Source organism: Talpa europaea (genome assembly GCF_964194135.1).
Source record: "Talpa europaea genome assembly, chromosome: X".
Lineage (NCBI taxonomy): Eukaryota > Metazoa > Chordata > Mammalia > Eulipotyphla > Talpidae > Talpa > Talpa europaea.
The window spans coordinates 15,317,921-15,390,009 of NC_140081.1; positions in this window are offsets into that span (position 1 = coordinate 15,317,921).

A 72,089-nucleotide genomic window follows, 5' to 3' on the forward strand; every position below is an offset into this window, starting at 1 on the left:
CTAAAAATGCCTCTTTTAACGATTAATTTAGAATAAGTAATGATCAGATTTGCATATTCTGGGAGAGTATTTCACCAATCGAAGGGAATATAATGGTAAACATTACTACAAGTATTTCTGACTCTGAATTAAAATTGCTATGAAATTTGTTGTCCCAGGTTGGATTTTCCAGGACCAATGTCTGAGACAGTTTGGAGACAAAATAGTTATTAGAGAAGAGGAGTGGAAGCAATTGAACTGTGATGCAGGAAGCTCTGGAGTGAGTAATGCCTTTCAGGACATCTCATGTTTGGGCTGTAGTGGCTGGGCCTTTATAATCTTGTTTTGCTCAGTGAGAGGTGTGGCCTATTCTGGGGAGTTCCTGATCTCTGATGAGGAGGTTCTTTGAAGCTGAGACCCTGAGAGGCTGACAGCAGCAGGCACCATGCAGCTTCCTTAGAAATGGATCTAGGGGCCTCCCCTGGTGGCTCAGCACTTGAGCACTGGGCTGAGAAGCTGCCTGCAGCCTCTTCAGTGCTGGTTCGATCCCCGGCCACCTGCGAGGGTCCCACATGGTGCGACAGACCTCTCCTGCCGTGCCCACTGCTCCCCTCAGCAGTGTACTTCGACGATCTGCCTGTTCTGTTCCCTGCTCTGGCTCTGGTGAATTCTCTCACCCTCCCACGCTTCTGACTGTACCCAGTGCTTGTATAAATAAATCTTTTAAAAAAAAGAAATGGATCAGGCAGGTGGATCCCCCTATCAACCAAAGCCCCCACACCCCATGACACCTACATCCATATCTCTACGAGGGTTTGAGGAACAGCTCCTGCAAAATTCGAGTGTACAAATCTTTAAAACTTGGAAGAAAGAGGTTAGTGAAAATAACCTATAGTCCCTGGTGCTGCAATTGAGCTCCGGGCCATAATTGCTATTCATTTCCCTCCTCCACTGTCACTCTAGATAATCCTACCATCAGATACCACATATGTTGGCAAGAGTGGTTTACCTGCTGATGTGATGTAGACCCTTACCCCTGAGTATCTGGTCACTCTGACCTTCTAACAGGGTGTCCACACCTGTCTCTTTGGAGTCATCATTGGGTAAGAGGATACAAAGAAAACATTCAAATGAATCACTTAGGTTCACACGACATTTCTCTGTACCCCACATGTAAGCAGCTGAACGAACATTCTCCTCATGATCAGAGTAAGTTACTCCTGCTACAACAGGTACCTTATAATTCACAGGGACTCTGATGTGTCCCTGGAGAAACTGTGCCCTCTTTTGAGAAGAGTTGCAGAAATAGGGAGCACAAAAGACCCCTGTGGGTCACTAGGAATAAAGATAAATGAATGCAAATTCCTGATTCCACTCCTTGGTTCCCAGTATGCTACCTAATCAGAGCACAATATCATATAACGATTGTTGATTTAGGGCATATACAAAATCCTGAGGGCTGAAGCATTGCTTTCAAGCTGGTGCTTCAGCTATGCCTTCATGGGTTGTTCCAACACTCTATCAGGAGCAGACATTCTGAATCATAAAATACATAATATGACCAGTGGTTCCCATGATGAGGAGCCCATTCTCACATTACCTTCGCTGTAAAAGACGACCCCTGGTCTGCCACCAAGTTACGTGCATTGCATACCAATAGATCAAACACTATTTAAGTCCTTGGAAAAGGTTCTGGATGAGGTCCTAACTATTTTTTTTTAGATTTATCTATTTATTTATACAAGCACTGGGTACAGTCAGAAGCGTGGGAGGGTGAGAGAATTCACCAGAGCCAGAGTGGTGAACAGAACAGGCAGACTGACGAAGTACACTACTGAGGGGCGCTGCAGAGGCTGTCAGCAGCTTCTCAACCAAGCGCTCAACCGCTGAGCCACCAGGGAGGCCTGAGGCCCTAACTATTCTTATGAAAATGAGCAACTTGCTTTTCTAGGCTAGAAGGGTCCCAGCATGGCCGACATGCCCACCTCTGTCACCATGGCTGTATCACTTCAGCACTGGGATGGCTGATGACAAAGGCTGGCTGATATCTCTGGCTGCATAGGTCACTGTCTGCCCTCTCTTTAGTGCCTCCACGATGGCTGCAGTTGGGTATTTGCATGTGATAATTAGCCCTTCTACTCACACTTTATGCCCACTCTTCTACGTACATCCAAAACTTTTTCCAAACATTTCAACCTCTCTCCTAATAGACCCCTAACACATTGGCTAGGCTACTTGACACTCTCCATGAATCTGTCTATATTTAAATTTGGGATATTTCTCTTCCAACACTAAAAAGATGACCAGGTGAATTGCCATAAGTTCAGTCTATTGGGTGGATTTTATAATATACATTTTTTATAACTGCCCAATAAGGTCATTGTTGTGTGAGGCTATAATTCAGCTCCCATCCACTTCTCAACTTGTGCCCACATATTATACCAATCCTTGTGTAAAACATTCTTGAATTTTCCCCCTCCTCCTTGTGCTCATAGCATAGAATTCTCCCACGTAGCCATAGCATGTGAGTGGGATGGGCTACCTGTCATATAGCTTCCCCGTGCCCACTTCTCTTATTTATGCTGGATCCTGATTTACCACTGTGATCTTACACTGGAATTTGCTGGACTTTTCCAGTCTTATGATTTTGTGGTTCTCACATGCTTTAACTCATGATGAGCAGTTCTGGCCACATAGCACTTAGTGTCTTTTTTTAAATATTTATTTTATTTATTTATGCATACAAAAACTAGGGCATAGGCCAAAGGTGGGGTGGGGGTGGGGATGAGAGGATACACCAGCAATAGAGAGGGGAGCAGTAAAGGTGGATCTACTGAAACACACTGCTGAGGGGAGCAGCAGGTGAGACATGAGAGGCCTTTTGCGTCATGTGGGTCAGTTCCCTGGCTGGGACTCGAACTCAGGACACAGTGGCTGGTGATAGCTTCATAGCACTGTGTCTTTAACCCCTGTGCCACCAGGGAAGCCCCTCATTCGGTGTCTTATGGGCAATTATTCCATCTCTGTGAGAGGCCAGTAGCACGCCAGATGTTTTTCTAGAGGAATATAGTCACTTGTTGCTCATGGCAAGGCTTTGTTCCAGAACCCCAAGAGCCCATATAGTGACACTCTTACTAGGACTCACCACAATTTTCACACAGAATCTTTTCCCACCGTTGATATTTCCAGCAGGATGGTGCCTACCAAAGCTTATGGTCTAAGCAGAAAGGCTGCTTGCACAGAGGGAAAGAACTGCCTATTAGTCTCTGGTTCCTGTTTAAAGCTGGCGGCCTTTCAAATCACACAGGACTACGATTGGACTAATATTCCAACGTGTGGAAATCACTGCTTTTAGAACCTGAAGAAACTCATTTATCTTTTACTTTGGTGGGAATATTCCACGTACTTGACCAGAGAACTTTTACAATTTTAAGGTTGTGGTTGATCCTAAATCTCTAGGGGGTTATCACCTTTCTCTGGAGCATATATATCTTTCCGAGGTCTCTATGAACTAGCCACCTCTTGCTTCTTTATACGCTAATAAAGAAATTCATGGATCCTCACACCTGCCTTTCAGTGGTAGGCTTCTCTCCCTCAACCTCTTGTTACTTTGTAGTGCAACCGTGTTACTCTTTTTCCCCAGGAGAGAAACCCCACTTTCCCAGGTCAGGGTGGATATAATCTTTGAACAGTTTTATTGAGACATAATTCCTGTATCATTTAAAGACTACAATCCACAGTGTTTAGTATATTCAGTGTTATGCAACCATCATCATGACCTAACTTTATAGTATTTTTGTCCTCCTAAAAGAACCACATATTAATCAGCATCAGCCCACCAGCTCCTACCTCCCACCCCAGCCCTAACAAGCATCAATTAACTTTCTATCTTTGTAAATTTGTCTATTCTAGATATTTGATATGAATAGGGTAATATAATATGTGGATGTGATTGGCTTCTTTCACTTAGCATAATTTTCTCAAGATTCATGTATTAGTACTTCTTTTCTTTTAATCTTGAGTAATATTCAATTGCATGGACACGTCACACTGTAGCCACTCATCAGTTGATGGAACTTTAGCTTGATCCACTTTTGGTATATGAATAATGCCGGTAGTAACATTTCTGTACAAGTTTCTGTGTAGACATATTATGTCATATATGTTAGGTATATATCTAGGAGTGGAATTTCAAGATCAAATAGTGACTCTATGACTAAATTTTTGAGGAACTGTTTTCCAAAGAGAGTGGGTTTTTGTACATTTACACCAGCAATTATAAGGTTTCCAGTGCCTCCATATCCCTGCCAACACTTATTATTGCCTGTCCTCTTCACTATAGCCATCCGACTGAAATTAATTGTACTCATTGTGGTTTTCATTTTCATTTCCTTAATGACTAATGATGCTGAGCACATTTTCTAGGCTCCCTTATCCTTATATTTAATATTTTTTTCCATAAGTACCACATATCTACTATACTGCGTCTGCCAGGACAGTCTCTTCCACTACATCCTCCTAATTCCCCTCAAAGTTTTAACAATTTAATAAGTACCTTGTGCTGAAAACTCACCATAGTCCTCTTGCCACCAGCAATCTTCACAGGAAGTTGAGCGGTGAGTGATTTGGTTCCAAAACACTATCTTATTGCCTCCTTTCTCAGATCACTCCTGGTGCCAACTGTTGCTGATTGAGTTTTCCAGAAGCACATGTGAAGCAAAATTGTGATATAAGATAGGAGGAATTAACATCTGTTAAGAGAGATAGAAGAAAGATCAGGCTGAGGAAGAAGTCAAAATAAGATGCAGACCTGACAGACTTGGCTACCCCGGTGGTGAGCCCCAGAACAACACTTTCTCATCAGTGTCCAGTTTGGGGCCAGAATAGTCAGGTATTTAAACTCTTGCCTGACTCAGCCACCATATGTGGATTTCCCTAAGAAGAGTGTGCCTCAAATAAGGCCATCCTCTGCAGAAGGAACTATTAGCTGGGGGCAGTCTGCTGACTTTCCTCCCAAAAGCTAGGCATCAAATATTTCCTTCCAGAACAATCTGGGTATCACATCACCATGTCTACCACATAGTCCTACTTGGATGCAATTCAGAGGGCTTCCTAATTGTTATATTATATTAAGTAACTTATGGTCAAGCTGGATAATACCCAAACACTAAATAATTAAAGAATGAACATGCAGTGTTGATAGATAACATATACAGGGGTTAAATTCCCCTTTCAGTTATTTACTTATCTGCATATATTTATATTTTGCTTCCTGTTTATCTTTCTGTAGAAAAAGAAGTATAAACTGATTTCACCTGATGAAACAAATAAAATTGTATAATCTGAGAGCTACCTGACCTGAACAAAAAATCTGTCTCTGTCTGTGTATATGTGTGTATGTGTAGAGACATATATATATATATATATATATATATATATATATACCCATATATATATATATATATATAGCTACATTCAATTATACATAGGTATATAATTAAGGGATATAGCTTTTATTTGTTAAATTCTTCTTAAATTTAGGGGCCTCTCCGGTGGCACAGCGTGTTGAGCACAGTAGTGTGAAGCTGTCCGCAGCCTCTGCGGCAAGGGTTTGATTCCCAGCTGGCCAGGGAGATACCCACATGGCGCCACAGACCTCTTCTGTCTCACCCACTGCTCCCCTCAGCAGTGTTTTCAGTCGTCTGTCTGCCTATTCCGCTCCAGCTCTGTCTCTGGTGAATTCTCTCACCCTCCCATGCCTCTGGCTTGTATCCCAGTTCTTGTATATATAAATAAGTCTTTTAAAGAAAATTCTTCTTAAATTTAAATATTGCTTAAAATTATTTTTTCTCATTTGAAAACTCTTGTCTGCAATAATCACTTACTTTCATGCAAAAAAAGTTTTTACAAAATGAAAAATAATGTTTCATCCAGAATCCCACAGGCTTCACAGAGAACCATGGACATATTTCTCACATTTTTATAGTCTTTTCTACAATCTGACCTTTTGATGTTAGGACATAACTCTTTCAATATTCAGTTGTTACATTGCAAATATACTGATCTTGCGTGTCTTGAAATTCACTCTTTTGTGTAGAAATGACCAAAATGAAATGTAATACAACATGAATTTTGAAGAACCTAAAACAATTTAGGCAATTTTGCTACAAAGAAAGAAATTTACTTATAAAAAGCAAGTAGTATTAGAATTCCTACCTGAAGTAACAGGTACACTACCCATATAGAATGAATACAAAGTAGCTTCAAATATGCTAATGTAGGGATGAATAACAAGAACAAATACTTTTAATACACATTTATATATTGCTTTCTAGGCAATGACTTTCTCATACAATATGTATTTTTTCCCTTAATAAGCAGACATTTCACTCGATTTGCTCTAATGGCTTCTGTATTTTAATACCTTGTATATTTATTTAGCTAAAGAGGGTCCAGTGACTGTCTCTTATTCTAAGTAATTTGTACTGGTTTGTGCTTTCAACACTTTAACTTATATGTTCTGTATATTCTGTGAAAAATTTGAATTTCACGGAGATGAAAGGTAAATGAAAGTGAATTTTTAACAGGAGAAAGAATAGTTATCTTAATTGAAGTGCACACATATGGACACACACACACGTATGTCTATGCCCCATATCAGGACACCTGGGAATTTATTTGCTTTTTCTTCTCCTATACAGAATGTATCACAGTGGATGGGAGAGCCTGGAAATGGGATGAAGGGCCCTTCTTAGCTACCAGAGTCATGGGATTACTTCTCATCCTAAATGCCTCAAAAAATATTGCCAAGAAATGAAATGGTAAAATTTCTATAGGAACACAGCTGTCTGTACAGCTAGTGATTTGGGGAAGACATTCTTTAAATGTTTTTTCAGTCCTGGCAAAATCCTGGAGAGAGGTTATTCTTTTAAGTGAAATCTTATGACTTCTTGTATTTCTTCTTCTACTTCTAAGCTGAGATAAGAGGTGGACACAGCTTAAACTGAAATGATTATGTTCTTAAGAAAATAAGTATAAGGATAAATTCTACCTGTATTGTTTGAGACACTGCGGTCTTGTCAAATTATCAGTCGTTCATTCTTTCCCCCTGTTGTCATGTCTAAGTTGTTTTGCTATAGCACAAGATGACAACCTTGGTAGCAGAAACTATTGATGTGCATCTCTTTTATAGGAACTCCACGCAACACAGGAATATACATTTGGTTATGGGGGGAAAAAACCTTGCTTTAATTTGCTAAAACCATGTTTCTTTTAAAGAACAAATATATATATATATAATTGATTATATATGATTATATATCATATATATATGATTATATATGCATAATATATGTGTGCACATATATATGTGTGTACATACATACACAGGCATAAAACCAGAACCATATGTAACCTTAGAAAATTTTCTTACAAACTAAAGTTTACATCTTAAGGAGCAATACTTTGCTCCCTAAAATAATCTACAATCTTGCTTGATATGTTTTTTTTCAGATCTAGATTTTCTCTCCATAGAACTTTTTTCTTCAAATCCAACTTCAAACTTTTATCAGATCTGGTTTATCTCTGCTCACGGTAACATTTTTGAGAACCGTAACTTGGCCTTAGAGTATGACATGAATCAAAATTTTGCCTTTAAATAATCTTAAGTACTATATTATCTAAATAAGTAATTCCTTCTTTCTGAGAACTGACACTACAAATATTTCTTTTAAGCCAGCACTGTAACTTCCACCGAAATTCAGTTATAACAGTAAGAAGCTTGATTTTCTATTTCTCTGTATTCATGACATTTTTATTCAATGTAAATGCATGTGGAATAAGGACCAGATACATGAACTAGTTGACACTTGATTTCTAATTCTTCTCTTTCCCTCATATCTCACCATGTCTCTGGAACATAATATTCAACATAGTTAAGTTTGAACCTCTGCTGTCACGAATAGTTTGCTGCCTAGAAACCAATTCAATTCATCACCCTTGTATTAAGCACCCGTTATGAACCAGTCATTTTACTCGGAATTCAAAGATGAACAGGACATTACCCTTTCCTAATGAAGTTATATCAAACTGGCCTTCTGCCTACAGTTAAAAACTGACCCCAATCCCCCAAACATGTTCTTTTTTTATATTAAGAACTAGATATATTTTATGGGCCCTCAGCCACTGTCTATTCTCAGATTCAAATCTCATTTCTGTTGTCTGAAGCTTGGATGCCTCTCCTTTCTTTCTGAACACCATATAGCCTAGATAGCTACAGACACCATTTTGCCTAAATGAGGTGATCACTTCATTTGAGTCCCAGCAGGCAGGATGCAGGTCTATGATATAATCACATTATCTCATATCAGGCAGGACTATGTTTTCAGAATCCGTGGCCAATATATTTTAAATGTTTTTGTACTTTTTTCTTGACTTGACTTTATTATTATTTGGACTCATTTGTCAGGGTCCATAAAAAAATATTCCCCATTTTTCAAAAGTTTGCCTGATACCACTTCATTTTTATGAAAGACCTACATGCACACCGGTTTTCACTAATGAGAGAAATCCAAAGAGTATTTTTACTTTTACAAGAAGTAAAAGGCAGAAATAGTGACGAGTGTTAGTTTCACAGCAGCGGTTCGGCATGCACCCCACCCAGCCACGAGTGGTACAATAACTTCCTCCCAGGAACTACTTTATATAGGCTGTTTGTGTATCTTGTCATTCCTGCTTTTACTATGTTATTAGTATTACTTTAGCTTTTACGTGTTACTTGGTATGACTTGGTAGATTAATTTTTCATTCTGGGAATGCACACAATTTTTCCCATATAAATTAATGGTGATTATTTCTTCATTTTATGCCATTTCAGCTTAGGAAAGATTTCATAGGGATAGTCTACACACTGCAGCCAGGGAAAGGCGCTTCTACAAGGGAGTGTCTAACTTCAAGAGGTTGCATTCACAAAGACTGTTTAGAATCTAAATGTTTCATTCCAATAAGATTCTCTAATAAAAAATAGTGCAGAAATGACACTGACCATAGGAGGAAGTGTTTCCCAAAGTATGCAAAATAAGACATTCTTAATTAGATAACCATTGTATAACAGAGATAGTGGATGGGGTTTTTGGAATTGAATAAAATGCTGTTATTAGATTGGTTTATTTTCTTAGCACCCATGTGATATTTCACAGGTTATTTAAACTTTTAGAACCTCCCCCAGTTTTGCTAAATGTATTATGTATGAAAAAGTTAGTATATGGAGTAAAGCAAAATATCTTTAGGCTTTACCAGATGAAAACAGTTAAGGTTCAACTTTTTGAAAACTAAAAATTTGGCCATGTTCTTATGATTCACAACCTAACATATAACTATATTTGTATGTCTATCTATATCTATATCTATATCTGGCACTTTGTACACGAAAGTCAATAATGAATTTTCAGCTCTTACTGTTTCTGTGAGAAAGCTGGTATGTTCAGAAAGTCCCCTTCCACCACACCTCCCATCATACCTCTAGAGACTTGAATGTGGAAACAGAGAATCTGCTCTGTCCTCATCATTCCTTTAAAAACATTCTGATTTTCCTAGCATGAGTTTTTGGGTGGTGATTCAAATGTATAGTTTATATAATTATATATCATATAATTATAAATATACAAAAATAATTATAAATAATTTGTATTATTTCCCTGTAGGAGAAAGGCTAAGAGATAAATAAGGGGAAAATAGATGGACACTGGTATGAACTAAATTTAGAAATAGGATATGATTTACGGTGTGCCAAGAATGAGAAAAAGAGGCTGGTATTGGGTGAGGAGAGGTTGGCATTCATTCATTTTGAAGATGCAACCAGTTCAGCAGGCTGGGATGAGTAAAATCTATTGGTTATTTTCACACTTATTTCTTGCTTTCACAACTGCTATGATGGTTGAAAATCTCTCTCTCCATTGGTTCACCCATCAGTGTTTTGCAGTCTAGTAAATTAATGGAAAAACTTTTATTTTTTTTTTCCATTCCTATAACTCATCCTATAACTTAACACCAGGGAAGGCACTGAAGCAACCAAAAGGAAGACAGAAAGGCTATTCTATCAGGGGGAAATACAGATGGACATGGGGCAGTCCATTTGGCGGGGCCTTATATATGTTCATAAACTGTGACTTTTAAATATTCATTTAATGTACATTTGTAGTCTTCCCAAATAGAGTGTCAACAACCTAACATCAGGGACCACATTGTGCATTTTTTCCTCCTCCTTTTCATCCTGCTATTATTTTTCCCATAAATGTAAAACAACTGAGTTAAGTAATAATATACTAACTCTAAAAACCAGTGAAGTTTTTTTACTTTTAAAATATCTGCTTTCAAGCTCTATGATTCTCTAATAGACAGAAAGATCCTACCCCTGTTTTATCTATTTTGATATGTCATTTCCTCTTGCTACAGTGCTTTCAAAGTGGACCACCTACTTAATTTCCTTCTCAGGGTATCTTCTTAAACACTTGAAGACATCTATTAAGCTTGGATAGCTTCCTTTGTTGTGGCTCAATAGCCTGTACTCCTTCATTTTGTTCAGAGAAGTAATTTCCTATCATTTAATCTTTTCAGCTGATTTTCTCTGGATCCCTTCCAGTTTCGCCCATATATTTTTATAAATGGGAAGATTTAAACTTTGCTTCCAAAGATTTCCAGAAAAAAAAAAAACCTGCATAATTAGGTTTCTCTCTATCAAACTTCAACACCTTTCAGAGCTAGTAGAACAATGTCTGTTTATCTGTGCTTGGGTGTGGTACACTTCAGATTTGACCAGGGTATGTCCCTAAGGCTTTTGTAATCAGTGCTGGAGGCTGAAGTCTTCTGCTTTGGGAAAGATTATGGACTTGATTCTGGAGCTTGAACAACCTCTATCAAGGAAAGTGTAGGAAGTTAAAGGTGGACACATATTTTTTTGTGTGTTTGTGACCTTTCTAAGAGAAATTGAGCTTACATTTCACCCCCTTATACATGGGCTAGTCTGTGACTGCCTTGACCAATACAATATGAAAGAAAAAGAAAAATATCAGCTGGCTTCACTTATAGGAGGAATATAGCAGAACCAAATAAGGGATCGGGGAAAAAATAATAACAATTAAAAAAAATCCAAAACAAAATTAACAGGCAACTATAAATCAGAGACATTCTGCAGGGGAGGGGGCAGGAGAGGGATCAAAACAGGAGATGGAAGAGCACAAGGGACTATGGTGATGGGTCTCAGGTGAACTGGTGGTGGGAATTCCACAGACACTACACCTGAGAGGAAAAAGCAAACACTGTACAAGAGCAATGTAAAATATAATATATATATATATATAAAATAAAAAAAATAAAAATGAATATGAAAGAAGTAATACTATGCTAGCTCTAGGCTATCATAGTCAGTTCAGGCTGTTTCACAAAGTACTCTAGAACAGGAGACTTAAACAGCAGACATTCATTTCTCAGAGTTTGGAAATTGAAGAATGAAGTGTTGGAAGATTCAATTTTGGGGGATGACCCTCTTCTTAAATTCTATCTCACTATCCTTTGACTATACCCCACATGGCAGAGAAAGAGACCACACTTTCCCATTTTCTCTTTATTCATGGCCATTAACTCCATCACAATGACCTTCTTTATGCTCTAATCTAACCCCAATTACCTCCTAAAGATCCCAACTCAAAACGCCTTCTCATTGGGTTTTAGGGCTTCAACATATGAATTGGGGGGGAGGGCGCACATATTCAGTCTGAAGGGTAGGTCTAACATTTTAGAGGACTAGTAGTTATAACTTCCATCTTTAGCGACAACATAGATAGGTACAGAGTCCCATCTGAGCCCAGCCTTCTAAAAGCCAGGTTGCCAAGTGGGTAGATAAGTGGATAAAAGCATTCTGGTTCCTCCAGAGTGGTTCAACTACCAGCAATATATCATGGATTTGCCCTGTAAATGCCACAAGGAGCAGAAATGTTGTCTCACCAAGTCCTTTAATATTGTAAGAGATAATAAAGTGTTATAGCAAGTCACTAGTAGTATAATGATTTGTTATATAATAATAGATAACAAGAACAAGAACACAATTACCACTCCACATCACCATCTTTTCTATATGCCCCTCATTATTCCCTTAACCTGTAAGTATCTTTGAGAACTCTGGCTAAAATGGCCGTGGTTGCGGCTATGACCTCTGGGGTTAATATAGAGGGTTTGGTTGTTATCATAGAAACAACACTAAGTTTTTCTCCAAGAAATTGGTTTTCTAGGCTTATTGACTATTGACTACCACACTGAGCTCATCCAGGGACAGTGAGGGAGAGCAAAACATGCATTTTTCCCCCTCTTTATGGCAGTTTCTAGTATTTTCATCTTGGAACTCTGAGCTTCCAATTGAGAAGTATGATCACCCTGCTGCGGAGGCCAAGTGGAGATATAATGGAACTTATCCATCATCACAGGATTAACACAAGCTCTATCTCAATCTTTTCTAAGTCAAAAGGTAAGTGTTGTGTCTCATGTGTTTACAAGGAAGAATGATTCTTGATTTATTTTTGTTACAGGAATAAAGCTATAGTTAAGTAATGAAGAAGGTGATGGAATATGTATAGGAAGGGGCAGAACTGCAGTATATCCCAATACTCCACAGTCTATCCTTATGGGTCATGAATACTAATTTGTAAATTTAAGGGGCCTTGAATAGAAACAGAGATCTACTTATTGAAGATGCTATGGACATGTTATTGTCTTTCCTCATTCTTTTTCTCCTTAGAGCTCCTACTTCACTTACATTTTCTGAAAACATTTGTAAGTCTCAAAGGATGGTATGAACAAGCAGATGACACACTATATTATTTCTAATCAATAAGAGGACTCAGTCCTCCTAAAATGATATACCTCTACTGGATTTGATCTTCACTGGCCTATGTTCTTCATTGTTACTGCATCAGAAGAAAGGCCTTATTTACCATTGGCTCACTTATCTAAGCTCAGGAAATCAAAAAAATTAGTTCCTATGGATCCAACTATTTAAAAAAAATATTTCAGGGTATGTCATTACAGCTATCAACACACTTTCAACAGTATCAGATTATTTTCACATTAATTGCAAAAAACATAGTTCCTTTCTACACTCCTTCCCCATGTCTTAAGGTGTGAAAGTAACAGATGCTTTAAAAAATCACACACACACACACACACACACACACACACACACACACACACACCCACCCCAGAGTGCTGGGAAAGTTGACATGAATTCGTCAGTGTTTTATTTCATACTCTCTTATGCTGACTTCTGGCTACTCAGAGATATTTCTAGTATGATGGGAGTAATAGTACCCTGAATGAGGAACACATTTGAGTCAATCTCTCAGTCAGAGGCACCAAAGTAAGTCAATCAAGAAAGATAAGTCAATATCCTATACCCAGACCTTTAGTTAATGAGTAGATGGCTGGGATTGTGTTTGGGGCCTGGCGATCTGGCAATCACAAAATTCAGCAAGGGCAATTCAGTTGAATCCTTGGTGAGAGAAGCCAGGCAGGGATTGAAAATGAAGCTATTTTTGAGCTTTTCTGAATTAGTGGAAGAGATTTTCATCAATCTTTAAACATTTACATGCAACATGCAGGAGATACACTGAATTATGTGAAACATATTTGGAATGGACATTAATCACTGCATTTCAGGAGTCACAGATGGTTGAGATAGCATGGGATGGCTCTCTGAAGCTTACATGACCTATGTGCATGTATATTAAAATTTGCAAATACTTAAATCTGTGGACTTGAGGAGCCATTAGATTAGTATAAAGAAACATTTAAGTCTAGAGAGAATATAGGAGAGATTCTGAAAAATAAAGTTATAGCTATATTACACATCGACAGTACAGGAAGAACAAATTGGCAGAAGCGTATTCTACATGATGCTAAGGAAGGTCTAACCGAAAGGTCATGCCCTTAATGATGAATTTTTCAAGGTCTCGTATATCCACATGGTTAAGTGTTTTAAAAAATATGCAAAAGAAAGATTACTTTTTGTAGTTCACTGTTTCCACTGTGCCACACTTTCTGTCACATTTACCTTCTGTCAGGTGGTGTGGTCAAAGAAACTTTTGGGATAAGACTAAGGTGAAGGTGAGTTGAGAAACATTTACTTTGGATTTACTGGGATATACTTACATAGTTTTTCAGCCATACCCAAGTTATGTTATTTCTAGTCACCCAAATAGAAATGGCTTCCAGGAAAATGCGCATAGTTCTCCATTCTGTCTGACCCAGTGTTGTGACTCAGATATGCATTATTGGGATATGAATGTGTCCTAGGTGACGTAGCATTGAAGGTTTGTGGATGGGGGAGAAACTTGGTTTGAACTGTATAATACCAGAGCTGTCCTGTGGGAAATTCTTCCATTTATCTGTCATATAACATGGTAATGAGAGGATTTGGCTTCCATCGATGTTGTTGAAAGATAAATTAATTCCAGTCAGAAAGATACATATTTGATAACACAGTGGATGCCATTATAAATGCACCACACATTTTTCCCTGTTTTGATGGGATTTATGTGAAAATAATTTGAATTCCTACTGGTGTGGAGGGGGAGGGGTCAAAACTTGTAGTATTATAACAAACATGGAGTGGTGTTTGGAAAGTTGCATGCTTTATGCATCTAAAGCATTGGATTGTGCCTTACTGTGTTCATTGTGAGGAAGCAAAAAATCATTCCAAGTTTGTAGGAACAAATTCTGACAGATATAGATGAAACAGTTCACAAAATTGTCACACATTCAACAAGACAAAACAAAAAACAAGTAGTCTAGTGAAATTTCACCTAAAACTATTTCATTAATAAATAAAAGTATATGCAGTAATTTAAATATACATCAGCTTAACTCACTATAATGCAGCAGCAATTTGTAATGCATTTGAGTTCTTGATATGCGCTTTCTTCTTTGGAATCACAGACAAAGTTTAACCTGCATCTAAATTCCTGTGTGAACTTGGACAAGTCATAGAACCATTCTGGGTCTCTTTACCCTTAGAAGAGAAAGCATTTTCTTTCCTCATCTGACAGGTTGAATTAAGAAAACTCTGGCAGAATATTTATTTATTTATTTATTTAAATTGTTTTAAGATTTATTTATTTATTTATACAAGCACTGGGTACAGTCAGAAGCGTGGGAGGTGAGAGAATTCACCAGAGCCAGAGCGGGGAGCAGAGCAGGCAGAAGGACCGAAGTACACTGCTGAGGGGAGCAGCGGGCGGCAGGAGAGGTCTGCGCGCCATGTGGGACCCTCCTCCAGTGACCGGGGAGCAGCCGGGGATCGAACGGGTGCTGCAGAGGCTGTGGGCAGCTTCGCAACCCAGCGCTCTACCGCTGCGCCACCGGGGAGGCCCTGGCAGAATATTTATTATACATATTTATACACTGGAAAGTGCTGTCCAGTCTTAGCAGTATCTCTTTAGTAGTGATGGTTTAAAGGGAAAACTGCTTATTTCATTCTATTAACCCCCTGGATTATCCCCATTTCTGGAAAACCTGACAATATTTTGTCTCAACACAAAACAATGCTGCAGATTTATTTCTCAAGAAAAAAAATAAAATTTACTTCAAAATAGCAAAATCATGAAAAGAAAAACCACTTTTGAAATAAAATACATCAAGTTTGAGTGCTTTTCTTTTTCTTTCTTTTTTTTTTTTTTTTTTTTGTGGGACGCTCGCGGGCGGCCCGGGAACAAACCAGCACTGCAGAGGCTGTGGGCAGCCTCGCAGCCCAGTGCTCAAACGCTGCGCCACCAGGGGAGGCCCAAGAGTGCTTTTCTTTTTTTGGGAAAAAAAAAAAAAATCCTTCCTGGGTAATAGCAATTAAGTCTAAGCCCATTCAAAGAGGTTTTATCTATAGAAAAACACTGTCCATTATAAAAAAAACAGTGAGTTTTCAACACAAGATTGAACTCAAATCTATCAGATCTCACCTGTGGATATTATCTTAAAGATATGTGAAAAGCGACAAATGACATTCTAACATGTAAGTATATTAACAGAGAAAAACTGGCTTCTAAAGGCTCTTACCCAGTGGAAATTCCTTAATACATTGATCATGATACAGGTCTAGAAACAGTGTTGTCAGTGCTTTAGTGTTGATCAGAATTAGGGATGTTGGACCACGCTAAGCAATTCCCAGGATATTTCAGAGTAAACCTGAATGTCGATTTGTTAATTCACAATGAGGAACACAAGTGTCAACTTGATAGGAGAGTCACGTCAGCCAGACCAGTACATTCTCTCCCAGTGGAAAATCATCAAAGGAAGTTAATTATAACTAGAAGAGCTGGGTGAGGGAATTAACTGAATGACTCATATATGATAGTTCAAAGCAGCTATGTCTCTTGGTAAGGCCAGTCCTTAGCGGGGTCAGAATGGACTTTGAATATATCTTAGAGAAATCAAAGAAAATTTTCATTGAGTTGTGGCTGTCAAGGACATGGAGAAGTAGCAAACCTCTTACACTGCTGGTGGGAATATAAACTGATCTGGCCACTATATAAAGCTGTGTGGAGGATCTAAATATGGATCTACCATATGATTCAGCAATTCCACTCCTAGGAATCTACTCAAAGGACACAAAAACACTAATTCGAAGGGAAACCTTCACGTCTATATTTATTGCAGCACTGTTTACAATAGCCAAGATAGGGAACCAACCTAAATGCCCACAAAAAGATACATGGATCAAGAAGATGTGGTCCATATACACAATTGAATAGGACACAGTGATCAAAAAGATACACTCATGCCATTTGTGGCAACATCGATGGAGCCAGAGGGGATTATGTTAAACGAAGTAAGTCAGAAGAATATCAGATGGTTTCAATTATATGTGGAACATAGAGAAATTGAACAAAAGATCATGAAAAAGACAAAACTTAAAACTGTCCATAGATCTGAGGCATACAGCAGGGGTGGAGGGGTAATGGGTCAAAACAGGGGAGGGAAGAGCACAAGGGACTGTGGTGATGGATCACGGGTGCTGTGGTGCTGGGAGAACTAAGGGAACTATGCCTGAGGGGAAAAATCAAATGCTATAAAAATGAAAGATGTAATAAAATAAATAAATTTAATTATACAAATAAGTATTGCATGGGAGCATTAAAAAAAACAAAAAGAGTTGTGCCTGGAACAAGAAACTGTTGGGAGTGTACTCTAACATCCCTCAGGAAAAGTGCAGAAAGAAGGCTAACATGCAAATGTTAGAATCACTGTATAATATAAAATACTAGGGCCTCCCTGGTGCCCTAGGGGTTAAGTCTCAGTGCTATCATGGCTGCGGTCTGAGTTAGTTCCCCAGCCAGGGAGCTCATGGCTCTCCTGTCTCACCTGCTTGCTCCCCTTAGCAGTGTATTTCAGTAGATCTGCCTGTTCTGCTCCCCACTCTGTCCTGGTGAAGCCTCTCACAACCCCCCTGCCCCCACACTTTGCCCTAAATCCCACTTCTAGTAAAATAAATAAATTTTTAAAATTACCGAAAAAAAAAGATTTAAAAGATATATAAAACAGTAAAATAATTTAAAACCAAGATTCATATATCAATATTAAATAAACAAAATAAGAATTGAGGAAGGATCAATGTGTAAATTCATAAATTAGAAATTCATGTCATTAAAGGAGTACATTTGTGGATAAACTCATCTTGATAGACTGTATAAATCGAAGTTCTAGGTGTGGGAAGGGACTTAAAAATATGATTATCTTACTTTAATACAGTTCAGCAGAGAGTAAAATTCTCTTGTGTAAGCATTTCTTGTGAATGTCTGAATTTTTTACTCATTTTTTTATTGCAGGAAACCCAATTAAGTCAATATTTTCACTTGTTAACATCTATAATCAAGAGATAGGGAATTATTTAGTGAAAACTACAAATGTGTGAAATCACATTTACATACTTAGCAATTATTTATTGGCCACTTATACTAATATTTATAATCTTGGCAATTTACTCATTCAACTTCCTGCTCTATGTCATAGTGATGATTCTCTGACATAAATAATTTTTGAGATAAGGTCACTAAAAGCCACTCTAAAAAGATTTTTATGGGAGAAATGATATGACAAAAGTTTTGACCAAGATCTTTCTAGTTTATGTCTATATTGGAGGAAAATGTCCTTTACAATAAAAACCTAGGCATAAAGGTTGAGAAAGGAGCTGAAAATGTTATTTAGGTCAGCATTTTTGTCTAGGAAAGCAGTTGCTAAGGGTGTTGTGAGGTCAGCAGATTTAGCATGGAAGAGAATAACAGAACAAAAAGATCACTGATAATGGTTTTAAACTCCACATTACAACTAACTTTAAAAAAAAAAAAACTGCCATGTGCCTTATTTGGGTGTAGTGTTAAAGAAACATACATAAAATTGTTTGAAAAGACTTAAAATAACTCCTCCCTTTTCAAACTCTCTACCTGTCTGAGGCCAGATTTATTCTTAAAGATCAGCTAAAACTCTATATTGTACCAGCATAAATGCAGGAGCAGATATAAATTTCCAGGTGTTTTCTTTTAAGCCAGGAATTACAGATTTTCAAGTATCAAGTGAATGTTAATAAATAATTATTAATTTGGGCCTCCCTGGGGTGGCAAGGGGTTAAGTGTCAGCACTATGAAGCTATCCGCAGCTGCTTCAGCACAAGTTTGAACCCCAGCCAAGGAGCTACCCACATGGCACTGCAGACCTCTCCTGTCTCGTCTGCTGCTCCCCTCAGCAGTGTGTTTCAGTCAGTCTGCCTGTTCTGTTTCCCACTCTGTTTCTGGTGAATCCTCTCACCACCCCACACCTCTGGCCTACATCACAGTTCTTGTATGCAAAAATAAATGAATCTTTAAAAAATGCATATTTTTTAAATTTCTCAGTTTTAATTTCTAACATGGTAATTATAGACAGTTATAATCCATACTAACAAAAGCTCTTCTGGATCCTTAATAATGTTGACCAACAAATTGAGGCTACTAGCGGGGGAGGTTAAATGGGGGTGGGAACAAAGGGGTGAGGGGGAAAAATAGTGTTTGGTAAAGGACTATGGTTGCTTGGAAGGTGGGGATGGGGTGGTAACATATATCTGAGGAGGTGTGAACCTGTTCTCCCAAATCATATATAGTATTGTAAATCAGTCACCACAGTAAGGGAAAAAATAATTTTGACCAAAGAATAGGGGCCACAAGACCAAAGAGTCTGATAATAACTAATAGATGACTCAAATGAGCATGAGAAGTGGGAATTGTTAAATTCTTATTTCTTTTCCTAAAAGGCCCTTATCATGGAAAAACCAAACAGTGACAGGTAGAAAGTAACAATGGAGAGTTGGTTAATCAGGACTGTCTGTGGTCCAGATTTTGATGGAGAGAAATAAAAAAGAGGAATAAGAAGGGCATGTTCTCTGTCTCATTAGGATTTCTGAAAAGAAAGCAAGCTGGGGCTAAACAAACAGAGTAATAATGTTACTATTTCCCTGTGTCCCTTCTGTTCAATAGTCCCAAGAAACCGGGTGCATCTAGAAAGTGAAAGAATCTTTTACAACATTCTATCTTGGACACTGAGAGAGATGAATTTTAAAATGTCACATTAGGTCTGTCTCGAGGTGTCAGGTCCCCCAAAGCCCTGAAGGATTGCCAGGTTATAGAATCAGATATTTAGTAAGTTCTTAATCATGTTCCTCTGGAACATCATGTCTTGGAATTAAGTGCTTAATAAATAGTTGATGAATACTTCAGTTCTGAAGTGAAGAGGTGGTGCCAGCGGAAATTTAAAAGGCAGTATGAATGTAAGAATAAATATTAAATAAATATTAAAAAGAAATGCTAGCGTTTTATGGATAGGACTGCTGAAAATGCTGCTTCCCCACTCAGCTCTCTTTCATCTTCTGCATAAGTCTGTCTGTAGAAATGTCATACAAGCATAAATAAAATGTGTGCCATAGTAATTATGGATTTTCTAGAATCACATTTCAAACAGGAAAATAATCATGTGAAATTAATTACTGATTTTATTAACCCAATATATCCAGAATATTATTACAACATGTAAACAATAGAAAAAATTTAAAATAATTCACATTCTGTTCTTCATAGTAAGTTTTCATTCGACAGCTCCTTAAGGTTGGCTACTATGTTTTTCCAATGACCTCCCACTTTTAAAAACTACTTTATTGAAGCTTAATTAACATTAAAAAAGTTGTACATATTTACTAGCATTCAGATAAATTTTAGGATAAATTTTAAATCTCTTCAAGTATCATGCAGAGCCTTGCATGATCTCATGCTTGTTTACTAATTAGTCTCACTTTCTTTTATTTTTTAAGATTTATTTATACAAGAACCAGGGTACAGGCCAGATATCCGGGAGGGTGAGAGGATTCACCAGAGACAGAGCAGGGAACACAACAGGCAGACTGACTGAAATACACTGCTGAGGGGAGCAGCGGGCGAGACAGGAGAGGCCTGCCACACCATGTGGGTATCTCCGGGGCCAGCTGGGATCAAACCCTCACTACAGAGGCCACGGACAGCTTAGCCTCATTTTCTATCACTGCTCATTCACAGATAAAACAAAAATGTCTTTCAATATACTCTTACCAAAATATATATATATTTAAGATTCATTTATTTATGCATACAAGAACTGGGGTACAGGCCAGAGGTGTAGGGGTGACAGGATTCACCAGAGACAGAATGGAGAGCTGAACAGGCGGATCTTCTGAAATACAGTGCTGAGGGGAGCAGCAGGGAGACAGGAGAGGTCTGCTGTGCTATGTGGGTCACCTCCCTGGCTGGGGATCAAACTCGTGTTACAGAGGCTGCAGACAGCTTCATAGTGCTACATCTCAACCCCTTGTGCCACCAGGGAGGCCCGCTCTTACCAAAATATTTATGAAGAATTTCTACTAACATATCATCCACGTGTCTTTCTTATATTGAGATACATAGATGCATTTAAAGAATTGTAGTATAAAATTGTAAATCCTTAGAAAATTGCCAATGAAAGAACCATACAAGAAGTTCCTATTTACTATATTTATTGATTTTATTATTTTTATCTTTTTAATATTTATTTATTTATTTATACAAGAACTAGGGTTCAGGCCAGATCTGTGGGAGGGTAAGAGGATACACTAGAGACAGAGCGGGGAACAGAACAGGCAGACTGATGAAATACACTGCTGAGGAAGCAGTGGGCGCGACAGGAGAGGTCTGCAGCACCATGTGGGACCCTCGCTGGCTGGCCGGGATCAAACCAGCACTGCAGAGGCTGCGGACAGCTTCACAGTGCTGTGCTCAACCACCTGTGCCACCAGGGGAGGCCCTATTGATTTTATTTTAGAGAAAATATAAGAGGTGCTGCATTTTGTAATGTAGCAATAATAAAGATGGAATCATAAAAGATGTTTGGGTTGGCTTTTGAAGAAAAGAATCAGGAGTCCTGTGGGGTGATTTCTAACACACTCTCCATCCCCAGCATTTAGAATCACTTTTGGTATAGTTCTCTTATATACTTTCAATTCAGTTCATTTGTACACCACAACTATAAATTGAAATGAGGTAGTTTTAAAAATGTACACATAAAGGAAAATGCAAATGATTTGGACTATTTTCATTTTATTAGCATACTCAATATTGTTGGAAGATTTCCATTCAAGAATCTAAAGCTAAAGTAATATGCAAAAGAATATATAATAAGAAGCTAGTTAGTGGGTTGACAAAGTGATTTCCCAAAAGGAACTCTAAGTGTATTTCTTTTTCACCATGGACAAACACACAAATGAAAATAGGAAGTAGTTTGAACTCCTACCCCTACAAAATGGTACTAAGGGCAGTGAATGAATCTGGACAGTATGGGATCTATCCCTTAAACCATCCCTTGAACATGTCCAGAACACCATTAATCATATAACTAGCCAGCAGGACTTTATGTCCTGTGGGAGAATCTAAGAAACACAAACTATCTCTCTACCAAAGCAATTTGAATCAGGGTAACTATCACCAGAAAAGGGCATTAGGATGGGGAGAAGTTCATTTAATATACTCCCCACCCTCAGTATTTGGAGAACAGGAACCACTGAGTCCCATTTATAAAAACTGAGAGTTATTTTAAAATATATGTATGAGGTAACTGATAAAAACTAGTAAAACATGAAATATTAGAACTGTATTTGAATATGGAAATTGAGATTCTCGCAAAATTCTCATTTTGTGAATTATACATACTGACTACATACAACCATGAAGTAAGAGGACAGGGAGTCTATTGCACCTACAAATTCTCTGACAGAAAAATGCACACCATCTTGCATATAGTCTTGTTAAATGGTGTTCTCTCTATGGAAAAGAACTATCAGTTCGCTAGGTATTGGGAGTAGAACATAAGTTAAAAGTAAATAAAAAGTCACACATCAAAGTGGATAGTGAAGGAAAAAAAGACACAACTGGGCCTCCCCTGGTGGCCCAGGTGCTTGAGCGCCTCGCTGTGGGGCTGTCCACAGCCTCTGCAGCGCTGGTTCGATCCTGGCCGGCCAGCGAGGGTCCCACATGGTGCAGCAGACCTCTCCTGTTTCACCTGCTGCTCCCCTCAGCAGTGGATTTCGTCAGTCTGCCTGTTCTGTTCCCCACTCTGTCTCTGGTGAATCCTCTCACCCTCCCATGCATCTGGCCTGTACCTCGGCTCTTGTATAAATAAATAAATCTTTTTTTTTAAAAAAAAAGACACAACTGAAATATAGCTTATTAGCCATTTGGAAATTATTTTGTACAGTCTCCTATGCTGCACTGTATTTTAGTATTTGGGTTTATTTTTCTTGTACGAATTTGGAAACTATTTAACTTTTTTTTTTTTTAAAGATTTATTTATTTATACCAGCACTGGGTACAGTCAGAAGTGCAGGAGGGTGAGAGAATTCACCAGAGCCAGAGTGGGGAGCAGAACAGGCAGACTGATGAAATACACTGCTGAGGGGAGCAGCGGGCACAACAGGAGAGGTCTGTCGCGCCATGTGGGACCCTCACTGGCGGCCGGGGATCGAACCGGCACTGCAGAGACTGCAGATAGCTTCGCAGTCCAGTGCTCAACCGCTGTGCCACCAGGGGAGACCCTATTTAACATTTTTAATGTGAGCTATGACATAAACATAAAAATGGAAGACCAATGACATGGAGGATAATAGCAGCTATGGTCAGCGTGTTGCCTTTATCAATTCTGCACTCATTATTTTGGTTCATGCCAAAGCATCCTTAGAATGCATCAGCAACTCTCCACTGAGGACTTTCTCTCAACTCAAGCATGGGCAGGTCTGAAATGCCAAGGAGTTAATGTTTCTAGATGTAGCCCTCTGCCAATGACAATCGGGACTTAAAGGGTAAACACCACAGCCACCTACTCCACAAATCAGCTTGGTGTCTTTCACACTGGCAAACATGTTACCATGTTGCAAAGTTAACACTCAATATTGTGGACTATTAAAAAAGAAAAAAAGAAAATGTCCGTAAAGAGGTGCATATCATATTGAAAAGCTGTTTATATGGCTATAAACGTAGAACCTATGTTTCTTGGACTGGGAGACCTTTAATTTTAAGAAGATGAGGAAGAGAAAATAAGGTAAATGCATATCAAGAAATGGTTTTGAGAATAAATGTAGTAAGCACTAGCAATATAGGCATAACCATGGATATGATAAAATGCGTATTATTTTAAATTAATTCAATGTATTTGGTACATGCCATATTTAATCAGCTTAATAACATTTTAGTTGGACTTCTGATAGATTTTCCTGAAAATTTTGTAAACTGTGAGGAAAAATGAATGATTAATTTACTAAACACAGAAAGGAAACGACCAGGTCCCTATGTCTGGAATAATTTTATCTGAATTTTATCTCCTCATGATTTGCATATTAACAAAGCAACAGAGGGAAGAAGATTGATTTTGTATGTTTTCCAAAAAATTAAACTTGGCCCTAGGTGATGTTGGACTTGGGAGAAATAGAAGTATTTTAATCAAGATGTCACATAATAAAAGAATAAAACACTTGTATTCCTTCAAAAGACAATTTTTATTCATTTCTCTCTTTCAATCAAATTGAACCTGCAGAGTACATGAGGACCATGTTAAGCAGCTATTCCCAACTGATGACATTATCATATTCTATCACTACTAATATTCCCTTAATATTTATATTTCATCTCTTAACTTTCCAGACTGAATCAATGCATAAATAGGTATGAATCTTATGGAAATGAGCAGCACTTTCCATGAAAGTAAATATTAGGTAAACTAATCAAAACAATAACTGCTTCTAAGGTAGCAGTAGAAAACAAATCCTAAACCATTACTAGAATCTAAGAAAAAATATAGTGGTTTTCTTTCTTCAAAGTAGTGGAAACTCTAATGTCCATTAGCAAAATTTTATTAAAATGAAATTAGAGAGCTACAACTTTAGCCACAAATTTTGAAAATGCATTGTATTCAGATCACAGAGTTTAATAAAACATTGCGTAGGAATCCTTACCAGCTGATGGCATGGGGAGGGCTCACTTTAATGGCAAGAAGAATTAAAGATATTTATAGCTAAAGAAACAAAAAAGCTGAACACCATCCCCAAAAGATTTTTGGACGATATGATGTACACATGCAAAGCAGTGTGAACAATTTGATAATACATAACAAATGCACTCATTTTAACACTTAGCTATGGGGGGTGTTTTTAGGGGGAGAAAGGATTGATTTCTTCTTGGAAAGACATCCCTCCAGTATGAAGACAAATTATTGGTTCATCCCACTATGATTAAAAATTGCCTCAAATAATATTAGGGCAAAATAGTTTTGTTACTTAATTTTAGAGAATATTTTACAATTGCCTAGATTAAAATGATATCATTAGTCATTGATTATTTTCCCTTTTTAGGCAGCAAACTTCATTGCTAATAAAGCTTATTTTCTCTCAGATTTTCTATTACATTGAGTTTAAAATAGTCCTACAGAGTATAATTCAGATTATAAAGTTAGGTCAATATAACTCCTTCAATAATCAACTTAGAGATGGCTATTAAATGCATCATATGCATACATAATTTGATATGTTACATTATATCTTATTAAATATTTCATCAGATAAACATACCTGCCAACTAAAGTTTGTTTATTATAAATACTGATATTTGATACAGAATTAAAACTACAGATATTGGTATGGTATGTGATTCAACTTTAACTTATATTATGAAAAAATATTTTCTTGGTATAGCTATTGACATTTATTATTATTTGGAAAAAATTTTTTGAACAAGCTTGACCTTGTTTATTTTTTCCACAATATAGGATTTCTCCCCTCAGGCGGGGTCACCAAGGTTTCCCTAGCACCAAAACACCATAGTCCTCCACCCTAGTGCACTGTGCTTCTCCTGTCCCTACTGTTTTCTACTCTCCCTCTTCTGTCCTAGTGTCTCAGACCTACTGTCTGCCTTCAAGGGTTGTCCTTACTGTTTGTCTTTTTCTAATCCTTTGCTTGGTTTCTCTAGATCCCACATATAAGAGAAACCATCCCGTATTTCTCTTACTCCTTCTGGCTCATTTAGAGTAATCCATTCTAGTTCCATCCATGGTGCTGCAAATGGCATGAGCTTATTTTTCTTTTTCTTTTTCTTTTTTGTGATCACTGAGTAGGATACTACTCGTCTGTTGACATTTAGAGTATGAAAATTCTTTTGTGTGATACTATCATGCAGACTACAGGAAGTTTAGCCTTCTAACTACCCACTCCCAAAACTCAGAATCATTTTACAGATATTGTGACAACCAAACACTCCCACATTTTCAACCTCCTCATTACCCTCATTTTCTCCATTTAGGAGACAGTTTAGAGTAGAGATTTAGAGGATTATGATGAGCTCTAATTTTATAAAATTAGGGAATATGTTGTTTCTTCTTCATCGCTCCTGTTTTTCCCTTCAAAGAAACTGCTACTGAAAACACAATAACCAAGTAACATCCTTTTCCACAAAATTTTAGAGCTAGAAAAGTTCATATATATATATATATATATTATTTTATACAGTCATAGCATAATCTATCTATATCAGAAAAGCAAAACATATATTAAATTTCTCCCTCTGGTAGATTAAAAAAAAGAAATTAAGGCTCAGAGAAATTAAGAAACTAAATATCTTGCTCTAGTGAAGTAGAAACTAGTGTTTTTGTCTTGTAACATTTACATTAATGTCTTTTCAACTGCATCTGACTGAAACTGTCCTCAAGAATACTAAGTTCAAGTGGTGAGACAATGATCAACATGGTTTTCTTTAGTCATGAATTTTACCACACACACTAATATACACATTTCCTACAGAAAAAGGTTAATGGTTTAATAATAATTATATGTTAAAGATATAACATGGATAATCTTATTTTACCACTTATTCACATAAAATATTGAAACCTGGTATTTGGAACTCAACTTAATGCAGACATAACTGCGCTTAAGCAATAACTCAAAATGGTCTCAATAACAAAGGATATTTGAAATACAACCTATAAATGCTAATAATTTTTAAATAGTCAAATTTATGTTGCTTTGTTCATCAATCTACAGTTGAAGTTGTACTCTTACATGGTCATTGATCCAAAGTTGTAATGTGGTAACTTTCTGAGCGGGCATGAGAGGTCTATTTCAAAGACAAATACAAAGCACCCTAAACTCACAATTATGACTACAATAATATGCCATACAATATTATGTGATAAACTAACCTACATATTTACTTATTATTATACAACTGACTTCTATTTACATGAATGTGGATAGATGGCAAAGTAGTTATGTCTACTTCCTTGACCTGTGAGTGTAGAACCTATGTGCTTAATGACTGTGCTTGCTTGTATAATATTTCATGAAGGAATAGTAATGGGATTCAATTTTTAAAAAGGTAGGAACAGATGAACAAAGATAGTATTTCAGAATGTCTTTTTTGTTTACTTGTGCTAAAGCATCAGAATAAAATGGAGAAAGACTGATGTCTTCAAATAACTGTTTAAGTTTTAAATTTAAAATTTTTAATTTTTAAAAACATGAATCAAAAACTAAAATATTAGATGAAAATTCATAATAATCACCAGAACACTATAGACTATAATTATGCTTTGTATCAGCAAAACAATTACAATGGGGATGAAATCTTCATCTTTGTTCAACTTGTTTATCAGCCTTGAACAGAAACAGGGAAAACTAGATTAAGCGCTTTCTTTCCCAAATGAAGATAAAGATGCTAATTATTTGACTAGAAGCTTAATGTGAAACCCAAGCAAAATCTGTCCTTGCAATTTAAACTTATGAAAGTTAGACATCATAAACTGGACTAACCAGGTAAAGAGACAAAAAAATGATTGCATGGTTTTTGAAATGGAGGGATTGTTCCATTTGTGAATGCCAGATTGTAAAACTATGAAAACAGAAATGCATTAAGATGAAAAACATGATGATTAGAAATCTGCCTATTCTTGTCAAAGCACCGTGTTGGGTACACTAAGAGATGAATTATTAAGTACCTGTGGATCCAAAAAGGTGGATCATTGAAGAAAAATGGAAGGGGAAGCTTAAGGATCGTGGAGGACCAAAATGTAAGGCAAGGTTGTTCGATTTTCTACAAGGAATAAATACAACAGGAGTAAAAATGTGGCAGAATGTGGTATGTGTCCCCAACTATGCTGAATACTAGAGAGTTTCAGGGGAAGAAAAATGATGATGATCATTACAAGAATAAGGAAAAGATTTCCTTGGTTTTCTTCAGTCAGACATTGATTAAGCTTATCCCAAGAGATTCTGATTACACTGGGGCATACATCAAGAAGCTCAAAAGATTGATAGTGAAATCCCCTCTGCATAAAATGGGAAGTCATATGGAATTCTTTCCTCCTGTAGTACATCACGACAAATCCAGACAACATAGAGCCCATATTTTATTATCAAAAGGTACTATCAAAGAGTAATGGAGGCACAGAAGCCTAAATCAGCTGAGTTCCAGAAAAGGAGTCCTCTTCAGATAATAATAAGCCAAGGATGCTACTTGAGGCAAAATGCTATCAAACTATTAGTCCAGGTGTTAGCAGGCAGGACAAAATGAAATCTGAAAGACTCAGAAATATACTGGTAAATCACTCAGCCTAACAAGTGTTCCCCACCTCAGTTTTACTGAGGAAATGATTACAAAGGCAGAACTGGAAAGAAGAAATAATACTATCGGGTGGAGTCTTGTGCCTGGAACCAGTGGTCTTTGCACCAATTTTTTTTTTAAATAATAAATTTTATTTTTATATTCCCCCATACAATTGCAAACGCCCCATTCTGACCCCAATCCTTCCCCTCCCGCCCCCCACCCCCAAAAAGTGTCTCTGGTTCATAGTTTTTTGTTGATTTTGATTTTCACTGATGAGGCAGGACCCAATCACCTCCTGTCTTAAACACTTGGAAGAAGAAATCAGTACACATTCTCTCTCTCTCTAACATATTACTCACTCCATAGCCTTATTTCCATACATCCATGTGATCACTATCTCCTTTCCTTCCAATTCCTTCTATCTTCTATCTGGTACACTGACCTCCTGCATGGAATCACCAATCAATTGAGCTTCATGTTTTTCTTTTCTCTCAACTCCTGAATCATACTTTTATCCTTACACAGCTTAACTGCCCTCACTTACTTTCAATTTCCTTGGCTCCTCTCTTTTCATTTTACTTGCCTGATAAAACTTCAACCACAGCAAAATCAAATTCTCTGCCTATTTCATATCTGCACCTAAGCAACTAAACCTGAATGGAAAAACACATAAAGGTGCTAACAGGATCTCATTTTAAATGCATGAGTCCTAATGGAATCATGCCATATTTCCCTAATGCATTTGTTCTCCTGTTCTCCTTTATAACTATTTCATAGCTTCTCTATTCACAAAGTATGAATATTTGTTTCTCTTTATTTACTTTCAGTTCATGACCTTTCATATTTCCTGATGAAATAAAACATAACTGATAAAAGATTCCACTCCTACAACACATTTACCAACTTACTTTCATCTGGATCTGTATTCTTTCCCTTCCTTCTTATTGTTAACAACGATTGGTCACTGGGGTCTTCCTGGTGGTACAAGAGGTTAGGACGCAGTACTAGGAAGCAATCCGCAGCTTCTGCAGCACGAGTTCAATCCCCGGCCAGGGAGGTAACCCACATAGCGCAGCATACCTCTCCTGACTTGCCCTCTGCTCCTCTTGGCAGTGTATTTCAGTCAGTCCGCCTGTTCTGTTCCCCACTCTATCTCTGGTGAATCTTCTCACCCCCCACACCTCTGGCCTGTACCCCAGTTCTTGTATGCATAAATCAATAAATCTTTAAAATAAAGCAAAAAAAACCTCAAAAAGTGGTCACGAATGCTATCCAATGCTCACCCTTACTCTTGTGAATTGACACCATTTTCTCTTCTCTACTCGAAGACATAGCACTCTATTTCTCTTCTCCCATCAGTTCCCTTTTCTCTTAGGTCTTTCTCACTAGCATATGAATGGGCTGTCCCTTCTCCTTCCCCAAACAAAACTCCCCACTGAATTTCCTATCCTTCATTTTCTATCCACTTCTTTATCCTCTTTATATCAAAATCGTTTAAAAGGCCATTTATATAGTCTTTCTCCAATTGTTTTGTCTTGTCCTCTTTTGAGCCCACTCCAACCAAGTGTTTGCCCAAACAACCACATCAAAACAGCTTTAGTGATATTTTGTCATGGACTTTATTTTGTGAGCTCCAATGAGTAATTCATTATCTTTATTGTATTTGACCCGTCAATAGCATCTAGCACGATTGCTTAGCGCAAATATTTTTTTCACTTGGCTTCCAGCAAAAAAAAAAAATAAAAAATAAAAAATAAAAAATCTTGGGCCTCCTTGGTGGCACAGGGGTTAAAGACAGTGCTGTCAAGTTATTGCCAGGCACTGCAGCACGAGTTTGATCCCCAGCCAGCCAGGGAGCAACTCCCATGGTGCAGCAGACTTCTGCCTCACCTGCTGCTCCCCTCAACAGTGTATTTCAGTAGATATGCCTGTTCTGCTCCCCACTCTGTCTCTGGTAAATCCTCTCACCCCCTGCACCTCTGGTCTACACGCCAGTTCTTGAATGCATAAATAAATAAATCTTTTAAAAATCTTGCTTTTTTCCTGATTACAAGTGCTCTTTCTCAGTCTCTAAAGCTATATACTCTGCCTTTCTTTTTTTTTTTAAAGATTGATTTATTATGCATACAAGAACTGGGGTAGAGGCTAGAGGTGCAAGGGGTGAGAGGATTCACCAGAGACAGAGTAGGGAACAGAACAGGCAGACTGACTGAAATACACTGCTGAGGGGAGCTGCAGGCAAGACGGGAGAGGTCTGTTGCATCATGTGGGTAGCTCCCTGGCTGGCCGGGGAATTAAACTTGAGCTGCAGAGGCTGCAGATCGCTTCATAGTGTTGAGCTTAACCCCTTATGCCACCAGGGAGGCCCTATCCTGCCTTTTCTTGACTTCAATAATTGTAAAGGTTCAGTCCAGGGATCAGTATTCAGACTTTCTCTTGTCTCCATCTTTGCCCAACCTGTCACTGCTCATGTAAAACCTTATAGCTTCAAGCCCCATCTATGTGTTGATAGCTACCAACATTATAACCTGACATAAATATTTCACTAGAAGTCTAGTCTGATCTAAATGTCTCATGTCTACATGATAAGATTTTTGTGGATGTCCAATGGACACTTTAAAAGTAACATGCCCAAATTCAACCTCCTGATTTTCGTCAATACTTTTCTAGTCTTTCTCATCTCAGTTAATTGCAATTCCATCATTTTAATTGATCAGAGTCTAAGTTTTGTAATCAGCTTTGATCACCTCTAATGTTCTTCCCACAGATAGATCTGTGTTTCATTCCCTTACTCTAGTGATTGCTACTTAACTTTCATGTAAGAAGAGAAGCCTTTTATGATTTCCATACATTCTCATCCTCATTTACTCCCTCCCATTACCCAGTATCCTCTTCTTTATAGTACTTAATACTACCTGATATATTACATATCATATGTTTATCTATTTTTTGTGTCTCTTCCTAGCATGAGACAAAGACAGGGGTTTTGTCTTTGTAGCTCAATACTAATCGCCCGAAGTTTCGAATAGTGCCAGATGCTTTAAAAATGTTATTGAACCAAGACATCTATTTATATGAATACAAAACTTTATTTTCGAAATTTGTAAAAAAAAATCTTTTGACTAATTTTCTTTCAATTACACTTTGATGTCCCTAAAGGATTATTAATGTTTATTTTGTTAAGAGCAAATATATCTTTCTTTCTCATCTTATTAAGTTTTTATAGTTTCTCTTTGAATTAGATTGTATGGGAAGGGAGATATGTGGTTAATAGAGGTAAGAGAAATATTCTAGAGATATTCTTATTTCTTAAATCTTTCAAAATGAGAGACTACATTAATTTACATACCATCTGAATATGAAAAGGCCTAGAGGTGGTGAGAAGATAATTAAAACCTAGATATGACAGGCTTGTAGAGGAACAAAGCAATTCTTATTAAATTACTATATCATTGTAGTCTGGAGGGGTTAGAGATATTAATATGATTATTAATATATACACATCTGGGGGCCTCCATGGTGGCGCAAGGTGTTAAGGCACAGCACTATGAAGTGTATCCACAGCCACTGCAGCATGAGTTTGATCCCTGGCCAGAGAGGTGACCCACATGACACAGCAGACCTCTCCTGTCTAATCAGCTGCACCCCTCAGCAGTGTATTTCAGTCGATCCACCTGTTCTGTTCCCCACTCTGTCTCTGTAAATCCTCTCACCCCCCGTACCTCTGGCCTGTACCCCAATTCTTGTATTCATAAATAAATAAATCTTTAAAATATATATATATATATACACATTTGATTTAAGTGATTACATTGCTTAATGGATGAAAAGCACTATTTTTGCGATGAAAAGTTCACCTAGCAGCCTTTTAATTTAATTTTATTTTTTTAAAGAATAACTATGTTTTTTTTTTAAAGATTTATTTATTTATTTATTTATACAAGCACTGGGTACTGTCAGAAGCGCGGGAAGGTGAGAGAATTCACCAGAGCCAGAGCGGAGAGTAGAACAGGCAGACTGACAAAGTACACTGCTGAGGGGAGCAGTGGGCGGCAGGAGATGTCCGCGCGCCATGTGGGACCCTCCTCCGGTGGCCGGGGAGCAGCCGGGGATCGAACCCGCGCTACAGAGGCTGCGGGCAGCTTCGCAACCCAGCGCTCAACCGCTGCGCCAACAGGGAGTTCCCTTTTAGATTTAATGTAGAATTGTCTTATAAGAAAGATTAAGGTAAATGCGTCTGAACCAATATATGAAAAAATACCACAAATAACAATTGATTACAAAGTAAAAAACTCTCAATATGATTTAAAATTATGTGCAAAATTATTCAAGTTAATTCTTAAAACTATTTTTTTTTGAGTATCGATGCAATTGTGTACACTATTCATCAACTGTGTTTTATAGTTTATTTTGAACCTTTTTCAAAAGCTGTTTTCTGTGGGTATTACATAAGTAGTACTTCAGAATGTGCATAAATCATTATTTCTGCAATCAATATTCAGAGAATAATATTGTTGCAAACAATTTTTCTGGGTAGCTAAAGTAATTGTGTTCCTTCCTATTGGTATTAGAAAGGTGTTCTTGAAATATTTTCATGGTAAGAAGTGTTCATTCTCACTGCCTTTCCAAAGAACACTCATATGACACCACTTATATTTAAGAGTTAAAATGAACATATTTGTATTGAATTTTACATATTTAAAAGATAAATATAGGGCCTCCCTGGTGGCGCAGCGTTTGAGCGCTGGGTTGCGAAGCTGCCCGCAGCCTCTGCAGCGCCGGCTGCTCCCCGGTCACCAGAGGAGGGTCCCACATGGCGCGCAGACCTCTCCTGCCGCCCGCTGCTCCCCTCAGCAATGGACTTCGGTCCTTCTGCCTGCTCTGCTCCCCGCTCTGGCTCTGGTGAATTCTCTCACCCTCCCGCGCTTCTGACTGTACCCAGTGCTTGCATAAATAAATAAATAACTAAATAAATAAATCTTACCAAAAAAAATAATTCTTAAAAAAAATAAATAAAAGATAAATATTGTCTAAGACTATTTCAATGTTTATATGTTTTTTTCAATGATTATATATAATTATCTGTTTTAATTGAGATAATTTTTAACTGTAATTAAATTGGTAGAATGTATTTTCAATTTTTTAGGAGGTATAGGAAAAGATAACATGAAACTTTCATACTAACAGGACTTAAAAATTCTGAATTTTCAATTCTGATTTATTCCTAACTATATAATGTTGATGTCTTTTCCTTGCAGTGCTTGTAGATTTCTTTTGAGCATCAGTTTCACTCAGCAGTCAATTTATAATGAAGATTATGTAAAATGTGACAGATTAAAATCAGGCCAAATGTTAATGCTGGGTAAAAAGGGCAGAATAAATATAAAAATTATGTCTGCAAGGCATTATAGTGTGATTTACTTAGTAATGGAGCAAAGTAAATGATGAAAAGGAAAAACAGCTATAAAAGTAATGCATGTTTTACTGAAAACATAAGGTGTTTTCTCCTCTCATTCTCATACCATGGAAACAAGCTGACTCTCAATGAGAATGAATCGCATTCCACTTTAGACTGATGAACAATGCAATTCTTTATGCAGCACACAATCAAGCTGTGGAATTCAATTCTGCAATATATCATTGTGGTAAATAGTTTAGCAAAATCCAGGAAAGCATTAAATGTTGCTATGAATAAGAATGACATTTACAGCTATGCTAAGTAGGTCACAAAGTTTAAAGGGCTCTCAGCCCTCTAGCAAGAGGCGCAAGGAGAATTTGTGTGAAGGTCAGAAAGGAATGTTCTCTCCTCTGGCATTATTATATTGTTATATTACTATTATATTGTTATATTACTATATCATTGTAGTCTGGAAGGGCTAGAAATATTAATATGATTGTTAATATATGCATGAATTATGGGATGTTTATGTGGCTCTCTTTTTCAAAGTTGCAAATGAAGGGTATCTACTTGAATCTAAAGTAAATAAAAACTACTTAATTTTCTTTAAAATATTATTTTGATATTTGATATAAATTGTTGATTATGTTATTAACAAATGCAATAATTCTACAAGATATAATCAAAGGAAAATATACAAAATATTCTCCCTACAGAGGAGTAAAGGAGTGGAAAAATCTGACAGATGTGGTAACTAGGGAAATTGAAAACAGTTGAAAAACATGATTACATTTTGGATGGAAAAGAATTTCCTTCTAAAACAGCAAAGTTCAATCATCCAATAAAGTAACCTGACTTTGTTGGATAATTACATAATCAGTATCTCTATTAAATTAGATGTTTAAACTGTTCTATGCTTAAACTGTTCCTCATATGCACTGAGACATGACACAACGATATTTATTAAAAATCGAAAAACATAGCTCACCCAAATTTCAAATCAAGAGTCGGATGGACAAAACATTGCATATTGCTATAAAGAAAACTAGACGGCAGTGAAAACAAATAAAGAGAGCTGCATGCAGCAATGTCGACATACTTTAATATCATCATGTTAAATGAAATATCCCATGCAATAACATTTTAACTAAAAGAAAACACAAAATGAAGCTTAAGTATCTAAGAATGGTTACTATACAGTAAATCTATGCAGGAAAGTGAGTGGAAGATTAAAATGAATGACATGAGTGTGCTTATTTTTATGAGAGAAAAATCATTATAACAAGAAGTTGATAAAATAGGCTTTTTTAGTGCTGCAGTGTTACATTTTTGATCTAGGTCAGTATTTACAGAGTGTTGACTTATGATGAATCACTGATTTGCATGCATTCTGTGTTTATGTCTCTCTCTAATATATTCAGAATAAAACATTTAAAATAAAGTAAATGGACAAGAAGACATTGTGTGAATACTGAAAAATGTGTTTGATAAAAGTAAATTATTTTGTGATTGTGCAATATAATATTAGGCAAAATAATCTATAGTTCCTTCTTTTTAGAAACAACTTTCCTCTTATGTCAAAGCTATAGTTACAAAATGAAAGTTGCTTCAAAATTTGAGTTTTATAAAATAAAATATGACTATCTTAGTATATCATAAACTATAGCATGAAAGATTCATTTAATTTGTAAGGAACAAAAATGTCACACTATAGCTACAAGATCAAGACAGTGAGTAGATTTAAAGAAGTATCTCTGGAGCATGCCCTAAAAACAAGATCTTCAAAAGGAAGGGTTTCTGACATAAGGGATCTTTCTAGAAAGTATAAGCTGAATAAATGGCCACAAGAAAAGAATGCAGAGTATCATTTGTTCAGACTACCCTACAGAAAAGCTAAGTTTATTTAGCATTGTGAGAATTGCAGAAAATAATTTGTCATCAGCAATAGCTATAGTGCTCTAAAAATAACTTCCAGAGTGTATGGAAATTTAAAAACGCTAAGTATTTTTGACCAGGTGGTTAACTGCTTGGTGAAGGAATATATCATATCACGGGGGCACATCAACCATGGAAAGTTCATTGTTCTGGGGGAAACTCTAATGAGTCAGTCATCCCTAGATAAAGTGCTCTAGAAATTTCAGCACGGTATTTACTATTTTCTAAGTTTATTTGGCCACAGTGAGTTGAAAACGGTGAAATAACTTTCTTTCTCCACTCTCCTTACTCTCAAATTCACATTCTTGCTCATACACACCAGTTATCTTTGACTAAAGAGGACATTTCTGCTAATAACAGGACTAGGAATGATATTAAAATATCACCTGTTTAAAATATATGCTCTAAGAGTTATAAGGCTTGAGTCAACATAAGCTCAATTTCAAAAGATTCAATTTCTGATGATTATTTACACTCAACACTCCCCCCGCCATGGGCACCACAAATCTTCATCCAACTGATACCTGGGACGGTATAACCTGGACACCCTAGCCTTCGACATTCTGGTGGGGTTTGTCTTATGGAAGGCAACAGTGAGAAATTGCAACACAAGGGGATAGAGGTTAATTTTTTTTAAGATTTATTTATTTATTTTACACAAGAATTGGGGGTACAGGCCAGATGCGCAGGAGGGTGAAAGGATTCACCAGAGATAGAGTGGGGAACAGAACAGGCAGACTGATGAAATACACTGCCAAGGGGAGCAGCGGGCGCGACAGGAGAGGTCTGCTGCTCTGTGTGGGACCCTCGCCGGCCGGCCGGGATGGAACTGGCGCTGCAGAGGCTGCAGGCAGCTTCACAGCACGGCACTCAACCACCTGCACCATCAGGGGAGGCCCATAGAGAGGTTAACTTTTTTTACTCCTCATGTTGCATTTACCGAGTGACAAAAATGTTAGTCTGTATGCGTTATTCTCCACGGGCAATACCAAAGACACACAGGTATTTTCTCTGCCCTTTTCTGCCCTGCTTACTGGTCTGAGAAGTTGTTCCCTATTGACTGACTGTTGCAGGTTCCCACCCCAGCTATGTCTTTATTGGAAATAGTTAACGACAGGCACAATCTCAATGAGTGATCATAAATTTGAACTCTAAGAAATAGGATCTTTCCTATCCCATACTGACTGTGGTGTGACCTTTCTTCCTTCCTCCCCCACAGTCACGCTTCCCTCGGAATGGTTTCTCCTTGGCACTAGGTCTCTCGGGGAGTCAATAACGCTATTTCCTTCCCTATTCTCTCCAGACTGAAGTGATAAAGACTTTCCGTGGGGAAAAAGCTTTCCTCCATTGGTGATAAAGCTTTCCTCTGTTGCTAGACTGTGGGTCCTCTCTCAGTCCCTTGCTTGTTTCCTTGAATCTTTTCACACCTCCATAAGGAGACTTTTATTTTATGTCTCTTCTTTGGAACCCCATGAGGGAGATTCCATTTCCTTCAGGATTTTTACTGACATAAAATCTGTGAAGTTCAGGCATCTCATCAATAAATTAATTTTTAATGTAAAGCTTTAAGAATGCTTAAATAATAACAACAACAATATTAAAAGGTCTGTCTGGCATTCTGGGGCTTAATTCCCACAGTTAGAGTTGTGAGAAGCTCTTGTATTGCAGACTTTGGAGAACTGGCACAGAACCAGGTGACTGTCATAGTTAGTGATCACACAATAACCATCGTATCTATGTTTTGATGCTTACAAATTTATTTACAAGTCATTGAATTTGTTTTCCTAAAAAATGAGGCAATAAAAATGTAACAGGGTAAAGGTAAAAGCTAACAAAGATAATACTGTTAACTAAAGTTGGGTGGTCTAAAAGATAATAGGGGGCCTCCCTGGTGGTGCAGGAGGTTGAGCGCAGTGCTGTGAAGCTGTATGCAGCCTCTGCAGTGCCGGTTCCATCCCTGCCAGCCACGGAGATACCCACATGGCAAGGCAGACCCCTCCTGTCTAGCCCGCTGCTCCCCTCAGCAGTGTATTTCGGTTGATTTGCCTGTTCTGTTCCCCATTCTGTCTCTGGTGAATCCTCTCACCCCCCACACATCTGGCCTGCACCCCAGCTCTTGCTTGCATAAGTAAATAAATCTTAAAAAAATATAAAATAAATAAAAGGTAATTGGGAGGAAATGGAGGAAAAATACACAAGCGTGCAGTATTATTGTCCATAATAGTAAATATTTGACTTTGATAAAGAAACGAAGGACTAAATGCAATTATATAAAGATGTTATTATAAAGCTAACCACTGGAACAAAAAAAATGTTTCTAAATATCTGATGGAGACAAAATTCACATATGGCAGAGTAAAATTTATATATGAGATTTTATCTTTTTTATTATGAAATTTTATATCTTAATTTTGGAAGTACTATTTCACTTCTTAGAAACCATGCTAAAATGTTTATTCTTCTTTACTATTTATTATATGTATGTACATGCACATATTAATATATAGAGAGCAAACTTAAGATTTTATTGTGTATACCATTTCATAACTTAATTTTCACACTTAAAAGTTTTATCTTGTATATTTAACCATGTCAGCAGACATTCTTAATGATAGTATATTCTTCTAAATGGTTATATGAAATTTCATCAAATAGATTTATCATAACATCTTTTTTAACTGTTAATGTATTATTGGAAATTGAAAATCTGGCAATATGGATTAGGATTGTGGAGTGCGTGCATTTCCATAGCACTGGTAATTATCGTTTTCTCTTTTTTTAGCCATTTTTCATTCTGAAAAATTTTGAAAGCATAGAAAAATACAAAAAGCCCTTACTTCTCCCATGCAAAATCAACCACTAGTTATAATTTCTCATGTTCAATTTCTTGTTTTGAATGTAATAATAAGTTTATAGGAGAAGTTTCATGCAATTATCATGACTTTCTCATTTCGCCCCAGACATCCCCAATAGTACCTGTTATTTTGTTCATTCCAAAAACATACATTGAGCCACTGCCAGCCTCTGACTTGGTGGTCTGAAGTTATGGATATAAACAACAGATAAAACATCTTCTCTCATGGAGTTTATATTCTAGTTGCTGGCCAAGGGAGGTTTAGATAGAGAAAAATATTAAAAATAATATACAAAAACTGTCAGATCGTGACAAGTGCTCTAAAAATAATATAGCAATGTGATAGGGTGAGCTAGAAGAATTTTAAATAGTTCCCAAGAAAGGCAATCGGTAAAGGACAATTTTCATGAAAGTCAAATATCTGAAAGCAATAAAAGAAAATTAGTCACATGCATATCTAGGGCAAGGGCAAGATATCTGGGGAAGGAGCGAGAAAGAGTGGTAGAGAGAAGACATGAAGTACAATTACCCTGAGATGAGAATGTGCCTGATGCAGATGCCAGTGTGGCTAGAATGGCTGGTGTGAGGGGGACAAGAATAGGAGGTAAAGCAAGAGAGAAAGCATGGATATGCACCATAAAAGGCCAGAAGGAGGTTGCACCCTGGCTTACTTGTTGCTGTGAGAAATGGGAAAAATTAGAATTTTGAGCAGAAGTATGACAGGGGAACTTATACCTGAAATTTTGAATTTGGAAGAGAGTTCTGGTTTTTCATCTTTAAAGTCATGACACACATTTTATCTATTTCTTTTCATATCCACTTGGTTGCATGTATATGTATTGCTAAAAAAAAAAAAAGGACTTTCTTAATAGGAGGTTAGAAAAGCATTCTCTATTTTTTAATTTAAGTCTTTTAGATACTTATCTAAAACTTTTTTTAATATTTTATTTTAGATAATTCTTACATCATTTTTCATTTTTGCACAATGTATGCATTTTCATTTTGGTTATATTTCCCATACAATTGCACCCCACCTTATTTTGACCCTAATCCTTCCTCTCCCACCCCCCCACCCCCCATAGCGTGTCTCTGGTTTATAGTTGCTTGTTGATTTTGATTTTTACTTTGTATTAATTAGTCTTTTTCCTGGTCCCTTATTTAGGTTTTCTAAATTCCTGCTATGAGTGAGACCATCTGGTATTTTTCTTTTTCTTTCTGAATTATTTTGCTGAGCATGATCCCTTCTAGCTCCATCCATGTTGCTGCAAACTGCATGTGTTTATCTTTTGTTGAATGCTGAGTAATATTCCATTGTGTATATGGACCACATCTTCTTGATGCAGTCATCTATTTTTGGGCATTTGGGTTGTTTTTGTACACAACACTAATGATAAAGGACGGATCACAAAAATCTACAGAGCTGATGAGACTAAACAAAAACAAAGAAAATATTCCAGTCAAAAAATGGGCAGAGGAGCTAAAAAGAAACTTCTCCAAAGAGGAAATGCAAATGGCCAACAGGTATATGAAAAATGTTCAACATCACTTGTAATCAGGGAAATGCAAATCAAAACTACAATGAGATAACATCTTACATCAGTGAGAATGGCACATATTAAAAAAAACTATCTAAAACTTTTGATCCAGTTCTTATTTATGTCCTTTAAGCCACCTGGAATGTATGTCTTTTCATCCCCAAATCCCAAATGGAGAGTCACCTTTTCCAACATCTTTTTGGAGTGGTGTTTGCTTTCTACAAGGTTTATGATAGAACCTCTTCCATACACCAACTGCCCATATGCGCATAGATCTGTGTATTGACTCAAATTCTCTTCAAATGGCCTATTGAATATTAATTTATCTTGTATCACTTTATAAATACATTTCTAAATCTGAAGGGTAAACTTCCCTATTCATGTTTTACTAAGAAATAGATAAACAGGGACCTCCGTGGTGGCGCCAAGGGTTAAGATACAACCTATTAAGCTAACCGCAGCCACTGCAGCATGAGTTCGATTCCCGGCCAGCCAGGGAGCAACCCACATGGCATAGCAGACCTGTCCTGACTGACCCCGCTGCTCCCCTCAGCAGTATACTTCAGTCAGTCTGCCTGTTCTGCTCCCCACTCTGTCTCTGGTGAATCCTCTCACCTCCCGCCCCACCTCTGGCCTGTACCCCAGCTATTGTATGCATAAATAAATAAATCTTTAAAAAAAGAAAGAAATCGCTAAACACACAATTTTACTCCCCCATGTACACTTACTCTATTCATTAGTCTGCTGGAAAACATTGCATATAGATAGAATTTTAAAGAATTTAAGAGATAATTAATATTTTTAGAATAGTATGCCTTTTTATCCAGGAAAACTGTAATCTTTCCATTTATTCAGGTCTTTATATTCTTCATATGTGTTAGGTAATTTTCTCTACAAGTGTTATGTAGTTTAGGTTAACAGTATTCCTAGGGATTTTAAAATTACATTGCTTTTGCAAAGGGTTTTATATTCTTACCACAAATGCTAGTTGGTTATTGTTCAGATAAAGTAATTATATTGATTTTTAAGTTGATCACAATACATAGCACGCTTGCTGAACCAACTGACTCATTCTAAAATTTCCCCATTAATTTTCTTTGATTTTTTAGGCAAATATCTGACACCTGGAGACACTGATTTTTATTTGTTTGTGCCTGTTATTATCTAAGGTAGGTCACCCAGAACAATGATGGATTGTAGCACTAATGAATTTTTTTTTCTTTTTCCTCTATTAAAACATGGCCTTTCTGTTTCATCTGTTAATATAGTGAATCCAAGTGATGGGCTTTTAAATATTGAACTCTCTCTGCCTTTCTGAGATAAAACCTATTAGCTCATGATTTTTACAGTATTATCAAATTTTATTTACTAATTTTTATAAGCATAAATATAAAATAAAGGCGTTTGATCAATAATTTTATTACTATTTACATTATTCTTTTCTGGTTTCAGTATCAGAGACCTATTAATTTTATAAAGTAAACTGTGTATATCTTTTTATTCAGTAATTGTCACCACTGGTTGGAAACATTTATATTAGAGCAGGTGCACCCTTACAACTGAAATGGTGAGTAGCAAAAATGCACTTAATCAGAATGTGCGACTTATTAAACAGTAATTTGTGTATCTGAGGTTATTATTCTATTCTTGGGGTTCACTACCCCAACCTTCTTTCCAGGAGAGGAAGCAAATTTTCCTCAATTTGTTATGTAGCACTGAGGAAACTGCTGTTATTCAGTGACTATAAAATAATAATTATAGTAACAATTATTCTAACAATGTAAATGAGGCTAATTTACAGCAATGGAAAGATCAAATAAAGGAATAAAGTAAAACATGTGCATGTAAAAATTTTTAATTAAAGATGATGCTTCAAAATAATATATCCACATAAATGAATATATACACATAAAAAATTTGGCTCTTATTTACTTACACATTCATATACACAGAGTAAGACAAATCTAGATTGAATTTTTTTTTAAGATTTATTTATTTATGCATACAAGAGCTGGGGTACAGGCCAGAGTTGTGGGGAGGGGATAAGAGGATTCACCAGAGACAGAGTGGGGAGCAGAACAGGCAGACTGACTGAAGTACACTGCTGAGGGGAGCAGTGGGTGAGACAAGAGAAGTCTGTTGCGTCATGTGAGTTACTCCCTGGCCTGCTAGGGATTGAACTCATGCTGCAGAGGTTGCCTATAGCTTCATAGGTTGTGTCTTAACCCCTTGTGCCACCAGGGAGGCCCTAGATTGAATTATTAACAATAACTTTGGGTGATAAAATTATATGTAAGTTTTCCTTAATTTTCCCAACATTTTCCATATTGCATATAATACATTCCTCTTTGTCATGGTTAAAAACAACTAGCAGTATCAATAAAATGAAAAGGTTACCATGGGTTATTTTATTTTTTCTCAGCTCTGTTAGTCCTTGAGGCTGTACCAACTAAATGGTGATTAATTCTTCATTCATGTATTCTGTGCTAATCTGTCTTGTTTGAACTTGTAGTTATCAATTCAATCATCCCACCTAAATGTGTACAGTATTGGTCACATTACCTCCAATTTTGTCCTTCACACTATCATGCTAATTATCAGTACAGGTATCATCACCACTATCATCATTAGTGAGTTTTATTATTTCTTACTTTCAACTACTTCTAATCATGCATAGAAATAACCCAAAAGGGCATGCAAAACTATCAAAATCTATGGTACAAGACTTGTGGCTACACAGACATGACACATTTTCAGTTAGATTCTGTATTGTTGGTAACATATGTTGATCTGAGTTATGTTCCAACCGTTTTGGTTAAGAATGAAAGCTTCTGAGAAAATTTAACTGTGAATTTGCTGATCTTAAAGCAAAATAAACCTCTTAATACATATATTTTCTTTTTAAAATGAAATTAAGATTTTTATTTATTATCATGAGGGTCTTGACAATACATTTACAGACATAATTACTATGGGACTACAGAATGCAGAGACCCAAGGCTCCACTCTCAAAGAGATTAAAATAAAATTATTTGAGAAACTTGATGAATACAAAATGCATTTTATTTGTTTTCTTAAGTTTATTTTTGCTAAGGTGTTATATTTTACACCATGGAATCCTACTCAGCTATAAAAAAAAAAATGGTGGCACAGCAGTTGAGTGCTGGGCTGTGAAGCTGTCACAGCCTCTGCAGCACCAGTTCAATCCCCAGCCACCAGCGAGGGTCCCGCATGGCATGCAGACCTCTCCTGCCACGCCCGCTGCTCCCCTCAGCAGTGTGTTTCCTCGTCTGACTGCTCTGTTCCCCGCTCTGGCTCTGCTGAATTCTCTCACCCTCCCACGCTTCTGACTGTACCCAGTGCTTGTATAAATAAATAAATAAATAAATCTTTAAAAAAAGATGTTATATTGCTACTTGAAAATAATTTTAACATCTACCATCACTCTAAGTTTCATAGAAATATAAAAAATCAAAATTAATAATCTTATTTCCCCATGTGCTTTTACTTTATTGCACTCCTATGTCACCAGGACATGACATATACCTTTACATATATTTTATCCTGGCAAAGTCAAGAAAGGATTTGTGCCCAATTTGTTGAAAACATCCCGGTGGACACTGAAGACAGAAGATGATGGGAAAGAAGAAAAGGGAAACATAAAGTTAAAAAAATTATACTTTTTATATCCATTAATATGAATGGAAGAATATGATGCATTATATAATCACTGCTTAAAGTTTTGTTTTGTCAAACCAAGACAAACTCTAGAAATATGAAGTTAATGAAGGTGAGTGTGAGGGTGGAATTGAAGTTAATGAAGGTGAGTGTGAGGGTGGAGAACAAAGTGTGGAGGGGGCCAAATGGGCTATCGTGGAGAACTATGGGTGCCTTGGTGGTGGGTATTGCGTTGTAACGTATATCTAAAGATGTGAACCTACAACTCTGAATCACATACTGTGTTGAATACCAACAGAACTTCAATAAAAACTAATACAATCAAAAAATAACAACAATGAAAACATTGTTTTTAACTATTTTGCTTAAGGAAATGTGCTACTCAGACAACAGAATTAAATACAATTAGGGTCATGGATACTGGTAATATAATAGAAGCATATTTAAATTATATTCTCATTATATTAATGAAATTCTTTATGATTATATATAATATGCAGAAAAATAGTTAAAAGTAAAGAAATATACATAATATAAAGGACGGTAGTAATTTCATAAATAAAAATTCTGAATATTTTGTTGTATGTCCTTGTAGTTCCTTAACTGTTCTGAATTTCTTTCAGATTACTTTTACTTAAATGCAAATTATTTATTTCCAAATCACCATACAAAAAATTATCAGTTTCTTCCAAAAGCATGCCATAATCTTGTCATTTTCTAGAAACAGACATGGTGTCCTTTTGCAGGTCCAAGTCAATCGCTTATGAGGCCTTGAACTCAGTACAAATAAAGGGCTATATATGCTAAGTGTCTTAATATTTTGAAGTTAAAACTCAGGCTAAAAAAAAAAACACTGCTAAAGTGTGCCATTAATGTAGAAAATATACAAAAGAGAAGATTTATATAAAGCTCTGGGTTTCATATAACTAAAATTCACAAAACAGCACAGGTAATAAAGCTTTAATTATTGCTATTACATGTGGTTAGCTTAGCAATGTTTAGATGAGTAATAGAATAAATACACAATAATTCACAAATTATTTTCTCAACTATTCTATAAAACATGTATCCTTGCCTTTATATCAGCAAAATTACTAGTTGTGTTGTTATAACTGAGTTTTCACAGAATTTATATTATATTAAGTGACATAAGGATTAAAAAATGTAATTGTGTTCAAAGTATAAATAATTTAAAATATTTTCCTTAAAAACATGAAACCTAGGAAATGTCAAGTTAAAATGACTTTCTTATGATTTAAAAAATAATTGTCTTCTAATATATTCAAAATTATACATGAACTAAACATTAAGTTTAATGAAACTCACACTTAAAATGGCAAAAATTTTATATTAACTTGAAACAATTATATTTTATTAGGTATTTTTAATAATGAAAGTGTAAGTGACAGAGGCACTTAGTTGCCCTCAAAGAAAATTTTTGTTTGTTTTGTAATATTTGTAATATGGCCCCGGGCAGCTGTCCTCCTCTGGTTTAAGGAAAATGCAGTGTTTTAGTTTTAACTTTTACATTGTCATTAGTGAATTTTAACATTTTTATTATCTTACATTTATCAATTTTTTACATTTTCTATTGGAGTGGTTCCTGTTTCACTGCCTTGCTTTAAAGCTTTTTTTGCTTATTTTTGAGATGCTGATGACAACCTTTCAAACCTTAGTGTACCATTTTACACTTTATTTTGGGCCTGCACGGATAGCTTAGGAATTTAAAGTGCCCAGGGACCATATTTAAAATGCATGATTCTAGTTATTCACTTATTCACCTTTAGATGCTTTTTATTCAACCAAAGTGAATTATTCATAGCCTGCATTATAAAGTTCAAAATGATATAAAATCACACAAAATACATTTGGAAGTTTTAATTCAAGGAAAAGGACAGCAGTTGTATATCATTTAGTGGTGATTTAGCCAAGAAGTTTCATAGAAGTAGAGGCAGCAATCATAAAACAAATTGATATCACAGACTTACAACATGTATAAAGTGTATTTCTGAAGTACAGTGTGCTGGAACACAACTATTTCAAGACATATCAATCAACACTGATAGCCATAGGTACATATTTTTATTTTGTAGCAAATGTGTGCTGTTATCAGTTGGGGTTTAGGGGGTTAGGTAGTTTTAAAGGCTATAGGAATTTAAAGTCACTCTGTGACCATCTGCAATTTGTCACATTGGTTGCCAAGTTGGGAGGTTTACCTGGAAACACTTTCCTTACAATAGCACAGAACAACTAAGCAGCTGTTTATTGGCATTCAGAAAATTCCAGAAAGCTCAGAATGTTGGTATTTCCCAATTATTCATTAATTGGCTCAATTTTTAATAACTCTACATGGGGAAGTTTTATGATGCTCTGATATAAATATTAATACAGTAGTAGTATCAGTTTTATTAAACCCTACCAACAAAGATTCAAACGACATACTGCTTGCTCTCCACATTCATATTCAGGAAACAAATTTTTTCTATCCTCAGCTTTTCACACACTCACAACATCAACTATGAAGACAATGATTTGGGGAATCTGCTCTTTCTTTAGGTAGCAAAAGCATAACCACCTTGTATCTTTAATTGCCATACATAGTAGACTGCTCCTCCAGTTTACATTTGGAAATGAAATTCAATGTTTAATATTAACTTATGCAGTTTAGGGGATTAAGGTGCTAACCAAATAGAACACTTCCTAAGTGCATACTACAGTAGCAAACTATTTCTTGATTTATTTTTTTTTTGCCATGTTCATACCTTGAACCACTAGTTTCAATTACCTTTACCCAAGACAGCACTGTTTCTTTCCCTCAGTAACATGTGCCTGAAGGAGGCAGACCACACATCACATCTTTCACTCATGGTATCTGTTCTTCAGTGCCTAACATTGAGGCACGGATATATTTATAAAGATTTATTTTTTATTTATACAATAGCTGGGGTACAGGCCAGAGGTGCGGGAGGGTGAGGGGATTCATCAGAGACAGAGCAGGGAACAGAATAGGCAGACTGATGGAAGACACTGCTGAGGGGAGGAGCGGGCGAGACAGAAGAGGTCTGCTGCGCCATGTGGGCATCTCCCTGGCAAGCCGGGAATCGAACCCGTGCTGCAGAGGGTGCAGACAGCTTCACAGCACTGAGCTCAACCCACTGCACCCCTGGGGAGGCCCACTGAGGCACGCATATTGTAGAAACTCTGTAAATAACTTGGGAAAGAATGAAGAACACTTTATATGTGATATAATTTAAGAAGCACAAGAAAAAAAAAAAAACACTGAACAAAAATCTTTCTCTCTAGTATAACAAAGCAGAGAATTTATTCAGCATTTTTTCAGATATATTAATTTTAAGAGAAATTGTTAAAGTAAGTGCAGAAACCTATCCTTTCCTCCACAAATATTCATTACAAAATGGTACTGCATGCTTGGGGAGTATGGAGAATTTCCAGACATATATCTGTGAGGTAGTGGATGATGGAGGAAGAAATAAAAAGTAATCAGATGATGAACAAAGTTAGTGGAGAGTGCTGAGTAGTAGATTTAATGATTTACTCCAAGGCAAAGTGATTGTGCTGTATCATTTGCTTGCCTGAGCAATTTTGATAAGTGTGGAAATTAGGGTGAAGGAAGCCTGTTTTACCAGTATTTTTAGGAGATTTTATTTATGAAGGATTATAGAAAACTCCTACACAGCTTCCTTTAAGAAAACTTAGAGTCAAGATATATATTGGGTCAAGCTGTCTAAAGTCAGATGGCTGTAATGTTGGACCTCTTTATATTTGAGTTATATTTGGTAGGCTCTCACTTGGGGTTTTAAACATAATGTGCAAAACCTTGTTCCACATAAGAATATAATAAGCATTGAAATGAACCAAAGCCACATTATTCACTTTTATCATCCCATTCTCGCAAGGAAATTATTGTAAGACTAGTGGAATATTATGTTTCATAGGATGCAACCAATATGTGAATGATATTATTAACTGATAATAGAGAATGTCTGGTCTTAGATGAAAAATGTTACCTGTATGGAAGCAACTAAATTAAAAAAAAGCCTGTGTGAATGTCTTCATGATATTGAAAATTAGTTGTTTTTCTTGTTAAAGTCATAGATAAGTGAGTAAATATATGATAAAGATATAAAATTTCATATACAATGTTAGTATTTTGTTATGTTATATATTGTACTCATAATTTGAAATTCTGGGATTTGGAGTCTTACAGAATTCAGAAATATACAAGAATATCTCTCTATGGGGAGATCATCACTGAAACTGGAATATGAGTTAAATTCATCCTAACATTATCTACCAAAATAGCAAAAGTGCTGAGATCATCTACTGGATCAGAATAGCTAGGACAGTAAGACATTTACTTTGGGACATTATAAAGAAACTATACTGGACTAGTTTTGTTTTTTTTTTTTTTTAGATTTATTTATTTATTTATACAAGAACCATGTTACAGGCCAGATTCGCAGGAGGGTGAGAGGATTCACCAGAGCCAGAGCGGGAAACAGAACAGGCAGACTGACAAAATACACTGCTGAGGGGAGCAGCGGGCGTGACAGGAGAGGTCTACCACTCCATGTGGGGCCCTTGCTGGCCGGCCAGGATCAAACCGGCACTGCAGAGGCTGTGGGCAGCTTCACAGTGCTGTGCTCAACCTTCTACGCAACCAGGGGAAGCCCTGGACTAGTTTCTTGCAGGCAAGGGGGGGATATCTGAATTTTCACCACCAGAGGAGCTAACCAAGACTGAAGAATACAAGAGACAAGAACAGTAGTGCTCTGAGGGGGAAAAGGCAAACAGTGAGAACATGGGGCGGGGTGGGGGGGGACTTGAATGCAAACACTGCACATCTGTCTCTAACTTTGGAAATAAGATAAGGCCCTAGGAGGTTGGGGTTCATTGCACTTTTTTTTAAAAGATTTATTTATTTATTTATACAAACACTGTGTACAGTCAGAAGTGCGGGAGGGTGAGGGAATTCACCAGAGCCAGAGCGGGGAGTAGAACAGGCAGACTGACGAAGTACACTGCCGAGGGGAGCAGCGGGCGGCAGGAGAGGTCTGCGCGCCATGTGGGACCCTTGCCCAGCGACCAGGGATGGAACCGGTGCTGCAGAGGCTTCGGGCAGCTTCGCAACCCAGCGCTCAACCGCTGCGCCACCAGGAAGGCCAGTTTCATTGCACTTTCTAACCCTTTCATTGATCACTTAGGTTCTTTAGCATTAGCATTGGTGGACACAAGACTGACTGACTTTGGCATCACCTTCTGAGTTCCTTGAGGGACATTCTCTGTCCAATAGAGGAAGTAAAGCAGGCATCGGCTTGATATAAACAAAATCACAGAGATTGTATGCTCTTCTTTTCGAAGAGATATAGAAGCATTAATTGTCCTAAAAATTTTGTAATGTGAGATGTATTACATGCATTATTATGGTGTGGAAGATAATCTTTAGAAAGTTTACAGAGAGGAAGTGTATGCAATGTCCAATTTCCACTAATATATTCCGGAGTTCAAATGTTTTGTATGACTTTCTTCTCCAAATTTTGGGAAGTTATTTCCTAAGTAGTACATCATTTCTCTAGTTTTTTTTTTTTTTTGTAAATTATTCCTAGTTAAGATAAGAAAATTGAAGTTCAGCATTTTCTGTGTAGTTAAAATGCAGTTCAGTTCCTTGTCTTTATGCACTTTAACTGTAGAAAACCTCCCAGATGCTGAAAGAGGGTCAATTTACTCACACGTCATAAAACATTTTATTTATTTATATATGGCACTTTAATTATAATATTTGTTTTTCTGATTTCCCAAACTATAGTATATTGGAAACACTGAATTTAAGATTGGGGGGGGTAACTTCTTAGCCACAAAAAAAAAAAAAAAAACAGTATAACATGTTTGACGGTTTGAGAATATTAAATCTAGGATGGAGACCAGGAATATATTAAATAAGAGAATAAGATATATTCATATTATGTTGTGTGTACACACACACACACACACACACACACATCCTAAAGTGGATTGCTGGATCATATGAAGTCCTATTTTTAATATTTTAAGGAACACCCATACTGTTTCCCATAGTGGCTGTACCAACTGACATTCTCAGCAATAATGCACTAGTGTTTCCTTTTTTCTACATGTTTGCCAAGTTATAGCATGTCTTTTTAATAATAACCATTCTAATAGTCTGTGTCCATCAATGTTAATTCTACAATACCTAAGGTATCAATGAAAGGGCTGGAAAGTACACCTAACCCCAGTCTATTAGGGGCTCATCTAATTTTAAGAGTTTGAGAAAAACATGCATTGTCATTTTGATTTATGTCTTCCTGATAATGAATGATGTTGAGCACCTTCTCATGTACCTCTTGGCTATATAAGTATCTTCTATGGAAAAATATCTATTCTTTTTTCAATGTCTATCACCCACATTTTCACTGGGGTATTCGTTTTGTTGGTTGTTGTTATTGAGTTTTTCATTGCTGCATTACTTGAAATAGCCAAGACAGGGCCTCCCTGTTGGCGCAAGGGCACAAGGGGTAGGGATGCACCCTATGAAGCTATCCTCAGCCACTGCAGCACGAGTTCGATCCCCTGCCAGGGAGCTGCCCACATGGCGCAGCATACCTCTCCTGTCTTGCCCTCTGCTCCCCTCAACAGTGTATTTTGGTTGACCCATCTCTTCTGCACCCCACTCTGTCTCTGGTGAATCCTCTCGCCCCCCCGTGCCTCTGGCCTGTACCCCAGTTCATGTATGCATAAATAAATAAATCTGTAAAAAAATAGCCAAGACGAGGAAACAACCTAGTCTCCATTGATGAAAGAATGGATAAATATGTCACAAGAAAGAAAGAAATTCTACCATTTAGACAACAAAGATGGATGTTAAGAGCAATATGCAAAGTGAAATAAGTCAGATAAAGGAAATGAAATATTGTACAATCTCATTTATATGTAGAATCCAAAAAAAAAATCTCATAAATAGAGAACAGTTTGGTGATTACTAGAGGTAGGAGTGGGGAGTAGCTGAAATAGGTGAAGATGGTCAAAAGGTACAGACTTTCAGTTGTAAGATGAAATCTTCAGTTATAAGATAAATGAGGTAATGTAGAGAATGGTGACTGTAGTAATAATGCTGCATTGTACGCTTCAAAGTTGCCTTAGAGTAGACCTTAGAAACTATCACCACACATAGGAAATTGCAACTATGTGAGGTAGTGAATGTTAAACATATTCTGTAATAATTTTGTAATGTATACATATATCAAATCATTATGTCACACATCATAAACTAATGCAATGTTATTTGTCAATTATACCTCAATAAAATAGAAAAAAAAGAAAGTAATGCAAAATCAGTAAGTCTGATAATACTTTAAACTATGATGAAATACTCTTGCTTACTATGCTGTCTACAAAGACAAAGAGGGAAAATTAAATATCTTTGAACAGCTTACATCCAAACAGCAAACAAATAATAAGGGTTTGCTGTTGTTTTGGACAAGACTTCAACAATTCCAAAAACACAGAATTGTGAGGCCTGAATTACCACGAGATATCAGATATAATGAAGTATGAATTATCATCAAGTAATTTTTTCACGAATCCTTTCCTGTATCAGATACCCAATTTCCTCTGAGATTTGCTCTGCTATTTTCTAGACCAGAGCTTCACTGGTCTCAGTGGTTGTCATTATTTCTCATAGAATCTGCTAAGATGGGCTGAGTCTTTTGAACAAGATCTATGATTATTTAACAGAGAATTATTTAATCTCCAACTGGGCTTCATAGAGTTTTCACTTTGAATACTAACCTACCATGACAGAGTCAAGATCCAGCACTCTTACTGCATGTGAACCATGGTATTTAACTCAATGGAAGTCACCCTCTGCACATATTTTCACAAATAATCATGATTTTCTTTGCTACACCGAATTTAATTTCTTTTCAAACTCTAGTATATCTTTCACAGCATTATATTTTCCCAAGCCCTATCTATTCCTTTAACTGCATTTTGTTCACTCTTGTTTGTATTAACCGCCCTTTTAATATTCTAGTAACTACACCAAGATAATGAATATAATATGAAATACAATTCAGAAAAAATGTTTGGGAACTTGAAGAAATCATTTAGCTCTTAAATTAACACGACTTAAAAGTTCTTTGTTCTAAAAATAGGTTATATGTTGTATGTAACAGATGATTTAATTTAAACCTTATATATTTTCCCATCAGTACATATATAAAGTTATATTTCTCTTAGCAAGAGCATTAACACATTTTTGAAGCAATGTTAATTCAGTTTTTGTTTAGATTTTAATTCAAAGACTATTTTGTCTCAGACTGCTAGCCACTGGGTAAGCTGTTAACAATTTATACTACTGTTTATTTCTCTGTGATTAAAAGTGCTTCAACCCTATAAAAATAATTAAACAATCTTTCCTTGCAGGAAAATTGTTTTCAAGGTTTCCACTTTCTCAGATTTAAAAAAAATAACCAATTAGGTAGATAATATTACTAAAATAATTTAATTCAGTCTTTTACATACCAATCATGCAGATGTTGATGTTATAAAAATATAAAATAGGAGCAATTCAAAACATCAATGCTGGTAAATAATAAAATCTGGTGAATATTGTTTCACTTTTTGCTTCAGTTTAATTTCTTTTGAGCACACAGAATGAGGAGTAACTCCAGTTAATTTGAGCAATGATGTGTCTTTAGAGAAAGGGTACTGGGATTTATCCTAAAATTCAAAAGGAGTCAGTCACTAAGGAGAGACAGGGGAACTACACTTTTAGTGGTGGTGTTAAGGTAGTGCATACAAACCTTCATTTACAATTATGCACACCTGAAATTTATAAGGTTAAAATGCAATGCTACATCAATTAAAAAAATAAGATACAGACATATAGATGACCCTCTTCCACTCCATTCTTTCTGCTTCTTTATCTGCCTAATTCTCATTATCCTGCACATCATTTTTTTCTGTGACTTTTTTGCAAATAAGACAGGAGAAAATTCCTTCTTTAAGATTTATGTATTCCTCAGTTTCAGCATATACATGTCCTAGCTGCATAGCAATTTCACAATCCTAGGGCAGAGAATTTGATTAAGTCAGCTCAGTCCTGTTGTCCAACACTGGCCCAGTCAATAGCACATAGAATAGTATTATGTACTGTTACCATGATTTTAGTTGCTCACACAACTAGATATATGGGATTATTTTAAAATCAACTGATATTCCAAAAGTTATTCCAATACCTATGTTGTTATAGTTGTCAATCAGAAGTGATGATACTGAAGATTCAACAGGTATTGTTTCCTCCCTATGCCAGGATCTATGGTCAAAGTTTCCCATATATTATCTCATGTTTTCTCCACAAGATCCTTCTCTTTATTTTATAGTTAGAGAAACTAAATATTAATAGTGGCTAAATATTGTGCTGATGTGCTCAGAATGGTATAGAAATATGCCATAAAGTCATAGGATGCAAATTTTCTAACAGAGAAGATATATAAACTTAGAAAAAGCAGAGTATAATACAAGATCCTGGAATGATTTTACTTCCCTGATCTCCCAAAGTTCCTAACAGGGAGATATAAAGTATGGAAGATACTACTGGAAATAATACTCCCATTCTCATAGTTTTATATCCTCCAGGTTCCTGGCAATAATGGACTATTCTGCAAACTCGAGCTACTTGGCAACCTATTCACCAACTAGAGAACATCTGGTCTGAAACAACCCAAATGAATTCTTGCATGTCCATGGCAAGCTTAGGTGAAGCAAAACCAGTTTTCCTAGTGTGACTCATGACAGGTCCTTCAAAGGCTGACAGTCCATTATCAGCATTTCCATTTGCAGGTCATTGAATTTCTTGCCAAATGAGTCTTGGTTTTTATTAGTTAAAGTTTAATACAAATGTCTAATGCTTTTAAACAAAATTTAGATAGCTACTTTTTTATAATAAGAAACCAAATCACTGCTGCCCAGTAAAGAATAATTGTTTCGAGCTTACACACTCACACACCCAAACCACCTTAAAATAATAGAAATTAGGCACCCCACAGCTGAACTTTAATTATGTTGTCTGATAGTAGATTGCTATATTTTGTCATCATTTAAATTTTGCTCTATCAACATAATGCTTTATTGTTCTCTATTATAAACCTGGTTCGTTATTTATTGTTAAAGACTCAATAGTTGAATTTACACTCTGTCACAATAAATCAGGCTCACCCAGCTAATGCAGCATTAAAATGAAATCAAGCTTGCAATATTGTTAAGCCATATGTATTAAAGTGTTTGGGTAGATAGCATAGATCAGGCATTCTAAAACTGTCTCAAATCACCCATACCATCAAAGACTATTCACTGAATGCCTCTAAGCTTCATGAGGTCATTGCAAGTTTTCTGAAATTATTGAATAAGAGAAAAAAAACACATGCAAAATTAGTATGTATTCTTAAGATGAAATATCTGAAAAATATACATAAGAACCTACACCTATATGCCTATACAGTATTTGAAATTACATGAAGAAGTGCTCGGTATTATTTCTCTAAATTTAGTGTCATATCAAGTTTTATAATGGGCTTAGAATCCAGTTCAGGTTCTGCAAAGGGAACTTTATACGTACATATGTATATATGCTTATATACATATATATATATATATATATAGACATAATGGCTTTCAAAGTATATATAATAAATGCTTATTTTAACAGAGTATACACATACCATAACATTAAAATATTTAATGGGAAAATAGTGGAGAGGGCTCTAGTTATATATTTATAATGCCATACTTCCTCTTGTGGGCTAGATAATTTGAGTTTAGCACATTTTTTTGAGGTGTTACAGTGGGAAAAAAACAGATGGACGTTCTAAGACTGCTTCTCATCTTTGGCTAAGAGAGTTCATCGAAAGCACTAATAAACAGTATTTGGAGGGGATACTGAAAAGTAGCGCTACCTTTAATAATCTATATGCTGTAAGAATGGTGGCCCCCATTGCATTTCTGTTTAATTCACCAGACCGGATTCTGTAGAACCGGATGGATGCAGGAGGATGGCTTGAGACTATTGGAAATTTCACCAACCAGTACCCTTAATTGCAGCTGCTATGCTGGACATGGTATCATTGCAGATTAATATGGCCTCAGGTACATGGTATGGGACCATTGATTTGGAAAATGTGTTCTTTCTATTTTAATCGAAAAAGAAGATCAGTAACAGTTTGAATTCATGTGGAACAGACAAATGAATTCATTAACAATTTTGCCTCCGAGCTATGTTATCTCTACTCCTCTCTCCATTATAATAAAATGTAAAGAGCTCTAGACTATCTGGGTCTCTCACACAACATCACATTGGTTCATTATATGAATGATATGTTGATCAGGTGGGATAATCTGAGGTGACTATCGGAGTCCTTGATAAGACATGTGTGATCCAGTAGATAGGATATAAATCAGAGGAAGATTCAGGGGTCTACAATACCTAAATAATTTTTATAGACCCAGTACCAGAACATATTCTCCAACATAAAAGACAAATTTTTACATTGTGGACCTCCTATCATGAAAGTGGAAGTACAATGCCAGGTTAACTTACTCAGGTTCTATAGAAAACATATTCCATCCCTATAGTCACTGCTTGAGCTCATCATGTACTAGGTGATACAAAAGACTGAGCTACCAGTGGGTTCCAGAATAAAAAAATAAAAAAAAAAAAAACTTCAGCAATTCCAAGTTGCAGTGTAAGAATCTATGCTTTGTGGGGAATATGGTTTACTGCACTCTGAAGTTGGAGGTATCAGTGATGGAAAATATGCAGTGTGAGAGAGAAAAAAGATACCATCTCCAAAAGGAAACAGAAGTATCATTATCCTAAAAAGGGAAAATGGAAGCCAGACATGAAAGAACAAACTGTGGAACTTACTTTGATTCAAACAGACCCTCTTGTCTCCAATTGCCATGTTGACACACTAGGTGAAAAGTAAGCAACCTGCCTCAGCAGTCTGATTCAACTCCCTCCTGGCAACCATGAAAGAACACCCATTTCCTGAGTTGTCCTCAGCATGGCTATAAAAGAATAGCAACTCCCGATACTCTCTTACTCTGGGATTAGAAAAGAAACAGAACAGACCATCTACTGATTTTTACCAAAGACCCCACACTGCAGCCTCTGTCTGAAGACTGTTATCAACCAATTCAAAAGTGTCAAAATAAATGACCTAGATTTGGAATAATCCTTTGCTTGACCCTTTGAAATGTACCTATGCCCTGACCCTGGCGGAAACCACCTTGGGAATGCCACACAGTAGTGGATCCGAAGAATGATTATTATTTTTGAATAAATGCTTTCTTGATTATATTATAGTCTGTTTATTTCCCAGTTGGCAAAACAGATATCCAATTTATCGCCATTGTAGTCACTTTAGAATTTTTGAAGAAGATTCTGATTCTTTCTTTATTTATTTATACAAGCACTGGGTACAGTCAGAAGTGTGGGAGGGTGAGAGAATTCACCAGAGCCAGAGGAGGGAACAGAACAGGCAGACTGACGAAATACACTGCTGAGGGGAGCAACAGGTGCGGCAGGAGAGGTCTGTCATGCCATGTGGGACCCTCGCTGGCGGCCGGGGATACTGGCTTTGCAGAGGCTGTGGGCAGCTTCGCAGCCCAGCATTCAACCACTGTGCCACCAGGAGAGGCCCAAGATTCTGATTCTTGATTGGTTTATATCTAAAAAAGGTCAATATTCACATGGACCAATGGAGTAGACTTGAAAGCCCAGAAATAAAACCACAGATTTATGGTCAACTAATCTATGGCAAAGGAGCAAAGGATATACACTGGAACAAGGAAAGTTTGTTCAACAAATGGTGCTGGGAAAATTGGACTGCTACACGCAAATGAATAAAACAAGACTATCTCACACCATGCACAAAAATCAACTCAAAATGGATAAAAGATTTGGATATATGGCCTGCAATCATAAAATATACAGAAGAAAGCATAGGCAAAACACTCTAAGATATGAACTTCAGAAATACCTTCAGAACTCATTTCCAGAAGAAAAACAAAGGAGAACATAAACAGCTGGGATGACATCAAACTAAAATGTTTCTGCAAAACAAAAGAAGACAGTATCTAAAACAAAGAAACATCCTAATGAATGGGAGAAAATATTTGCACACCATACATCTGGTAAGGGGCTGATATCAAAGACCTACAAAGCACTCTCACAATTCAACAAAAACAAATTGAACAACCCAATGGAAAAACGGGGCAGGCGAGCTAAATAGACATTTCTCCAAAGAAGAAATGCAAATGACTAACAGGCATGTGAAAAAATGTTCATCATCACTTGTTATCATGGAATTAAAAATCAAAACCACATTGAGATAACACCTCACACCAGTGAGAAAGGTCCATATCAAAAAAAAAAAAAAAACCCCAAAAGAAAAAGCACAAGGGAATATACTGATAGATTATGGGTGCTTTGGTGGGGGAGAACTATGATGAGCACACCTGACTAGAAAAATCATACATTATCCAAAAATTAACAACAATGTAAAAAAAAAACACTACATTTAAAAATTAAAAATAAATACAAATAAATACATAAATAAAAATGTCAACATTTTATCCAATGAACATTTGAAACTTTGGAACATATTTGAACAAATGAATGAACATAATTTTAAAAGCACCGTTTACCCCTAGGATAGTAAATGTTTTTTAAAAAGTGACTACTTTTAAAATTTTAATGTATTGGGCCTTCCCAGTGGCGTCGTGGTTGAGCGCTAGGTTGCGAAGCTGCCCGCAGCTTCTGCAGTGCTGGTTTGATCCCCGGCTGCTCCCCGGCCACTGGAGGAGGGTCTCACATGACACGCAGACCTCTCCTGCTGCCCGCTGATCCCCTCAGCAATGTACTTCAGTCCTCCTGCCTGTTCTGTCCCCTGCTCTGGCTCTGGTGAATTCTCTCACCCTCCTGTGCTTCTGACTGTACCCAGTGCTTGTATAAATAAATAAATAAATAAATCTTTAAAAAATAAAATAAAATTTTAATGTATTAAATAATTTATAAAGATGTCATAAAATTAAAAGATTTGCCGAAATATATTTTGAAATTTTTCACTGCACTCTGAGTAAACCCAGAAACAGGTAAAACATTTCATAGCAGATCACAGTCCATTTAATATGTATTTTTAATTCAAAAAAGTAAATCCCAAAATAGTTTGATTGATCCCCAACTTTGCAATTTAAAGTCTGCTCTATATGCTAACATTTCAGCATAATTTTAACAAAAATAAGTTTTGTTCATTACTACTTTTAAGCTTTACCTAATTAACTCTGAATAGAACCACTGAAAAATAGATCAGAAGAGAGTATTAAAATATTAAGTTCTTAAATCACTTAAGTCTGCAATATTGAAGATCTACAATGTCATTAAAACCTCTTAAAGTTTATGAACCTCAGAAATAAATAATAAAGTAAATGATACTAGACACTTCATTTTCCTTCATATCTCACATGAAAATATCTTTTTATATTTGCATAAAGATACTATGGAGAGGAAAAGATAATGCAGACAGATAGGTGACATACATATCAGATTTGTAAAGAGAAACAAAATAATTGTCTTAGAAAACTGCATTAACATTTAAGGTAGAATATATTATAAAGGTAAACAGAATACATTCCTAGTATTCTTTTTCCCTTCTTAGGACAATAAAAATTGAATGTTTGCTTTATACTATATATATATATATATATATATATATATATATATAATATTTATTTATTTATGCATACAAGAGCTGGGGTACAGGCCAGAGATGGGGGAGGGGTGAGAGGATTCACCAGAGACAGAGTGGGGAACAGAACAGGCAGAGCGACTGAAATACACTGCTGAGGGGAGCAGTGGATGAGACAGGAGAGATCTGCTTCACCATGTGGGTAGCTCCCTGGCCGGGGATGGAACTTGTGCTGCAGAGGCTGCGGATTGCTTCGTAGTATGGTGCTTAACCCCTTGTGCCATCAGGGAGGCCAATACTATATTTTTTAAATGAAAAAGTACATATGGAGTTTCTATAGAGGATTTTTGTAGTTGATGGTACTATTTGCTGCTATTTCTGGTATTTCTGCATTATTAATATTCTCTGGTTTTGAAAAATAGTCTCCTCAAGTGTTGCAATAGTGTTCCTTTTGGCCTTCCCAAGAGTGAATCATCCTCTCTTAGAAAGTACATTCTGTTTTTTGTCTTCCAAATATCGTCAGTCATAATATTAGTATAATAAAAAGTACATCAATTTCCTAAAAATTGGAGATGTATCATTCTCTACGAGGATCAGAATAATTAATTCTGATAGCAAAAATGGAAATAGCAGATATTTTCATTATTCTAGTTATGTCTTCCTCACATACAAGAAAGAGTAATTAAGCTCGATTTAATCAAATATGGAAATTCATTTTCCTATACCAAAGAAAATGGACTTGAGTTCAGTCATAATTAAACACAAAGCTTATACAGTGTAATCCGTTTTTACTCTTTCTCCACTGTTGTGATAGTGTTTCTAATTATGGTGATTCTCTGCGTTAGGAGGAATTGCTGCTAGAAGCTCTAGATTCATAATCTATACCTTAACATCCCATGAACATGAGGATCTTTGTCCCTGATAGCTATAGGGGAAATTGCCCCAGAGAAGACTGACTGTACCTGCCTGGTCTTGCAGCATAGTGGCCCAGGAGTTAGAGGAAGACAAAATTGAGGACAGAATTAATCTTCCAAACCACATGAAATGTAGCTCCAAAAAGGAAAAAAAATATATTCTTCTAGAAGGAAGATAAAATCTTGGGTAAAATAAAAAAAAAGTTATGCACTGCAATTGTGGATATACCATTTAATTTGTAATCCATAGAAGCATACTATTGAACTTTCAAGCCACACTGATTAAATACATAGGAGCAACACATCTGGAGGGTTCTGATAGTAATCTCTTTCCCCCTTTAGTATCTTGGAAGAGTGGCTCTATACTATAAGAACTTCTCATTTCTCACATGGCCGTTTCTGTGACCAGAGTTCCTCCTTTTTAGTTACATAGATTTCCCTTTCTTTTTTTTCCTTTTTTTAAAATAAATTTTATTTTTATATTCCCCATACAATTGCGACCCCCTTATTTTGATCACAATCCCTCCCCTCCCCACTTCCCCACCCCCAATAGAGTGTCTCTGGTTCATAGTTTTTGGTTGATTTTGATTTTCACTTTCTTATAGTTATTCATTTTCCTGGTCCCCTTTCTCTCTATTAAAATACATAATAGGCACGACAGACCTCTCCTGCCGCGACTGCTGCTTCCCTCAGCAGTGTACTTTGTCAGTCTGTCTGTTCTGTTCCCCGCTCTGGCTCTGGTGAATTTTCTCGCCCGCCCTCCCGTGCTTCTGACTGTACCCAGTGCCTGTATAAATAAATAAATAAATCTTAAAAAAGTAAAATACATGATATACATATAATATACATTATATATTGTATATACATTATATACACATACATATGATATATGTGTAATATATACATAAATATTATATATACATATTATATATAATATTATACATTATATATTGTATGGAGGTGCCATGTTCCCCCACCCCCAATTACATGTAGCCACAGTGGACTAGCTACTGGGAAGTAGAAGTGAGGCTGAGTGGACAGGCGCAGCCAGATAATGCAGAAGGCAGATGGGCTAAAGGAACGCTCTCATTGCTGCTGCAGTCTGACTCGTCCCCTGGTACTGTTGACAGGGCACCTGGCAGAGTTACATGGAGAAGAGACACAAAGAGACACTTGGAAGAGACACATGAGTGAGAGACACATGGGGAGGCTGACAATGGCAGCCATTATCTTGATACGGTATCTCCTTTTGTTCCAGTTTTCTGGGACCTGCTGCAGAACTGCTTCCCTATAGTTCCCCGGCAGAAGGTGCCTTAGACCTTGTGGCAAGCTTATGGGCCTCAGAAGCCTCACTTTGGGTCAACCTTGTTTGGTTGGGCATTTGCCCAAGAGGAGATGGGTAATTTGGGTGTTTCATTGGGCAACTCTTTATAGGAAGTTTCTTCATTCTCTCACTATGTACACTAATTCTTTAAATATCTATCACACTACAAGTATGCTGCCTTTGTCTTTATGTGGTGGGTCCCATTTTAAAGCATGCTAGTTTGGGGGTCGCTGGCTGCCCCTTGGTTACATGCTAATAGCTAGATATCTAGAGATTTACATGGAAGGTTCCTCCCGTGTAGTACAATGTGTGCTGACCTTTGCTCAGTCTTTCCTGTGGGGTAGGGAGTGCTCAGGGAGATTGTGTGTGCTCTCCACATCTCTGCTTGTAAGTTTTCTCCCCATTAATGATGTATTATACCTGTGCCACATGGTGCTTTACTTCACATGGTTTAAACACTTTCTTTCATGGAATTTTAAAAGCAACAAATTGAGTCACATTATTTAACATTTTCACATAGCAGTCAACATGGTCCCCTAATTTTCTTACTCAGGATTATGATATATTTGAGAAACAAACACATTTTGATAAAGAACCTGTCATCATTTTATCTCTTTTTATTAGTATTATGCCTTTTTACAGCTTTCCACTTTTTCTATTGTATACTAGCTAATGATGTTTTCATATTCCCCAAATATCCAGTTGTCTGCCATCTAGTGACTAGTCTACACATTTGTTAACTGCTAATTTATTAAATATAGTTCTAATTAGTCTTTAAAAAAAAACACCACTTTTTTCATGATTTAAACAATAAAGGGCTCATAATCCTTTGTGAGATAAGAGAACCAAATAATTATGTCCAGAGACATTTATTAAAAAGTATAACACTACAAAAATAATGTGGAACATAAGTAGATACTATGTCAAAAATTAAAAAAAAATGTGTGCATGAAACTTCTGTCATGTTTAACATATGACAGCATTCTATTTGCAGTATCTCGTGGCTTAGAAACTTCATAAAGGATGCTTAGGTATATTTTATGATTTCATGATTTGTTTCAGTTATGAAGTTGATAGAAAAAACACCAGAGCTTCGAGACAACGCAGTAAGATATGTGTAATGAACTTTCAAGATAAAATTACAGAATTAATTTTAAAGGACATATCTGTGTATATAGCAAACATTTGAAAAAATAATTTCTCATTTGTCACAGTGGTATCATAATGTAAATTTTAAAGAGAATACATTGGAAACAAAGAAGTTGCAGAGAATTACAAACATAACCCATGGAAAAAAGGGCAGTGTGTGGAGCAACATAGTCGAAGAAGACAGTCTGTTAGAAAAGAGATAAATGCAGCGTGGACTCAGGTTACTAGTTCAGGGAATATGTGTAGATTATTTATCCTCTTCCAAACACTATTTTCTTATCAGCAAAAGGGAAGTAAAAATAAAACCTTCAAAGACTTTTTAGGTGCACTGCACACAAATAAATATGATATCTTTGTTGGGCTCACATATAGACACATCTCCAGGTGTGCACAGCCCCAGAGTCATGCATCTTGAAGCACAGATGGAGCTTTTGTGTTAATGAGAAAAGATGGACCTTACACTAGCAGATGCAGCTCTGCCCTGTGAAGCAAATGATGTTTAGAAGATTTTGGAATTGATTTCAACCCCCTCTTGCCCTCTTGGCTGGTTGTCTATGTATAGTGAGCAACTGGAACATGTGTTCAGGGCACAGCCCTCATGGTTACTGTGGGTTCATTAATACTAATGGAAAAGTGAGAGGCAAATTAATAGTGATTTGGCTTTTAGCTCTATTGATCATAGGCCAAAAGGAATAAACCTTTAGGGGAAGGTTTAGTTTTTTCAAACAAGAAACTATCCAGAATTTATGGCCTTTTTTGAAAACAGAAACACCTTATACTTCACTCTTGCCATTTCTGGGTATTTGCTCAAAGAATGCAAAAACATTAATTTGAAAAGACATATATACCCCTATATCCATCATAGCATTATTCACAATAGCCAAGATATGGAAACAACATAAGCACTCATCAACGGATGAATAAGACAATGTGGTATATACACACAAAGGAATATTACTCAATTGTATTAAAAAAAGGATGAAATCTTGTCATTTATGATAGCATCAATGGGTCCAGAGGGAATTATGGAGAAAGACAGACATTGCACAATTTTACTCATACGTGGAAGATGAAAAAACAAAACAAACAATGAATACCAAAAAAAACCCCTCTAGATTAATAAGAAAAAAATGACGGTTATGATGCTTACAAGAAGGGAGAAAACAGTGGAAGGGGTCAATTACATGGTGGTAGATAGAAATTAGAGTTTTGGTGGCAATCACAATGTAGTTTATACAAATGTCAAATTATAATCCTGTATACCTGAAGCTTAGATTATGTCATAAAACAATGATATTTTTAAATAATGAAGTGAAATAAATTAAAAATGAAAAAAAATTGGGCCTCCCCGGTAGCGCAGCGGTTGAGCGCTGGGTTGCGAAGCTGCCCGCAGCCTCTGCGGCACTGGTTCGATCCCTGGCTGCTCCCCGGCCACCGGAGGAGGGTCCCACGTGGCGCGCAGACCTCTCCTGCCACCCACTGCTCCCCTCAGCAGTGTACTTCGGTCCTTCTGCCTGCTCTGCTCCCCGCTCTGGCTCTGGTGAATTCTCTCACCCTCCCGCGCTTCTGACTGTACCCAGTGCTTGTATAAATAAATAAATAAATAAATAAATAAATAAATAAATAAATAATCTTTTTAAAAAAATGAAAAAAAAATTATGGCTATTTTCCTTCAATGTTGAAAAAGACTGAACATAATTATTTTATGATTAAACCCATCTTGTTTTGCTCAGCACATTATTTCAAGTTATGCGTAAAGTGCACACAGCACATACACACATATTCCACACAAATTTTAAATTTTATTTGGAAAACTAACTTTGACTTATGTATGAATCAATTTTAGTTAAGTGGTTTTAATAGTGAGGTAAACAATTATTGCAATTCTGTGATGAATTGAATTAGATTTCTTTATTCCAGAATGTGTTAGAGACTTTAATATAACATCTATTGTGAATCCTCAAACAGGGATAAGTCTTACAACTTTTCTGCAAAATAATGTATAATGGAAATAATTTCTGATTCTGTGAGGTTTCAACCACAAAGCAAAACTAGTAAATGAGTAGATACAGATAGATAGATAGATAGATAGATAGATAGATAGATAGATAGATAGATAGGCAGGCATATATAGTACAGGGTATTAGCTTTTGCAATTGTGGAAAATGTATTAATAATCTTATAAAGTCTATGTTTCCACATCTGACGTTAGAATGTGAAGTTTATGGTGGAGGCAGTAAGGGAGAGAAGAACATGAGCAAACTGGCATAACACAAGCTGGCATTGGAATCAGAAAAAAGTGAAGGAAAATTCAAGGAAGGTGGAGCAACTGTAAGTTTAGATGTTGCTCTGTGCCCCTGAAGTGAATCAGCAAATCAACATCAACTTGTGTAATCTACAAAATGGCTGCTGCTTCCCTTCCACTCCCCAACAAAAGCTCTGAGAAAATGATTCACTAATAATTTGTCGAAACTCCTAAAAAAACAACTTTCCTAACTATAACTTGAAGTTCAGATGTAATAAAGGACAAATACATGAATTTAAAATTGAAGGAAAATTTCATGGACCTCCCCGGTGGCACAGCGGTTAAGCGCTGGGTTGTGAAGCTGCCCGCAGCCTCTGCGGCGCCGGTTCGATCCCCGGCTGCTCCCCGGCCACTGGAGGAGGGTCCCACATGGCGCGCAGACCTCTCCTGCCGCCCGCTGCTCCCCTCAGCAGTGTGCTTTGGTCCTTCTGCCTGCTCTGCTCCCCGCTCTGGCTCTGGTGAATCCTCTCCCCTCCCGCGCTTCTGACTGTACCCAGTGCTTGTATAAATAAATAAACAAAAAAACAAGAGTTCTCCTTAAAAAAGAAAAAAAATAAAATTGAAGGAAAATTTCATAGCAAAAAAAGAAAATAGTCAAAAATGAAAGAAAAAAATGACCATATTTGGAGAAAATAAGTATAACACATGTTAAAGTTAATAACTGATACCTAATAAAGATATGTAAATGGTGCAACTTGGTAACACCAAGTAAAATATTACAGAAAATGGGGGAAAGACATGAATAATTTTAATTCACAACAACTTTAAAGCGACATATAAATGGTTTTTGAATTTCTGAAAAGATGCTAGATTCGCATATAATGAGGAAAATGGAAACTGCACTGAAAATTTTTTCCACTACATTATCAACAAATTAAGAGCTCAGCAATATCATTTGTTCACAAAAGTGGACAAGAGGCACCCTCTGTGAGTAGAAATGTAGAATAGTACAGTCTTTATGGAGGAGAATTTGGCAATATTTAATGCATGGACTTAAGCCTTCGCGTCTGACTCAGCACTACCATGCTCATAAATTTAGCAAGAGGGCACACTCCAAAAAGGCCAGAAGAAGGAAGAGGACGAGAAAAGCAAAGAAAAAAAAAATCACAATTCTATTCACTATAGAATTTGTCTGTTATTGAACAATATTGGAAACAATGTAAGCGTTTGTCCAGCAATGACTAAATAAATTACTTGTGGTACATACACACAGTGGGGTTCTTCACTGGAAGGTTTATTTTAACTGAGATAGAATGATTTCCAGGATACAATGTTGGGACGTTGGCGGGGAGCAAATGTATGAAGAGGAAATAAAAAGAATATAGACACCTATACATGCATCCTTTTATTTTTGGAAAAAGAAAAGAGAGACTAAAGTAGAAACCACCCACATTGGATGAGAAAGTGATGGAGGAGTTGGAGGGACGGAGTGCAGAGGAGCAACCTTCTGAGTACACCTTTTCTGTAGTTTTAACTCTTAGAACCATATTGAGAATTTAGGTACTCGAAATATAAAGTGAAGTGAAATAAAAGAATGAAAAATGAAATAAATAAGGATGTAAATAAATGAACTTAACTATTTCAAATGGATAATATTTTATACAGCATGTTGACTATGAATTTCAAACAATTAGTGAATTCTAGTTAATAGGTTTGATTTTTTTTTCCAGTAGTATAATTTTGAAACTATGTTCTACACATATTAGGATGGAACAATTCTGTGAATATACTGCAGATAATGAAAGCCAGGTTTATCACTATTGGAAAAGGGAGTGACCAGTGTATCTAGAGAGAAGACTAGGAAGAACCACATTGTGTTGAGCTGAAATTGTAATTACACTGTGAATCGTGGCATAAGTATGTAGATACAGATATGGCTATAGGTACAAACATAGCTTTACAGATATAGATTTTGGTGTAAATACTGGCAAAGGTATGTGGAAATTGATGTGTATATGATGTGAATACAGATATAGATGTACCTACACACATGGATATAGTTGCAGATACAAATGTAGACAGATATTTGAGGAACTGAAAATAATGACACTCAAAGTAACAATGGGTAAGCACATTTAGAGCCCAAGGGTTGGTTTTTAAATAGCATTATTTACTAGAAGGGATTTGGGCTTCTGGAGGGAATGGTGAATTTTGCTCTGGATCAAGAAATTACAAGATGAGCTGGGAACATTTTGTTGTGATAGAAAGAAGGAAGTCTAGAATGAATGACAAAGACATGTCTAAAAGTCACATAAATACATTCAGCAGAGTTTGCGCTGGCCGGATGGAGGACAATTTTAGCAGCAACATGGATAATAAACAGCAAAACATAAGCCATTGAATGAAAAAAAGAATCTTTAATTTCTTAATAATAACCTTTAATTTCTTAATAATATGACTGATAATTGAATAAAATTAAAGTAGGGGAAGGAAGGGCCTCCCCTGGTGGCGTAGCGGTTGAGTGCTGGGCTGCGAGGCTGCCCGCAGACTCTGCGGCTCTGGTTCATTCCCCAGCCGCTGGCAAGGGTCCCACAAAAAAAAAAAAAAAAGTAGGGGAAGGAAAGTCCTAATACAATGCCAGCTTGTGAATGTAGAAGGGATGATTATATCAGAAAATCATTATTTTAGTAATAATTGATTCATGAAAGAAAAAAATTCTGATACTAACAACAGTATGTACATGTTTGATAAAGGGATATTTACAGTTTCAAATTTTCCCACAAATATTATTTATTAATTACAAAAGGGGAAATGTTATTTTTTATTTATTTATACAAGCACTGGGTACAGACAGAAGCACGGGAGGGTGACAGAATTCACCAGATCCAGAGCGGGGAACAGAACAGGCAGACTGATGAAATACACTGCTGAGGGGAGCAGCGGGTGTGACAGGAGAGGTCTGCGTGCCATGAGGGACCCTCGCTGGCGGTCGGGGATTGAACTGGTGCTGCAGTGGCTGCGGGCAGCTTCGCAACCCAGCGCTCAACCGCTGTACCACCAGGGGAGGCCCGGAAATGTTATCTTTGCAGTGGAAATCCTTATAGACGATAACACGGTAAATCAAATGATCAGTGTTCACATCAAACCAATGATGGAACGGACAGACATCATATGCTTCTTGATATGAAATAACAAGGACACAGAACCACTTTCTATTATGCCAAACATTAGTATAACAGGAATATAATTATAAGGAAAGTTAGGCAAACCTAAAATGAGGGTCATCTACAAAATACCTGGCCACATCTCAATCCACATCAATTTCCACTAAATGCAATATGTGATACTTGACACAATCAAAACTTAAACCATGAATGAAAAAATAAATAAGGCTGTAAAGAGTATCATTAGCACAGTTGATGAAATTTAAATATGACTACTGCATTAGATAATAGTAATGAATCAATACTAAATTTTCTAAGTTTGGTAATTAAATTATACTATGGTTGAGGAAAATAAGACTCTTGTTCTTAGAATGGAAACACATAGTGAAGCACTGAAGGATGAAAGAGGCCTAATGTGTAAAGTAACACTTAAATGATTCCCCTTAAAAAGTGAAAGCTGGAGAGGAAAAGGCTGCTGTCTGCTGCTATAATGCAAAATCCTAACCCTTGCCCAGTTTCCAAAACTGACACAGACTCAGAGCCCTGTGACTGAAAGGGAGGCTATCACAGTAGTAGACAGCTTAGCAATACATCCGGGCATTACATAAAGAGGCCCATGGCCATATAGCACTGGCAGTGCACTAGAGTTCCATTTTCTTCATGTACTCACTCACACATTATTTTCTTTTTTTTAAATTATAGCAATTCTAGCAGGCATGACATGGTATTTTGTGGTTTTGTTTTGTACTCCCCACGTGACTAATGATGTTGATCATCTTTTTCTGTGTATGTTTGTCATTTATGTATCTTCTTTGGAAAAGTGTCTATTCAAGTCTTTTGCCCATCTTTGAACTGGTTATTTATTTTTGTTGTCATTGAGCTATAAGAGTTCTTTATATATTTTGGATATCAATCCCTTATGAAATGAATGATTTATAAATAATTCCTGTCATTCTTTATAGACTGTTATTTTACTTTCTTGTGATGCACAAATTTCTGAAGTATAATGTAGTCCATTTAATCAACTCCTAATTTTATTGTTTTCCCAAAGACGCCATTTTAAGATTGGCAAAAGAGTTGGAATTATAAAAGACATTTATAATACATACATCAGATAAAAGACTGACTTGAATAAATAAAAACTTTCTAAAAATCAACAACCTGACAACCCAAAAGAAAATAAGGGAAAAACTGAACCAGCACTTTAAATCATCCCTTCCCTGATAAATGATGCCCCCGTGATCCATAAATATATACAATATGCTCAATTCATTAGTAATGAACAAAATGCAAACTAAAATTATAATGAGAGTAATGCTGGCCTCATAAAATTTTGGAAGTATTCCCTTTTAATCAATTTTTTGGAAGAGTTAGAGAAGCATAGACATTAATTCATTTTTGAAGGTTTGGTAGAACTCACTACTGAAGCTGTCTGGTCCTGACTTGTTTTGGGGGACACTTTTATACCTGCTTTAATTTCCTTGCTTAAAATTGGCCTGTTCAGGTTTTATATTTTTTTATTTTTGGATTCACTCTTGGATGGTTGTTGATTTCTAAGAATTTGTTCATCTTCTCTAGGTTACTGAACTTAATAGCATGCCAATGTTCACAGTAATCTCTTGTGATCCTCTGGATTTTGACAATGTTGTAACCTGTCCTCTTTCATTCTAATCCTTTTGATTTGAGTTTTCTCCATTTTTTTCTTTGCAAGTCTAGTTAGAGGTTTGTCTATTCTATTTTTTCAAGGAACCAGATTTTGCTTTCATTAATTTTGTTGACTTTTTAAAATTACATTTCTGCTTTAATTTTTAATATTTCCTTCCTTTTACTGGCTTATAGTTTTCATTATTCATCTTTCACTAGCTCCTTAATGTGAGAGTTAAGATTATCTGAGTTCTTTCTTGTGTTCTAGATGGGATTTTTCGGTTGATGGCTTTATTTTATTCCTTGATCTTGAAGGTCATTGAACATAAGTTCTCTACATGTGAGAGGACTGAGGTATAAATTCCTGCTTTGTACACTTTCTTCGATATATATCATATTTTATAATTAAATGCAATTAAAATGCAAACTAGGTGATTGAAACATAAGCCTCTACTATTTGGAATTGCTATAATCAGAGGAAAACATTGTTGCTTACAACAAGGAACTAATAAATGCATTTGCAAATGACAGGAGACAGGCGTCAGTGACTGATGTCTGAAAATTGAACTCACTGTTGGAAGATTTTTGCTCATAATATACTTTACATTTCACACCACTTAGTTCTGGGCTACCAGAAATGGATGTTGGTGACAACAGGAGAGAGGAAGATTTCTCCCCTTGCCCTTCAGGGATAGAAAAACTCAGGAACCCTAGAATACACATTTTAGTATAAAACATTGCACAACGGCCTGAGTATGATTTCTTTTATAATGAATTCGTCACAGACTCTTTTAATAGAAAGAATATATCCCTGACACCACTTCTGGAAACTAGCAATGCAGATTTAAACACATATGAACCTGAAAGGATTAGCTTTGCTTTCAGACCAGTTTCATTTTAGGTCTGCCAATCAGACACAGAACCAAGAACTAAAGTTGCGACAGTGAAATTGCTTCTTAAAATAAAGGAGGAAAACAATTTTACAATTATTTGAATATTCATCGGGTATCTCCTGCTAGATATTTTTTGTCTGCATTCACTTAAGTTACCTCATTCAATATTTATGATCAACCAATGGAATTGTAATTATTCGCTAAACTTTACAGATGAGATCTGAAACTCAAATTTTAAGTATCTTCTCTAGTCACACACGAAGAAAATGTTCAGATTCTAAACAAAGTTTTTCTCACCCTAAGATCCTTTGTTTTTATGTTTGCATGCTACTTTTAGATCCCATGCTGTCACGGTTTATCAGTCACAGTACAATCAGGAAAACAAAACTCATGTCAAGTAGTTCTGTGTTTTATATGGGAAGCGTGTCTCAAATTGTTAGAACTGACAAAACTACAGGGAGAGGGAAGAGATCTCAGAGTTTATCAAAGAGGCTGCTACCATTACTAGGACTGCAGGGACAACAGAAGGAGTTGAGGTGACCAGAGCTCAGGGCCCGAGTTCTCTTTCAGGAGCTGGTAACTTGGAGGAGGGGCTGTTTGAGGGTCAGCAGCGCTGACTGCCAGGGGTTATGTGCAAACCTGGAGGCGTGTTCCCCCCTAGCAGGAGCTGTCATCATAGAATGAGCGGCAAGGTAGGAACCGGCAATGCAGAGCAAAGTGCTTCTTGGAGACGCAACCACAGACACTCATAAAGATCCCTCCAGAAGCAAAGAGAGAGAAGATACTTTGGCATCTCACATCTATTCTCCAGCACCACCTCTAGTTAGCAAACCCCCCAAAATAATCAATTTCACAGCGATCTGGGAAATGCAGTTTATATTATTTACCCTTCTGTGGTCTGTGATTACAACGCAGAATACAGGAGAGTGGGGCAAGGGTGGAACCAAATGAAGAAGAAAATGATGAAATCACAAGGCTAGCTTTGTAGCCTACCTCAAATTGACCAGCCTCAGAGGAGATGCTGAGTAGAAATTATCCGAAGTAAGGGGGGGGTCATGTTATAATAATTAATTCAATATGTAATATTTATTCTTTGTATCCCAAGAAAACAAATCATTCTGTAACTTGAAGAAATCCACACTTGCTGTTTCAGTTAACTATAAGTCTAAATAAGTAACACTGCACAAAAGGGAGAAGAGAGCAAGCTGAAATGTAAGAAGCAAAGAAAGATGCCTCTCGCACATAGGATTGATTAAAAGGCATAAAGTAGTTGAATGTGGTGAAAGAATCTAAAAATAAGGCTACATCTTAGCATTGCCTGTTAATGCTCATAAGGGACATTGATTTGAATGATAATTCCAATTGTTGGTTTTGCTAATGTCTGAATAGTGCTTTCAAAAATCAATTCTTTTGTTATATAAAGTAGCAGCTTATAATTAGGGGGGATTCACATTTGAAACAAAAGAATTGATTTCTAATTCTAGGTGGTGGAAAAAATAGATAGCACCAAGAAATTCAAGACAAAAACGAAAAAAGCAATGAAAGACAAATGTGAAAGAAATGGGGAATACATGGGAGCTTGTATTTCATTAGAATACATAAGTGATACAAAGTTTGTGTTTTCTTTCCTATTCTCTTTTTGTAATTATCCAAATCTATAAAAGAAAGACAGATACCAGGAACATCTGGCAAACATTTAGTATACTATTTTTCTTACAAGTAACTAGCTTGTGCTATCCAATAGAACTTAAAGAGGATGATGGAATAGTACTGTATTTGCTCTATAAATACAATAGCCTCTCTACATGTGATTATTAAACACTTGAAAAGTGGCTATTGTGACTGAGAAACTAAATTTCAATTTTGATTTAATTTTAATTAATTTTAATTTAAATTTAAATACTTGTGGCCAGTGAGTACATTTTCGTAGTTGGACATTTTATAGACACATATTAAGAGATATGTGAGAAGATGTTCAACATCATTAATAGTTAGAGAAATGAAAATCGAAACCATCGAGAGGTGTCCCTTGACATCCATTAGAATGTCTCTGACAAAAATCCAGAAGAAATAACAAGTGTGGCTATAATGTGGAGAAAAAGAAATCCTTGTACATTGTCAGTGGGAATATAAATTGGTACAGTGATATGGAAAACAGTATAGATGTTCCTAAACATTAAAAAAAAGAAATACCAGGGCCTCCCCAGTGGCGCAGCGGTTGAGCGCTGGGTTGCGAAGCTGCCCGCAGCCTCTGCAGCTCTGGTTCGATCCCCGGCCACCGGGTGAGAGTCCTACATGGTGCACAGACCTCTCCTGCCGCCCGCTGCTCCCCTCAGCAGTGTGCTTCAGTCCTTCTGCCTGCTCTGCTCCCCGCTCTGGCTCTGGT